Source organism: Paramisgurnus dabryanus, chromosome 21, assembly GCF_030506205.2.
Source record: "Paramisgurnus dabryanus chromosome 21, PD_genome_1.1, whole genome shotgun sequence".
Lineage (NCBI taxonomy): Eukaryota > Metazoa > Chordata > Actinopteri > Cypriniformes > Cobitidae > Paramisgurnus > Paramisgurnus dabryanus.
Window position 1 is genome coordinate 27,718,080 of NC_133357.1, and position 72,089 is coordinate 27,790,168.

The 72,089-nt window shown below is 37.7% G+C and overlaps 2 protein-coding genes across 2 annotated transcripts in view; both read right to left on the reverse strand.

The window, feature by feature from the left end:
* Nucleotides 1-450: 450 nt before the first annotated feature.
* On the reverse strand, nucleotides 451-54,215 carry rbm10 (RNA binding motif protein 10). The gene is made up of 22 exons (XM_065286479.2): nucleotides 54,112-54,215; nucleotides 53,597-53,662; nucleotides 50,786-51,293; nucleotides 50,394-50,579; nucleotides 48,722-48,791; nucleotides 39,290-39,363; nucleotides 36,803-36,889; nucleotides 36,369-36,429; nucleotides 36,100-36,258; nucleotides 29,253-29,413; nucleotides 28,735-28,832; nucleotides 24,683-24,770; nucleotides 23,877-24,039; nucleotides 23,179-23,270; nucleotides 22,670-22,757; nucleotides 22,430-22,521; nucleotides 8,275-8,445; nucleotides 7,631-7,792; nucleotides 7,482-7,547; nucleotides 6,832-7,005; nucleotides 2,202-2,267; nucleotides 451-2,101 (listed from the first exon to the last, which is right to left on the reverse strand). The coding sequence occupies exons 2-22, from the start codon at nucleotides 53,611-53,613 to the stop codon at nucleotides 2,009-2,011; spliced, it is 2,676 nt and encodes an 891-aa protein (XP_065142551.1). The 5' UTR covers nucleotides 53,614-53,662; nucleotides 54,112-54,215; the 3' UTR covers nucleotides 451-2,008.
* A 6,771-nt stretch (nucleotides 54,216-60,986) lies between these two features.
* LOC135775904 (transforming protein RhoA-like) overlaps nucleotides 60,987-72,089 on the reverse strand; it is a 12,559-nt gene continuing 1,456 nt past the window's right edge. The window contains exons 2-5 of the mRNA XM_065286480.2: nucleotides 65,837-65,998; nucleotides 65,310-65,430; nucleotides 61,429-61,559; nucleotides 60,987-61,300 (exon numbers count right to left, since the gene is read on the reverse strand). Coding sequence (XP_065142552.1) covers nucleotides 61,127-61,300; nucleotides 61,429-61,559; nucleotides 65,310-65,430; nucleotides 65,837-65,998 — 588 coding nt within the window. The 3' untranslated portion in view covers nucleotides 60,987-61,126. The remainder of the gene's footprint in view (nucleotides 61,301-61,428; nucleotides 61,560-65,309; nucleotides 65,431-65,836; nucleotides 65,999-72,089) is intronic.

Consider the following 72,089-nt stretch of genomic DNA (forward strand, 5'->3'; position numbering starts at 1 on the left):
GCATGCACATACGGTACAAAGCATGATTATTTATTTATTTAGATATCAGAATAAGCACGTATGTCATTAATACTGAATATGCTGCGGTCGGCCGCTGATCTGATACTGTAATAAAGATAAATGTATAATAACTGATTTAAAAGCAAAACATACAACTTTCAGTAAATAACTTTGTACATGCTTATGACGTTTGTGTTGTAATAATGTACAGGGTAACTTCAGATATAAAAACGACGACTAGTAAATTGATGTTTTATTATTAAAATCTTATAACGTCCATTGATTTAATAGAACGTTTGGGTATACCAACATGGCGGCGCGGCGGGTTCACAGTTAAGACGTCATGCGCAATCCAGTCATTTCAGTGGTGAATGCACAGTAATTCTCTTCTAATAAGTCATGTAGTCTAATGTCATAAATATTTTCAAGTATTAATACCAAAAGACAACGTAAGAAAGAGGCCATTTTAATTCTGTGGAATCAAATATTTAGTTTACAACACACAAAAATCCACAAATTAATAAAAATAAAAAACAGAAAGATATAATGTGCAAGTGCATTCATTCAACACATGTTAGGAGACAAATTTAGTCAAGTCTTTGATTTATACAACACTGCTGTGTATGGAGAAATGTTGGAAGAAACCTTTTTTGTTAGTTGATAGTTTCTTATTCAATATATGCATTGAGAATGTAGGGGTAAAGTATTTTTAATTTGCAGAAAAATAACATCCTAATACAAAAGCAAGATTTGTTTTTTTTATTTTAGGGTGAAATATGACCTCAGACATGTACTGAATCTGTGAAATGTACCCATTTTTTCTAAACATAACTCAAACTCTTACTGCATCAACACAAATATACAAAACATCTTTGCTCTCAAAATAAGCTTCACATTTGTACTGTATAGTCTATATTCACATCATAAAGGAAACATTTCTTATTGAGAATCAAATTCTTAAACTTATTAAACAAAATAAACATTCGTCCTTTTGTGATAAAATGTAGATATGATAATCATATACAAATATTTATTGTGCACGCACGCACGCACACAGAAATAAAATAAACTGAAACTTAGTGCTTATACAAACATACTTCAAATCCACTTTGTCCAGCTGAAATTTACATGTAAAAATATGTTGACAGTTTAATTTAGTTTTATATAGCTTGCTTAAGTCATCTTCATATAAAATCGTATATATACTGTAAGTGCGTATAATCTAACAAGTGTAACATACAGTACTGTGCATTTTCATCTGATCACAGACAATGGCTGTGCTTGTGATAACCTGCATAGATCAACATGTCAATATAGACATGCAAAATGCATAGCACACAAACCAGCATATTAAACAGATGAGACTGGTTAAAAACATGCTGAAAAAGATTTTACATCTGATATAAAAACTAGTTTTTACCCAGATTTTCAATAGTGTAAATTCATGCTGCCTATACATGTATTATGTGTTCACAATATATGATTGATAAATGTGTATTTCTTTCATGGCTGGTTGCAGACAGTATAATAATAAGAATATCACATGGTAACTGTGGGTCCAGCAGTAGTTTTGGTTTGTATAATACTGGTACTCCAGATTCCCCAGTAGTCCTTCACGTAACCAAAATCAAATTTCCACATCATCCTCATGTTTTATGACATGAATCTGTCTGTGTACATGTTTTGATGAGAAACTGTTCATGAGGTTTTCAATAGTGCCATTCTCAAACAATGAAAAAAGTTTAAAAATGAATGGCATTATTCCACCAGGATTAAAAAAGCCTTGTTATGGCCCTCCAGCCACACCATGAAACTGTAAAATAAATATCTCAGCATATTACAGTACATACCATGGTGCTTGTTGATATTATATGCATTAAGCACTATGATGTTTTTATAGTACATGTCCCAAAACAATCTTACTGTTCCATATCCAAACAAATGGCAATGTAATCACACAAACCCAGTTAGGTCAACATCAAACTATCCAGATCTTTACTAGTTCTTCTTAAACAGGACTGAACTTTCTCTTCTTGACATCTGGTTGTTGTGAAGCAGAGCCTTTCTCTCTCCTCTCGGCTGCCCGATCTCTGTATTTCAGCTGAAATATACAGACTGTTCATTAGCAATGGGAGAAACTGGTTGTTAAATGGTTTCATTAGACACTATTGGTGTTATAAGTATAAATCTAAGGTGTTTACCTCGGTTTCTGATGGATCTTGTATCTCGCTCTGGAACTGTCTGCCCCTCTTCTGCTCCAGGTTTTGCTTTATATGCACAAAAGATGATCATATAAATATCTCTATACATTTTTTCTAAAGTAACACTAAATCTTAGCTTGTCAATCTTAACACCTATTGCTGTAACAGAAGCCATTTGGGTCTCATTCATTAAGAATGTGTTCGCAAAAATTTGTGCGTGAAATGTGCGTATGGATGTTTCCACAAACAAATCATGATTCAACAACTTTTATATCAAAATTTACACAAAAAATTCAAGAAAACCTAAAACCACTCGTACGCAATAAGGAATGCCATAATCAAATTCTAGGCTAATTATAATGTTAATAATAATAATAATGTTGATATATAAAATTTACATGATTATATTATATAATATTTTCTCTATTATATATATATATATTTTATATATAATTTTACATGATCTTTATTATTCTTATATACATCATATATACATTATATGTAAAAATAAGTAGGCTTCAATAAAGAAGATGCGTGTAATGACAAATCTTCACGCTTTCCTGTCTCACTTTTTAAATCTCTAAATGAAAGCGTCTGCTTAATGCCAAATGTAATGTTTTATTTTAGATACAGATGATACAGTCTCTGTCATATTTATTAAATGTCATATTTGTTAACGCATCCAATACTTATTTAATGTTAATCCGGTCGGTGGCACTGGCTTCCTAGGCTTTCCTAAAATTGTACGCGATTATTAGTGAATTTTTTTGTTTTGTTGTTGTGCTGTTTACACACAGCTCATCGCAGTATCATATATGGGTCAATGACATGACGTTAATTATTTTGTGGGTTAACATTTCTAAATAAATTTGCAGATTACTTGTATCCATTCTCTTTTTTGAGGACCAAGTCTAAAATTTCTGGTTTTATTTAATTTTGACAGAATATTTGGGGGATAATTGCAAAAATGTCAATGTGGTGTAACCGGTCTGTGTCAATTGGTGTAACCAGTATTTTTATGAAAAATATAAATATATTCATAAAAAATGTGGAGTAAAATATAATCATCTAGTTCAGTGTAATATGATTTTTTACGTACACTTTTACATAATTTGTCAAAGATTATTTAGAAAACAGAGCTGTTTTCAGCATATGTCAGGAAAAATATTACAAAAACGCATTCACATTTAGAAATAAAATAAAATTTTATTTTAAAATGATTTTTTTATGATTAAGCTTACATGCCATCAAGGTGAATAAAATATTATTTCTCATTCTTTGGCGCAATTGGCGGTTCCACAATTTGACATTTTCAGGTCCATTCAGTCTTAACTTACATAAACATGGGGCAAATTTTATGTTTTATTACACAACATTCACATAAATACACTATTTGCATTAAAATAAACCTAATACATCCTTTTTAAACAAGTTTTTTAAAAGGATTTTTACAATTCTTATCTTGCCAAACCGTTTTTGTCACTGACCCATATAACCAGAACAGACAATAATGTAATGTGGGTAGTAGGGATGTTCATATTTACCAGGTAACTGAACAGAATAATTTATGACCGATTAATATTAACAGTGAAAAGAAAAATATATTTGTTAACACGTACACTTTATGAAATGTGTCCTGCTTTTGAAATGGCCACTGTGGTCTTTGACAATGTTAAAGGAATATTCTATTTTCTTAAAAGAAAAATCCAGATAATTTACTCACCACCATGTCATCCAAAATGTTGATGTCTTTCTTTGTTCAGTCGAGAAGAAATTATGTTTTTTTAGGAAAACATTGCAGGATTTTTCTCATTTTAATGGACTTTAATAGAGCCCAACACTTAACACTTAACTCAACACTTAACAGTTTTTTTCAACGGAGTTTCAAAGGACTCTAAATGATCCCAAACGAGGCATAAGGGTCTTATCTAGCAAAACGATTGTCATTTTTGACAAGAAAAATAAAAAATATGCTCTTTTAAACCACAACTTCTCGTCTAGATCCGGTCCCGCGTGACCTAACGTAAATGCGTAGTGACGTAGGGAGTAGGGCTGTTCCGAATACCATTTTTTGAGCTTCGAAGCTCTAGTAGAAATAAAATCGAATATTCGAAGCTTCGGAAGGAGGGGCTGAACATATTTTTCTCTTTAATAAAGGCAGGAATCTGTGTGTGTGTGTGTGTGTATCTACAGTTTTATTATGTGGCGGATGTGTTGCTGCGGACTCAAGGGAGTGTAGTGCCTTTTTTTCGTGCAATATGGACATGTGACACGTTTAGAATAAACTTTAAATAATAAACTTTAAAAATACTACAGAACAGCGCAAGCTGGAAGCGGCGTGCCTGTCACGCGTCCTGCGAGAACAGCATTAGTGAAACAAAACACAAGAGCAATACTTTTAATAAGGTAGCCTAACATTTTTCTAACAAACAAACATTCCCGTATCAGAAATTAGCAGCACAGTAATTACTGACAACGTAGGGTAGGCTATTTAAATAAAACAACGAAAATAAATGAACGAAGTTCAACAAACTGTAATAAAACGGTAGCATACTTTCAAAATCAGGTTTATTTATAACACTTACACCATCAATATGTTTTTTTCATCAGCAGAACAATAAAGAAGATATTTTGCAGAAACCCCAGTGCTCCGTCATGCAAGTCAACCGATGCGCACACTTTAATAGCTAAAGCATATATATTCAATACATAAGTAATCCCCCATAACTGTGTGTGACATATTGACGTCTTGTGAAGCAAATCAATCAGTTTTTGCAAGAAACTGAACGTTATTTACAACACTATTAGCGTGAATGCCAAAGCAGGAAGCGCGCTTTCCGTTCGAGGCGATCTCTTCCACTGGTGGAGTTTGGTGGCTGTTGACTATGGATGTTGGTCTCTCTGCGCCACCTACAGAGCGGGAGCGTGAAGCGCACTTCCTGCTTGGCAAAAGCTCTGCATTAACGCTGAAAAATATTTATATATATATATATATTCGAATCTCAAAACTGAAAATCGAATGTCAACCCACGGAACGAATATTCGAATATTCGAATTTTCTGGTCCAGCCCTAGTAGGGAGGTCACGTGTTACATATATGAAACGCACATTTGCGGACCATTATAAACAATAAACTGACACAAAGACATTAATTAGTATCATTCCACATACAACAACGTAGGAACGGCCCTCTTTCAACACACTTGTAAACACTGGGGCGGAGTTTCGCGTTCGTCCTCTGTGACCTCTTGACGTATTGCGTGGGGTCACGACCGGATCTAGACGAGAAGTTGTGCTTTAAAAGTGCATATTTTTTATTTTTCTTGTCAAAAATGACAATCATTTCGCTAGATAAGACCCTTATGCCTCGTTTGGGATCGTTTAGAGTACTTTGAAACTCTGTTGAAAAAAACTGTTAAGTGTTGAGTTAAGTATTAAATGTTGGGCTCTATTAAAGTCCATTAAAATGAGAAAAATCCTGTGATGTTTTCCTCAAAAAACATAATTTCTTCTCGACTAAACAAAGAAAGACAACAACATTTTGGATGACATGGTGGTGAGTAAATTATCTGGATTTTTCTTTTAAGAAAATCCACTATTCCTTTAAAGGACAAGTTCGGTATTTTAGACTTAAAGCCCTGTTTTCAGATTGTTTATGGTCAAATAGAATGGTTTTGACTGAAATTTCGACATTTTCGGCTGCCCTGAGAATTTTCGCTTGTTTGTGTTTCAGCTCAGACCTCTACAATGGCTTTATAGGTGCACTGGAACAATCCTTCCTAAAATGCATTAAACTTTCGTTTACAAAGACGAGAAACTCACCGAGTGGTCAGGGGTGTTCACTGATATGCTCACACAAAAATCGCGTTAAAAGATGCTTTCCAACAGCTGTTTTAGCATTCGTTGTTAACTTGTGGACCTATTTCCCCAAACGCCTCACACCCGTACATTCTTCCGCTTAGAGCTTGAATAATAAACACTCCAGCCCAGGAGGTGGCGCTAATCCGCCTTTGCCAATTGCAAGAATAGAAACAAAGTTCCCGGCGCGGAGTAATACCATACCTCACAGGACGTCTAATACAGTCAATGGAGTTGGTAAAAACTACGATAAAACCTGTTGGAATGCGTCTTTTGGAGCGATTTTTGTGTGAGCATACCAGTGAACACCCCTGACCACTCGGTGAGTTTCACGTCTTTGTAAACGAAAGTTTAATGCATTTTAGGAAGGATTGTTCCAGTGCACCTATAAAGCCATTGTAGAGGTCTGAGCTGAAACACAAACAAGCGAAAATTCTCAGGGCAGCCGAAAATGTCGAAATTTCAGTCAAAACCATTCTATTTGACCATAAACAATCTGAAAACAGGGCTTTAAGTCTAAAATACCGAACTTGTCCTTTAAGTGAAAATTTGATAATGTATGAATCCTGGTTCTGTTGTTGATCTGTCGCTGCTGTTTGCACGTTCAAATTAAATCAAATGTTTGTGTTGTTTTTACCGGGTCAGTGTCACAGACAACCATCAAATGTATTTTTACTTTAATATGAATGATAATCTTAAAATTAACTGCAATGAACATCACTAATGTGTGGGGAAGCATAATAAAAATAATCTGGTGATGTGTATCACTCACTCGGTGAAGATCAGAGAGCTGTTGGTGTCTGATCAGAGCCTCTTTACTGGGAAACTGTCTCCTACACAACAGACAGGCCAGTTTAGACCAGTCTGTCAGTCGCTCATCTCGCTCATCTTCATCACTGTCCATCTCTCCACTGTAAGACGCCACAAGACCCTGAGGAGGACTCAGCTGATGAAAACAAAAATCTGAATTTTTATATATCATTACTGAAGAAGGTAAAAGTGAGATGAATAAGATCACAAAAAGAGACAAACCAACCAAAACCCAACAAACAGATCAAAAGAGTTAACTACAGTCTGTACTATACACATTTACATGGCCTGTGAGGGAGTTTTGTATTAAATATCACATTTAAGTTAGGATTTTGGTTCAAAATTACTAGTTTAATGCAATACAAACAGAAACCAACAGATATCATAAGCGTGCTTATCAGTATCTGAATGATCAGACTATAACCAAGACGATAACCTGCTTAATCTGTCTTTGCTGATGTGGCCCTTGTGTCAAAATGTTTATCCATAAATGCACTACTAGTCCATTTGGATAAAAGTGCAAATGCATACAGTAAATATACATACGCAAATGCATACATTCAAAAACACACAAACCAAATCAAATACACAGCACAAGAAAACATGTCGTACTTCTCTTTCTTCTGGATGTCTCATCTGTTCAGAGGTCAGTATCAAAGGTCTCTCCATCAATGCACCCTGTGAAAACCCCAACATCAGCAGCAGTCAGACATGTCAGAAACATCTGATTATATTTTTAAGAGCAGGACAATCACATCAACCTTCATCTCCAGGACGGCATAGCCGGCATCAGCGCTGGCAGACTCGCGTCGGTCATCCGGTCTGCCCTGCAGTCGAGGGTTGGAGCTCAGCGATGAGGACGATCGTACACTATCCTTCTGTCTGTTCAGACTCTTGGCCCATCGCTCCATGTCTTTAGCTATCTGCAAAAATGAAAGATTTTCATCATCACATCACCTACAAAACCTTCATGAGCAGCCCTCTTCAGACAGGAATAGTTTATACTGTATGTGGAGGTGTGATAACGTCAAAAATGACCAGAACTTCTCTATTTATTTAATCCCATCCACACTGACCATCTCAATGATTTGACTTTATCCAGACAGTACATGTTAGTACAGATTACATCATCGTTTACCTTTTACACAACAGGCTGTTCAAATAAATAACCCCGGATAACAGACATCCTGTGCAAAGTGATCTGCGACATGTGTCGGGTCTACACATCTTTTAATTATCCTCTGTCCTGCAACTTCTCATTGTGTCTAAGACAGATGTTTGTAAATCATAAAATGCTAAAAAATGATTTGACGTGACGATAAGTGGTTACATAAAGTAGCAACAAAAGTTTTAAAAACCAATACTGGTCAGGACATTCATTTCAAATCTCATTCTGAGGTTGTACCTGCTGTGCTGTTTTATTCTTGGGCTTGTCCTTCTTATCTTTGCCATTGTTAGGTGTAGATAAGAGGTCAGAGGTCATCGGTCCATTTTCCGAGGTCTGTGATGCAGGAACATACGTGTGTCTTTCCCCATCCCAGTACATGTACTGCTGTGTTTGAGGATTATAGTAGTACTGAAAGAAAAACAAACAGAAAATATAGCTGTAGACAGCGATACGGGGCCAAGCAACAATGGTCCTGCAACACGCAACGAAGCTGAAAGGACATGCAATTGAAGAATGCAATGTAGCAGATATGTATGGGAACTATCAGCACACAGGACTCAGAGATGAGAATGAACATAATGAAAAAATAAAAATTTTGAAGTATAATATTTATGTGCATGTTGAAAGAAGGACCGATTAGTCCAATGCTGACCTAGAAAACAATTGAACCACTAAAGCATCATACATGTTACACATGAGACTTAAACCAAAAGAGCACAAACGAAATAATACCTGTTAAAATAATAAAGTAAAATACAAATAATGAATTGAAGCTTTTGACTCTAAAGTAAGAGACTTCAATTGCTGCCCTAGCCAGGATTTGAACCCATGATCTCCAGGTGTCATGCCTGTCACTCATCTGGTTGAGCTACAGGGGAGACATACATACAGACAGCTGCTTAAGTTAGATTGCTGAAGTGACAATGTGTTTGTTCAAGTGTGGAGAGATTTTTCTCAAGAAGAGAATATTTTTTAAAACCCCTGTAGGTAGTCAAACCTGTTCGAACATTTGACTCTACATGACACAAATTTGTCAACCATTTTGATTGCCGCCGTATGGTGGATTTGAACCCGCAACCTCTGGATTTCATGCCCATCACGCATTTGGTTGAGCTACTGGGAATGCATGGATTACCACATCAAATATTCTCCATAGAAGTTTAGTTGATTAAATGGTTTAAAAGTTATTCCTGTTGACAAATGTATTACTTTTGAACAAAGATAAATATCAAAATTATGTTTGGTCATTTCTGTGCGGATTGCTCCAAAGTTTATGTGAGCAGAGCCTGGCATAAAATAGACTTAATTTGCAAAAGTAGTAGCGAAAAAACTACTTCACATACGCTATGAAATAAGACATGAACAGAATGTTGAAAACTGACAAATGAGATATCGTTGCAATCGACATAAACCAGTGAATAAAAATTCACAAAGAAAATGAATATCAGACAAAGTTTTCAGAAGTTATGGGCTGTTTTATATAGTTTATGAACCCTAGGTGGCGCTGTCTTCAGATTTCCCAGGTACCTTTAGGACATCATACCAATGCTTCCTACCGATTTTTGTGCCGATACATTATATAGAATAATAGTTATCCCAATTTAAAACAAAATTCAAAATAGTGTACAGGCGGTTTGGTAATTTCTGGCATAATATATATCGACAGATTTGTCATGAGCCAAGGAATCCATAGACACCAAGATCATAATTTTCTATCAAACATTTCAATAGTTATGGGCAAAAATAGCCATTTTTCATATCTCATGACCCATAGGTGGCGCTGTCCTCAAATTTGGCATGGTACCCCAGTTCATGGTCCTTATGAAGGGTACCAAGTTTCATTTCAATTGATCAAAGAATGACCGAGATAATGACTCGGAACGAATTTTGGGTCGACATCGATAAATGTACGCATTTATAACTTTTGAACAAAGATAAAAATCAAAATTCTGTTCGGTCATTTCTCTGCGGCTCCGTCCAAAGAAAATTTGAGCCAAATTGTGTAACAATTCAAGAAACACTGCAAAAGTAGTAGCAAAAAAACTGAATACTGTACTTTTCAAAATGGCTGCTACTGCATTTTTGAAATGGTGGTGGCGATTGGCAACCAAATTATGACAAGCAGTGCAGAACATGGAAAACAGACTGGTTAAGAATAATAGGTGAGAATTAACTCAGAACAAAATCTTATTAGTAAAACATAACACATGCATCAGGTGGGATTCGAACCCTCAACCTCTGAGTTTTGATGCATGCGTTTAGTAGACTGCGCTACACAGGCAGTGTAGCTAGCCAAGGTTTTCAGAGCTGCAAACATTCAAATGGCACAATCAAGGAAGATGCAGACATGACATTGCAGAGCAGAAATAACAAAATTACAATTTATATGAGAATCAGATAGTTTAAGTGAGAACAGTTAAAGTTTAAGTCAAGAAAAACATGTTGTATAGGAATGCACAACATGTTATAATACAGTCATAATAATTTAATATGACAAAGAGACAATGTCACAGGGACAGTCAACTTTGGAGAGGTATTTCTCGGGAATGGCAGAGAATATAAAAAATGTGTTTGGTCATTTCTATGCGGATTGCTCTAAAGTTTATGTGAGCAGAGCCCGGCATAAAATAGACTTAATTTGCAAAAGTAGTAGCGAAAAAACTACTTCACATATGCTATGTAATAAAATATTAACAGAATGTTGGAAACTGACAAATGAGATATCGTTGCAATCGACAGAAACCAGTGAATAAAAATTCACAAAGAAAATGAATATCAGACAAAGTTTTTAGAAGTTATAGGCTGTTTTATATAGTTTATAAACCCTAGGTGGCGCTGTTTTCAGATTTCCCATGTACCTTCAGGACATCATACCGATGCTCCCTACCGATTTTTGTGCCGATACATTATATCGAATAATAGTTATCACAATATATGACAAAATTCAAAATGGTGGACAGGCGGTTTGGTAATTTCTGGCATAATATATATCGACAGATTTGTCATGAGCCAAGGAATCCATAGACACCAAGATCATAATTTTCTATCAAACATTTCAATAGTTATGGGCAAAAATAGCCATTTTTCATATCTCATGACCCATAGGTGGCGCTGTCCTCAAATTTGGCATGGTACCCCAGTTCATGGTCCTTATGAAGGGTACCAAGTTTCATTTCAATTGATCAAAGAATGACCGAGATAATGACTCAGAACGAATTTTGGGTCGACATCGATAAATGTACGCATTTATAACTTTTGAACAAAGATAAAAATCAAAATTCTGTTCGGTCATTTCTCTGCGGCTCCGTCCAAAGAAAATTTGAGCCAAATTGTGTAACAATTCAAGAAACACTGCAAAAGTAGTAGCAAAAAAACTGAATACTGTACTTTTCAAAATGGCTGCTACTGCATTTTTGAAATGGTGGTGGCGATTGGCAACCAAATTATGACAAGCAGTGCAGAACATGGAAAACAGACTGGTTAAGAATAATAGGTGAGAATTAACTCAGAACAAAATCTTATTAGTAAAACATAACACATGCATCAGGTGGGATTCGAACCCTCAACCTCTGAGTTTTGATGCATGCGTTTAGTAGACTGCGCTACACAGGCAGTGTAGCTAGCCAAGGTTTTCAGAGCTGCAAACATTCAAATGGCACAATCAAGGAAGATGCAGACATGACATTGCAGAGCAGAAATAACAAAATTACAATTTATATGAGAATCAGATAGTTTAAGTGAGAACAGTTAAAGTTTAAGTCAAGAAAAACATGTTGTATAGGAATGCACAACATGTTATAATACAGTCATAATAATTTAATATGACAAAGAGACAATGTCACAGGGACAGTCAACTTTGGAGAGGTATTTCTCGGGAATGGCAGAGAATATAAAAAATGTGTTTGGTCATTTCTATGCGGATTGCTCTAAAGTTTATGTGAGCAGAGCCCGGCATAAAATAGACTTAATTTGCAAAAGTAGTAGCGAAAAAACTACTTCACATATGCTAAGTAATAAAATATTAACAGAATGTTGGAAACTGACAAATGAGATATCGTTGCAATCGACAGAAACCAGTGAATAAAAATTCACAAAGAAAATGAATATCGGACAAAGTTTTTAGAAGTTATAGGCTGTTTTATATAGTTTATAAACCCTAGGTGGCGCTGTTTTCAGATTTCCCATGTACCTTCAGGACATCATACCGATGCTCCCTACCGATTTTATACCGATACATTATATTGAATAATAGTTATCACAATATATGACAAAATTCAAAATGGTGGACAGGCGGTTTGGTAATTTCTGGCATAATATATATCGACAGATTTGTCATGAGCCAAGGAATCCATAGACACCAAGAGCATAATTTTCTATCAAACATTTCAAAAGTTATGGGCAAAAATAGCCATTTTTCATATCTCATGACCCATAGGTGGCGCTGTCCTCAAATTTGACATGGTACCCCAGTTCATGGTCCTTATGAAGGGTACCAAGTTTTATTTCAATTGATCAAAGAATGACCGAGATAATGACTCAGAACGAATTTTGGGTCGACATCGATAAATGTACGCATTTATAACTTTTGAACAAAGATAAAAATCAAAATTCTGTTCGGTCATTTCTCTGCACCTCGGTCCAAAGATTATCTGTGCCAAATTGCGTAACAATGCAATGAACGCTGCAAAAGTAGTAGCGAAAAAACAAAATACTGTACTTTTCAAAATGGCCGCTACTGTAATGGGTGGAGTCTTAATGTAAGGTGTTCATTGTAATGAGCGTGAGGAGAGCAATCAGATGTACTAAGTAGAATTTTTGTTGATCAAATTATTCTAGAGTTATAACCATTTGAATATTGAATTTTTGAAGTGTTGGTGGCGCTATAGAGTTAATGCTAGAGACCCCATATTTGGTCACATAACTATTTAGGACCACCACTACAAGTGTGGCAAATTTTTTTCATTTTCCTATGTACGGTTCATAGGGCTGCCATAGACTCCCATTGGGGAAGAAGAAATATAATAATAAATATAGCTGCAAGCAGCGATTTGGGGCCAAGCAGATTTAGCGAAATGAGCACCCAAAGCACAGCAAACAACATAGAAGGTATCAATCACCCAATGCGCATTGAGCACCCAATCAAAAACACAAGGCGCAGCAAGTACCCAAAACGTAGCAATCACAGATCAGAACCACTGCAGTGCAGAGCAGCAACAGAAAACATGACAAAAATAGAACATATGTGAACTACAGACAGGTCAGGAAGAATAGGTGGGAAAGAACAAAACTTTAATAGAAGAAATTAACACCTGCCTCAGGCTGGATTCGAACCCATGAACTCAGGATCTCTATGCATACGACTTAACAGATGCGCCACTCAGTAGACACAGCTCAAGGGTCAGCAGAAAAGAGCTTACATGCCAAAGAATTCAGAAGTTATAAGCAATTCGATAAGAACTGTTATAGTTTATAACCCCTAGGTGGCGCTGTACTCTGATTTCCTCAGGACATCATGCCGAAGCTCCCTACCGATGTTTGCGCCGATATATCCGATACTTCAAAAGTTATAGCAAATTATCACAAATTTCAAAATGGCGGACAGACGGTTCGGTCAATCCCGGCATAATACACATCGACAGATGCGGCATGAGCCAAGGAATCCGTAGACACCAAGATCATAATTTTCTGACAAACGATTCAGAAGTTATGCGCAAAAATAGCCTTTTTTCCTATCTCATGACCTATAGGTGGCGCTGTCACCAAATTTGGCATGGACCCCCAGTTCATGGTCGACATGAAGCGTACCAAATTTCATCTCGATTGATCAAAGAATGACCGAGATACAGCTTCAGAACCAATTTTGCGTCAATCTCGTTAAGTTCACGCATTAATTACTTTTAAATAAAGAAAAATATCAAAATTCTGTTCAGTCATTTCTATGCGGCTCACTCCAAAGATCACATGTGACAAATCTCATAAGAATTGAACCAAATTTGAAGGAGGAGTAGCGAAAAAACGAAATACTGTACATTTCAAAATGGCCGCTACTGTAATGGGTGGAGTCTTACTGTAAGGTATTAAAAACAATAAGCATGAGGAGAGCAATCACGTGTACTAAGTAGAATTTTCATAGAGCAAATGGATCATGAGTTATAACCATTTGAACATTGAATTTTTGAGATGATGGTGGCGCTATAGAGTCACTGCTAGAGACCCCATTTTTGGCCAAATGACTATTTATGACCACCACTACAACTGTGCCAAATTTCATCATTTTCCTATATACGGTTCATAGGGCTGCCATAGACTCCCATTGGGGAAGATTAAGAAGAATAATAATACTAACAGAAACAATAGGTGCCACAGCACCATAGGTGCTTGGCCCCTAATAATAAATATAGCTGCAAGCAGCAACACGGGGTCAAGCACCTTCGGCGCAATGCACACAAAGCACAGCAAGCACACAAAGCACAGTAATCTCACAAAGCACAGCAAGCTCACATAGCACAGCAAGCACACAAAGCACAGTAAGCTCACAAAGCACAGCAAACACACAAAGCATAGCAAGCACACAAAGCACAGCAAGCTCACAAAGCACAGCAAGCTCACAAAGCACAGCAAGCACACAAAGCACAGCAAGCTCACAAAGCATAGCAAGCACACAAAGCACAGCAAGCTCACAAAGCACAGCAAGCACACAAAGCACTCAAGCTCACAAAGCAAAGCAAGCACACAAAGCACAGCAAGCACACAAAGCACGGCAAGCTCACAATGCACAGCAAGCACACAAAGCAGAGCAATTACACAAATCACAGCAGGCACACAAAGCACAGCAAGCTCACAAAGCACAGCAAGCACACAAAGCACAGCAAGCACACAAAGCACAGCAAGCTCACAATGCACAGCAAGCACACAAATCACAGCAGGCACACAAATCACAGCAGGCACACAAAGCACAGCAAGCTCACAAAGCACAGCAAGCACACAAAGCACAGCAAGCCCACAAAGCATAGCAAGCTCACAAAGCACAGCAAGCACACAAAGCACAGCAAGCTCACAAAGCACAGCAAGCTCACAAAGCACATCAAGCACACAAAGCACAGCAAGCACACAAAGCACAGCAAGCAAACAAAGCATAGCAAGCTCACAAAGCACAGCAAGCACACAAAGCACATCAATTACACAAATCACAGCAGGCATACAAAGCACAGCAAGCTCACAAAACACAGCAAGCTCACAAAACACAGCAGGCACACAAAGCACAGCAGGCACACAAAGCACAGCAAGCACACAAAGCACAGCAATTACACAAAGCACAGCAATTACACAAATCACAGCAGGCACACAAAGCACAGCAAGCTCACAAAGCACAGCAAGCACACAAAGCACAGCAAGCACACAAAGCACAGCAAGCTCACAAAGCACAGCAAGCACACAAAGCACAGCAAGCACACAAAGCACAGCAAGCACACAAAGCATAGCAAGCTCACAAAGCACAGCAAGCACACAAAGCACATTAATTACACAAATCACAGCAGGCACTCAAAGCACAGCAAGCTCACAAAGCACAGCAAGCACACAAAGCACAGCAAGCACACAAAGCACAGCAAGCACACAAAGCACAGCAAGCACACAAAGCACAGCAAGTACACAAAGCATAGCAAGCTCACAAAGCACAGCAAGCACACAAAGCACAGCAAGCTCACAAAGCAAAGCAAGCTCACAAAGCACAGCAAGCACACAAAGCACAGCAAGCTCACAAAGCACAGCAAGCACACAAAGCACAGTAAGCTCACAAAGCACAGCAAGCTCACAAAGCACAGCAAGCACACAAAGCACAGCAAGCTCACAAAGCACAGCAAGCACCATTAATTGCATTAAAAACGCAAGGCTCAGGAATCATAGAGCAGAACCACCACAATGCAGAGCAACAACAGCAAACATGGAAAAATAGAACACATGTGAACTACAGACAGGTTTAGAAGAATTGATGAGGAAGAACAAAATACCTGACTCAGGTGGGATTCGAACCCAGGATCTCAGAATCTCAATGCATACGATTAACTAGATCCGCCACTCAGTTGACACGGTTCATTGGGCAGCAGAAAGAGATAACAGTATAATATCAATAAGAATTGTAATAGTTTATAACCCCTAGGTGGCGCTGTACTCTGACTTCCCAGGTAACTTCAGGACATCATGTCAAAGCTCCTTACCAATTTTTGTGCGGATATGTCAAATAGTTCAAAAAATATAACAATTTATGTTAAATTTCAAAATGGCAGACAGGTGGTTCGGTCAAACCCGGCATAATACACATCGACACATGCGGCATGAGGTAAGCAATCCATAGACATCAAGATCATAATTTTCTGACAAGCAGTTCAGAAGTTATGGGCAAAAATAGCCTATTTTATTATCTCATGACCCATAGGTGGCGCTGTCACCAAATTTGGCATGGACCCCAAGATCATGGTCCACATGAAGTGTACCAAATTTCATTTCAATTGATCAAAGAATGACTGAGCTACAGCTTCAGAACCATTTTTGCGTCAACCTCGTTAAGTTTGCGCATTTATTACTTTTGAACAAAGATAAATATCAAAATTCTGTTCAGTCATTTCTATGCGGCTCACTCCAAAGATCATCTGTGCCAAATTTCATAAGAATTGAACCACATTTGAAGGAGGAGTAGCGAAAAAACAAAATACTGTACATTTCAAAATGGCCGTTACTGTAATGGGTGGAGTCTTACTGTAAAGTATCAAATTCAATAAGCGGGATGAGAGCAATCACGTGTACTAAGTAGAATTTTCATAGAGCAAATGGTTCACTATTTATAACAGTTTGAACATTGATTTTTTGCACTGCTGGTGGCGCTATAGAGTTATTGCTAGAGACCCCATTTTTGGTCACATGACTATTTATGACCACCTCTACATCTGTGCCAAATTTCATCATTTTCCTATGTACGGTTCATAGGGCTGCCATAGACTCCCATGGGACGATAATAATAATAAATATAGCTGCAAGCAGCGATACGGGGCCAAGCACAATCAGCGCAATGAGCTCCCAAAGCACAGCAAGAAAGATACAACTTATCAATCACTCAGGGCGCATTGAGCACCCAAGGTGCATCAAGAACACAAGGCTCAGCAAAGAACCCAAAGCGTAGCAATGACAGAGCAGAACCACCGCAGTGCAGAGCAGCAACAGATAACATGGCAAAAATAGAACATATGTGAACTACAGACAGGTCAAAAAGAATAGGTGAAAAAGAACAAAACTATAATAGAAGAAATTAACACCTGGCTCAGGTGGGATTCGAACCCACGAACTCAGGATCTCAATGCATACGACTTAACAGATGCGCCACTCAGTAGACACAGCTCAAAGGTCAGCAGAAAAGAGCTTACATGCCAAAGAATTCAGAAGTTATAAGCAATTCGATAAGAACTGTTATAGTTTATAACCCCTAGGTGGCGCTGTACTCTGATTTCCTCAGGACATCATGCCGAAGCTCCCTACCGATGTTTGCGCCGATATATCCGATACTTCAAAAGTTATAGCAAATTATCACAAATTTCAAAATGGCGGACAGACGGTTCGGTCAAACCCGGCATAATACACATCGACAGATGCGGCATGAGGTAAGGAATCCGTAGACACCAAGATCATAATTTTCTGACAAACGATTCAGAAGTTATGCGCAAAAATAGCCTTTTTTCCTATCTCATGACCCATAGGTGGCGCTGTCACCAAATTTGGCATGGACCCCCATTTCATGGTCGACATGAAGCGTACCAAATTTCATCTCGATTGATCAAAGAATGACCGAGATACAGCTTCAGAACCAATTTTGCGTCAATCTCGTTAAGTTCACGCATTAATTACTTTTAAATAAAGAAAAATATCAAAATTCTGTTCAGTCATTTCTATGCGGCTCACTCCAAAGATCACATGTGCCAAATCTCATAAGAATTGAACCAAATTTGAAGGAGGAGTAGCGAAAAAACGAAATACTGTACATTTCAAAATGGCCGCTACTGTAATGGGTGGAGTCTTACTGTAAGGTATTAAAAACAATAAGCATGAGGAGAGCAATCACGTGTACTAAGTAGAATTTTCATAGAGCAAATGGATCACGAGTTATAACCATTTGAACATTGAATTTTTGAGATGATGGTGGCGCTATAGAGTTACTGCTAGAGACCCCATTTTTGGCCACATGACTATTTATGACCACCACTACAACTATGCCAAATTTCATCATTTTCCTACATACGGTTCATAGGGCTGCCATAGACTCCCATTGGGGAAGATTAAGATTAAGATTAAGATTAAGAAGAATATAATACTAACAGAAACAATAGGTGCCACAGCACCATAGGTGCTTGGCCCCTAAATATAGCTGCAAGCAGCGATTCGGGGCCAAGCACCTTTAGCGCAATGAGCACCCAAAGCACAGCAAGCAACATAGAAGGTATCAATAACCCAATGCTCACTGACCACCCAAGGTGCATCAAGAACACAAAGCGCAGCAAGTACCCAAAGCGTTGCAATGACAGAGCAGAACCACCGCAGTGCAGAGCAGCAACAGAAAACATGGCAAAAATAGAACATATGTGAACTACAGACAGGTCAAGAAGAATAGGTGGGAAAGAACAAAACTTTAATAGAAGAAATTAACACCTGCCTCAGGTGGGATTCGAACCCATGAACTCAGGATCTCTATGCATACGACTTAGTGGATGCGCCACTCAGCAGACACAGCTCAAGGGGCAGCAGGAAAGAGATTACAGAAATGCAAGCATTGACATATGCCAATCACCAAAGATGTAGAAATGACACCGCAGAGCAGAAATCACAGAAATACAATGTATATGAGAATCAAAAACCTCAAGTGAGATTGAAGACAAGAAGAACATTCCGTAGAGTAACGCTATAAAATGAAATATAAAGTAATTAACTATGACAAATAGACAACATCACAGGGACGATCAACTTTACAGAGGTTTTTCTCAAAAAAATTCCTAGGTGCAAGAAAAATCTGTTCAGTCATTTCTGTGCGGATTGCTCCAAACATTATACGAGCAGAACCTGGCATAAAATAAACAAAATTTGTAAAAGGAGTAGCGAAAAAATCATTTACCATATGCCTTACAATAACACATGAACAGAATGATAGAAAATGACAAACGAGGTATCGTTGCAATCGGCATAAACCAGTGAATACAATTTCACAAAGAAAATTAATATCCGACAAAGTATTCAGAAGTTATGAGCAGTTCTATAAGAACTGTTATAGTTTATAACCCCTAGGTGGCGCTGTATTCTGACTTCCCAGATACAATCAGGACATCATGCCGAAGCTTCCTACCGATTTTTGCGCCAATATATCCAATACTTCAAAAGTTATAACAATTTATGACAAATTTCAAAATGGCGGACAGGCGGTTCGGTCAATCCCGGCATAATACACATCGACAGATGCGGCATGAGGTAAGGAATCCGTAGACACCAAGATCATAATTTTCTGACAAACGATTCAGAAGTTATGGGCAAAAATAGCTTATTTTCCTATCTCATGACCCATAGGTGGCGCTGTCACCAAATTTGGCATGAACCCCAAGTTCATGGTAAACATGAAGTGTACCAAATTTCATTTCAATTGATCAAAGAATGACCGAGCTACAGCTTCAGAACCATTTTTGCGTCAACCTCGTTAAGTTTGCGCATTTATTACTTTTAAACAAAGATAAATATCAAAATTCTGTTTGGTCATTTCTGTGCGGCTCACTCCAAAGATTACCTGTGCTAAAATTCATAACAATTGAACCAAATTTGAAGGAGGAGTAGCGAATAAACGGCATACTGTACATTTCAAAATGGCCACTACTGTAATGGGTGGAGTTTTACTGTAAAGCATTAAAAACAACAAGCATGAGGAGAGCAATCACGTGTACTAAGTAGAATTTTCATAGATCAAGCGGATCAGCAGTTATAACCATTTGAACATTGATTTTTTGCACTGCTGGTGGCGCTATAGAGTTAATGCTAGAGACCCCATTTTTGGTCACTTGACTTTTCAGGACGACCTCTATAACTGTGCCAAATTTCATCATTTTCCTATGTACGGTTCATAGGGCTGCCATAGGCACCAATGGCTAAGAAGAAGAAAAAAGTACAATTCCAATAGGTGTCTCAGCACCTTCGGTGCTTGACCCCTAATAATAATAATAATAATAAGAAAACCATCAATTGCAATAGTGGCCTACCGCCCTGCGGGCTTGGCCCCTAAATATTATGTTTAACAAGAGTTGAACTGTGTATTTATGCTTAGTGCCTCTGGCATTGAGTCACAGCTGAATCTGAATAATGTCAACAATGATAACAACGTAACAATATCCACGAGTTTAAAGTATGAATTCATTGTATTATTTTGTGGTAATGAATCTTTTAGCTAATCATAAAAACAGTAAAAAACACAACCCATCTTTCTGTTGTGTTGTCCTTTAAAGGATTACTCCACTTTCTGATTATTTATTTTTTTCAGTCAAAAAGAAATACATTTTTTTGAGAAAAACATTTCAGGATTTTTCTCCATATAGTGGACTTTAGTGGACCTCAACAGTTTACAGTTTCAATGCAGCTTCAAAGGGCTCTAAACGATCCCAACCAAGACATAAGGATCTTATCTAGTGAAAACCATCCTTATTTTCACAAAAAAAAATCCAAAATGTTTTAACCACAACTTCTTGTCTTGCACTAGCAGTGTAATGCGCCAGCATGATAAATGGGAAACTACCGCTCCAGTATTTACAAGTGTGTAGAAAAAGAAGCGTTCAGACGTTGTTGTTTGTGAAATGATACTTATTAAATGTCTTTGTATCAGTTTATCATTTAAAATGGTCCGCAAGTGTGCGTTTCACATATGTAACCCGTGACATTTTGACGTGAGTACATAACACATAAGGTCGCTCTGTTGAATCTAGGGATGCACCGAATATTCGGCCGGCCAAAAGACATTTATCACCGAAACAATACAGCTGAAATGTTGTGATGAAGCAAACAGAAACCGCGACCTGCACGTGCTTGTCTGAAGCAACATGTATGCGGTGTGGATGTATTTAACCGCACATGGCACAAGCGGTTGAATGTGTCCGGTCCAGACGTGATCATCACAGTGAGTACGCCCTTCAAAGATCAGAACTCTTGGTGTGTAAACTTAAGAGTCGTGCAAATGTGTCTCATACTGTAGTTCATTAACATACATTTGCCGAATATAGCAATGAAAAACAACGTAACGTTTTTATGCTGTGCTGTTTGGGATTTGCCCTCGGTCTCTGTGTGCGCGCGCATTTAAGTGCCCTCAATAGTGCACACACGAGTGAGACGCAAACAAGCGAACATAAAATCTTTCTGTTATTAACAAGGCACATATAAACAAATTTATCTCCACAATATTCTTTTTCTAATAAAAACATTTGTTTATGTCTTAAGTGTATGTATAGATTACAGTCAGAAACCAGTCTGTGCTTATTTGGTCTTAAAGAGACAGTAACCTCAATTAAACTACTTAAGTCTGTGTCATTAATGTTAATCAAACAACCCAAGACAAAGAGAAAATCAGTTCTGTAGCTCTAAAAAAATAATAATATATTTAATTTATACAAAGACAGTGTTATGACTCATTTAATTCGATTTCTGTACCTAATGCTAATGTAATCTTAGCCCTTATTAATGTGCAACTTTGTTCTTTTTTATAAATGTTTGCAATTTCTTTATTTGTTATTAGATTTTTCCCACCCGCTTTTTGCTGATCTGAAAAATAATCCAATCCGTGCCTCAAAAACTGTAATGTGATCTGAACCGTGAGTTTTGTGATCCGTCACACATCCCTAGTAAAGTTAGTACACAGTGATAGCCATTAGTACAATTGTACTAATAATTGGCATAATAATTTGTTTCGGTGTTTCTGTTTTTTCGGCCTTGGGTTTCCTATTTTTTGGTTTCGGCCAAGAATTTTCATTTCAGTGCATCCCTAGTTGAATCACACAGCTAGTGCAAGACAAGAAATTCTGGTATAAAAGTACATATTATATTTATTTGTTTTAGTTAAAATAAGGATGGTTTCTCTAGATAAGATCCTTATGTATTGGTTGGAATGGTTTAGAGACCTTTGAAGCTGCATTGAAACTGTAAACTGTTGAGGTCCACTAAAGTTCACTATATTGAGAAAAATCCTGAAATGTTTTCCTGAAAAAATTAATTTCTTCTAAGACATAAACATCTTGGATGACATGGGGGTGAGTAAATTATCAGGATTTTTTTAATGAAAGTTTAATGAGTAATCCTTTAACTAGTACCTGTCTTGTGTGATGGCCGTTACCTGTGAGTTTGGGTCATAGTAGAGACCGGTGAAAGGGTCATAATAATATCCAGAGTTTTCATCATACTGATACGTGGACACATCGGGATCCGCTGGAGAAAGACATCACTACATGTATCGCATCATTCGATATACAAACATCTTTATAGCCTATGCATTATACCAACAACAAATATTACTGTAAATTTAATAATGGACATTGTTAACAAAAAAAAAAGGAAAACAAGTTGTCAGACTTACGGTATTGTTGACACTCCAGAGCGGTTCCAGGCGTGGCCGGCTGGTTCAGGCTTGGCGGTTGAGGTTTCCCTATGATCTCCACTGGGCCCTTTGAACACACACACACACAACTTATCCGTTATTAACTCAATCAAATTATACTAAGCCTTACAGTTCTGCATAATTAGGGGCGTGGCCACTTGAGTGACGGGTGAACTGCCACTGCTGTCACTACCGTCAAGCTAGAGGGCATGGTTTTAGCAACCAGACACCTCAAGTTTTTCCATGCCCCGCCTCTTTACCAATTTTCGGATATCTGTGAGTGATGCATATATTTCACGGACAATACGTCCATATTTTTTTACAGTCTATGGTGGTATGATATGTGCGTTGCCTCTTGACTTAAACTGAATAATTAAACTCCCAGATGTGCACCACTGCTGATTCAACATGCAGCCACCTACTTTATTTGACAACGCAGAAAATAGAGAAAAATGTCCGGCTGTGTACCTAGATAATCATCTGATTACCTGACTGTGCTGTGAGGATGTTGCCATGGTGATGATCTGTGACTGAGATGATGGGACTGACAGTACTGAGGAGTCTCTGGAGATCGACACAACTAGTGAGAAAACACACAACATTCAATACAATATAACCAGAAGCATCAAAATGAGACAAAATGATTACTGATTATATGATAGATGAAATGATTGTTCATTAATATCAATTCCTGGTAGCTCAATGATACACATTTCAATACTGATATACATCCAATGCTATACATATGACCATGTTATTTCTGTGTGTGTCCATTATTCAATTGATCATTTATTAAATTTTTGTTAGTTTAAAATGTTGTGTTTTTGGTTTTTATCAAAAAGATATTACACATAACAATAATAATAATAAAAATGTGTTACATTTATATAGCGCTAAATAATACCTCCTAGAGGCTTTTATCCAAAGCATCTTGGAATGTGGAAGCATTTAACATTGTGTCTGAGCAGCTAACAATGAGTGTAGGACACAAGGCTCTGTTTACAAGTAAATAAACGTATGTAGGCGAATATATTAAGATGTTAGAAAACCTTACAGAGTACCTCCAACTCCAAAATAAAAATAAATTCCCCAATCACATGCTTTTACATCAGAAAGACATGAAATGACTCATCATACACATTTGAGACTCAAATAATCCACTTTATTATCGTGTAGGTGTGCTAACCTCTGTCAGGAGTTAATAATGATGTGTGACTGTTTGTAGGAGCAGCTTGTGTTTCTGCAATGACACTCTGTAAAGCCTCCTGATCGAATAAAGACCCTGCTGCTGCCCCCTGCTGGTGCAAACTCAAATCACTGCTCTCAGATAAACCTGAGAGATGAGCGGTCTGTACAGAGACAAAACGACACGCGTTACTCTTTATTAAAAGGCGAAACATGCCCAAACAAACACGTATCTTGTTAATGTGACATCACACTGACAAAGCCCCGCCCATGGTCAATGACCGACAGTCCTGCAGTACCAAAGTTTACGCTCTCAGCGAGTTGTGTGCTGTCACCCACATCTCAATGCTATTGTCTTGGACTGTACTCACAGGAATCAGATCTATTTTAACAGGGTCTCTTTCAGTAAGTGAGTGAGGAGCTGTAGCTCATTTGCATTTAAAGGTGCAGACACAATTTTTTTTTGCCTCAACCTTAATAAAGGCATTTTGGTCATGCTCTAATAAATAATCTGTGGGGAATTTTGAGACTTATATTTCATCTTGTAAAAACTGACATAATAGGTGTCCTTTAAAACATAACCAGATGTCCATTCACATGTACTACAAGAGGGACATTATGGTAAAGTAACTGTCACAAAAATGTCTTGCTGTTTTTTCATTTCCTCCGTAGTATAGCTCTCTACCATAAACACTGCCCGTTTCAAACACAGCAACAGCAGACACAAGTGTACGTATATAAAGGTGTCCCATCCAGGATATAAAGGCAGATCTATTCTAGTTTTATAATGATCTTTAAAGGTGGTACCTGAGTGACGGCCCACTGTGCAGCAGCTATAGCTGTGCTGGCTACTGTCGCCACACTCACTCGATTCCCATCTGTCAGACAAACATCACTGATCAAGAGAGAGAGAGAGAAAGAGAGTGAGACACACACACGTATTTGGGGCTTTTCCATTGCATAGTACCCCACGGTTTGGGTCGGTTCAGCTTACTTTTGGGGGCTTAGGCACTGGGTACAGTACATACCCGATACTTTTTATTAGTATCACCTCGATTGAGGTTCCAAGCGATCTAAGCTGATACTAAAACTTAAGGTGAAATGACTATAGATCACTGATTGGTCTGAAAGAATTGTCACTACCAGCATCATTGCTAAATGCAAGATTAGCTTTACCTTTGTTCGTGTGCTGTCTCGAGCAAACCTGTCATTTGTGCTTTATTGTATATTCCCAAACTCGCTTTTTGTGGTGAAAAACATCCACAGGCTGAGAATCAAAAACACCATACCAGTGTTTTCCTAGCAGTTTGTGGCGGCACATCCGCGATGCGCATGTCCACATGTATGCACAGCATTTTTGCTACTTAAATGAGGCTCAGAGGTGCGCGTCGACTGATGACACAGATGTTTATACAGAAACTGTCATGAGACAGCGGTAGTGATAAACATACATTTGTGGTGGCCTATAATTCCTCCCACTCTGAAGTTGTATTTAAATCACAGAGTCAAAGTAAGATGAGCTGACCCGTGGGGGACTATGCAATGGAAAAGCGCCATATCTACAGCAGGATTCACATCAACACTTTTCACATGTGACTTTACTGCATGACCATGACAATAGTGTAATGCAGTGGTTCTCAGGCCATGTTTACATTACAGCATTTGCATTTTAAAACATTTAGAAGGCATTTTAAAATGAAAACAATACTTGTCTATTCTGGCATTTAAAAAAAAGTAACGGAAGTATTTAAGTAAACCGTACTAAACACTTGCGTACTTGAAGCAAAAGTAACATTTTGCAAATGCAAACTTCTTTTAAACATAAGAGGTGATGCATAGCTTTAGCCTACAGTACATAAATGCTTATTGCTTTAATGAAGCGAGTTCCTCTTCAGCCATTTCATGATCATTCATTTGAAAATTATGTCTGACCCACTCCATTTTTCCCATCATATTGGCCTTAAATCCATTACAACGCCCTATAAATGATTTTATGAACATTTGAAGTTACAGTAAGTCTTTCGTAATAAGATAATTAAAATTAAACATGAACAACATTAAAACAATATTCAAACTAGGGATGCTAAACAATTAATCGCGATTAATCGTTAGCAGAATAAAAGTTTTTGTTTACATCACATATGTGTGTAAACTGTGTATAATAAATATGTATATATATATAAATATGAACACATTCATGTATAATTTTAAGAAAAAAAATTTATATATTAAGTATTTATATTTATATATAATATAAATTATACATAAATATACAAATGTATATACACATGTAAACATTTCTAAAACATAAACATGAATGTGTGTACATTTATTTATACAAATTTATTATACACAGTTCACACACATAAATGATGTAAACAAAAACTTTTATTCTGCTAACGATTAATCGCGATTAATTGTTTAGCATCCCTAATTCAAACATAACAATCCTCAAACATAAATATAAAACAGACAAGTCCTCTATTAGGATACATGTTAAAAACAATCTGATAGCGTTTATAATTGACTTATGGCTAAGCCACACCCCCTCCACTCACTCGGACAATATTCGGTTTCAGGCGCTATGGCAGCTGTCACAGTAGGAAACATTTCACAGGAGGCAATTGATGATTTTTGGAGAGAGAAAGACTATATATCATCTCAAAGTCACCAAAATGGCCTAAACTATGCATTTGAGGGTTATAGTAATAATTTTATTGTTGAGAAGGTCAATGAAAAGCTTCAGCATATGTTTCCAGGACAAGCATTTTTACCATCTTTACCAAGAGTAAGTTACCTCTCCGTTAGTTTGGTGCTACAGTATTAACATGAATCATTCAGCACAACATTGCTATTATAAATAACATTTGTTATCTCGGTTATTTACAGATACGTTAATGAAGCTAAGTGACATGATTAGGGTTGGGAACCGATAACCGGTTCTTATTCAGAACCGGTTCTGTTTTTTTAAAAGGAACCGGAACCGCACGTAATTCTTAAGTTTCGGTTCTAAAAGCGGTTCTGATGCGAGGCACGTGCAAAGCGCTTATGTCTCTTACCTCATGAATATTAATTACGTTGAGCCACTGTTTATAGTCACTCGCGCAACCAAATTAACGCAGCTTACCACAGAAAACACTCGGGCTGCTGAGGTAAGCTTTGTATACTTCGTGTTAAACATGTCTAAAAGTCGAAAGTGTGGATTATAGGGCTGTTGACGGTACAGTGCGACCCGCGATGCCGTGCACTTCACAAACTATGAAAAATATAAAGTACAGTCTCACCCAACGAGATGTCTTCAAGTTCGCGTGAAAGCAAACGGACATAAGACTCAAGAGTTAATGCGCTATAAACCGATATCAGTGATGACCCGCTGGCTTGGGGGCGGAACAATGAGGTAAGATATTCTTGGTCAAGGTTGCGAAAAAGTATCAATCTGCACTACCAGTATAGCAACATGCGTTTTCAGCACTGTGCAGACATTATAACCCCAAAAAGGTTCCTCACTTGAACCGTGTGTTGTTTCACGGATGAAAGTGATAAAATAAACACGCACATAGCCGCGCCGATCCCGTGGTCGCTCCGGGGCTCGAGCATCACCCACTGAAATGGCCATGCACATTATGCTCAATTGCTTCACATTTCGCATCTAAAACCACGCGGAAAACGTGATTGCGCCACTTTTCTCCAAAGCGCGTGGACGCTCCAAAGCGTCTGTCGTTGCTAAGTAACCTAAGCATTGCTTGATGTTGTGACGAGCAGCCTCCAGCGAAAAGAAGTCAGCGCATATGAACACGCATGTTTGTTAAGAAACGTATATCTGATCCTCATTTACATTTTTATATTTCAAAATATATGTATGCATTATATATAAGCCTATACGCATGCACATACAAAAATTATTACTTGTACAGCAGCCTTTTCAGGATATATGACAAAACACTTGCTCCAGCATATAAATCTCAAATCATATGTTTGAGAACTACTGCTGCTATCATGTTCACTTCAACAGGTAGGATCTTACGAGGACTACAACAGGAATAAATGATATAGGCCTAGTGACTGAAAAAGTGAAAATATTAATCATTTTACATTTAAAATATTTTATCAGTAATTAATAAACACAAATTGAATTGTTTAAGTATTGTGCATTATTTTTTATTATATGGAACCGGAATCAGAACCGGAATCGTTAGGCAGAACTGGAACTGGAAAATTTCTAACTATTCCCAACCCTAGACATGATGTACAATGCAGCTAGAAGCTAACGTTAACGTTTTCTAATGTACGGTTAACGTTACGATAGAGATGTTAAAGATAACTTTCAAATACGTTTTTGATTTAGCTTAGAACTGGTGTAGACATCCTTGTTTAATTTATTCATGTTTAGTTGGTGTTGTGAACTACCGCATAACTTAATCTGGATTAAGCAGAAACTCATCTCGGTTAAACACTGCTTTTCGGGATACCTAGTGTTGGAGTTGCATGTACACCATGCACACCGTTTGACCATTTTAAACTTAAAATGACAAGAAAAACTTATAAAACGAGTGAAACTGACTAACTGCAATGTATTTCAATGGATGGGAAAGGAACGAATGTCAGAGTGTATTTGGTTGCTATGCGCATTGTGATTGGCTCATCACGTTTGAGAGCGTGGCTTAGTCATAGGTCAATTGTTGGTTGCACTATTTACTGTTTTGGGCAAAACCGCAGTTGCAAACCTCCATTTTACTGAATAAAAGTTTGAGATTGTTTACGGCATTAATTTTTTTAAAGGGATGCACCCTACAAGAAAAAATGTGTGAACCACTGGTGTAATGTTACAGGAACAGCATCAGAACAGCAGAATCTCTTACCGCTTGGATCCCTTGGCAAACTCCACAGAGATGAGCTTTCCATCGATAGAGAGAGGAGGCTGTAGGGACTGAAGGATCTGGAGCAGTTGAGAAGCTTCCTAAAATACAAAACACACATGCTTGTGTTAGCTGTTACTTATGTATTGTGGCTGCATTCCTTTGAAAACTAAACACATTCACAGGGATGTGAGCAGCAATTCTTTCTCAATCAATTACAAATAGTCAATGTTTTTATATCAAAATGCTTCACTCGCAGCTTTCCTGACTTGTTAAACTGAGTAAAACAGATGAAATGTTTTGATTGGTTAGACTTTCCAGAACACACTCTGCACATATACAACTTCATTTTGTACACAACAGACTATGTTAACTATTTCCCAAGATATTAAGGCTTACAAAATTAGGCTGTGCAATGATTTTACATCCTCTCCAAACAAATGTATCATGGGATGTTTCTATATGGTTTCTGAACACCACATTGAAGGAAGCGAGACTTTTATATGATTTATTGTTCTTACCACAATAGTAGTGAGCTGTAGGAAAGCAAATCCTCGGTTGAGCTGCGTCTGTTTATCTTTGATAAGCCGCACGTTTGAGGGTGACAGAGTGGCAAATGGAGCCAGGGCAGATAAAATGGTTTCCAGTGTGGTGTGAGGTCCAAGGTTCCTCAGAATCAGAGCTGAAAGAGACACATGTGATATAGATTGCCAAAGATTAAGGCTATGTTTACATGAGAACAACGCAGTAAGAAATGGAAAAGTTTTTGCCTTTGCGTTTTTCCCCTTGCATAAAACATTGTTTCTGAACTCAAGTGCGCACCCATCACATCTGTTCATTTTCTGTTTGCCTCTGCAAACTGGTATCATGTATTGTGTGTAACTCTGTGTATACTGTACCATATTGTAGTTCGTACATTGGAACTGTATATTGTGTATTTACTATGTTCAGTGCATTTATTGTTGTAACTTCTTAAACTGCACTGCCCCCAGGACTATGCACACAAGACTTTCACTTCAAGACTTTCAAAAGACTTTGCATTGATCCTTCAGCAGGATCAATGCACGCAAAGCTCCGGGTCCGGACAACATCCCTGGGCGTGTACTGAAAGACTGTGCAGCACAACTCACTGATGTCTTCAGACATTTTCAACATCTCACTGAGTCAGGCTGTTGTTCCCACATGTTTCAAAAGTTCCACCATCATTCCAGTTCCGAAGCAGCCATCTCCATCCTGCTTCAATGACTACTGTCCTGTTGCATTTACCCCCATCCTCATGAAGTGCTTTGAACAGAAGTCTGCCCCCCCTCCCTGAAACCTTTCCAGTTTGCATATCGGTCCAACTGGTCGACCAATGATGCCATCTCCACTACCCTGGACAAAAAGGACTCATATGTCAGAATGCTGTTCATAGACTTCAGTTCAGCATTCAACACAATCATCCCTCAACAACTCATTTACAAACTGATCCAGCTGGGGCTCCACACTTCACTGTGCAACTGGCTGTTGGACTTTCTGACTCGAAGACCTCAGGCAGTACGGTTCAGCAGCCACACATTCAGCACCATCACACTGAACACTGGGGCCCCCCAAGGATGTGTGCTGAGCCCCCTCCTCTTCACTTTGCTGACCCATGACTGCACACCATCACACAACTCCAACCTCTTTATTAAGTTTGCAGATGACACCACTGTGGTGGGTCTCATTAGCAACAAAGATGAGACAAACTACAGGAGTGAGGTGAGTCGCCTGGCAATTGGTGCAGTGACAACAATCTCTCTCTGAACGTGGAGAAGACAAAGGAGATTGTTGTAGACTTCAGGAGAGCACACACTCAGCACGTTCAACGGTGCGACTGTGGAGAGAGTGAGCAGCACCAAGTTCCTGGGTGTGCACATCACAGAGGACCTCTCCTAGACTGAAAACACCACAGCACTGGCCAAGAAATCACAACAGCGGCTCTCCTTCCTCCGCAAACTGAGGAGATCCAAAGCCCCGGCCCCCATCATATACACCAGGGGTCGGCAAGTAACTTTGGCCATGGGCCAATATTTTTTTTAGCCAGTAGATGGCGGGCCAGCTGAATTTTTTTTAAATTTTGTTTTTATTTCCTATTTAAAAGACGAAAGACGGCATTAAAAATTGCTTAAAACATGGTTGTTCTGCTGTTTCTTTGTCTGTTTGCACCCGCAATAGGCCTATAATCATGGAATATGATGGGTCCGTGTATCATTCGTTCAATCGTTTTTTCAAATTAAAAACAAAAATAAAAAAATGAAAAAAACAACAACTTGTTTTTCCATTATTTATTCCTGAACTTAACACCTTTATAGGCATATATCAATGAAATCATTTTAAGCAGATCAAGTACTATAGTGGTAACATTTTACAGGCATTTATGCTCAAGTCTCTTACAGTCCGGCTTTTGAACTTTATTCCATTTTTAATTATCATTTATTCGGGACACAAACATACACACCTAAGGTTTAAGGAGGTCTGCGCGGGACTGTTTTTTTTTGTCCAGCTCCCACAAGTTTCTATTCAGCAACGCTTAAAATACACTCTGTGTTCACACGCTTTATTTCCCGACCTGATGGGTCCGCAAAACCTAAATCTCGTTTCCAGAATCTCAAATTCAAATGTCTCTAACTGAAAGAGAGAGATTAAGTAGCCTATAACAATTATAAATGCTATACAAAAATTGTGTTTGTGTCAATATAAATATTATTTTAACATTGTACTGTCAGCAGAGAAAAAAATTAACAGAAAAAAATAATGAAATATAAATAATATAAATTAAATAGGACAAAGCCTATCACTCAAATATCTAACCAACATAAACGGAAACCATATTGCCCTACTTACAAATGAAGTAAGCTATTTTCTGCCAAACTATTTCAAACATACTTGCTCAAAAATAATGTTGTTGGCTGACAATGGTTTCAGTACCAAACAGCTCCTAAAGCTGTACAGGTGGTCAGAATGAAGTGTGGATACGCTGTCACAGGAGGGCTATTGTCAGTCAGACCACCCGCTCCATCCAAAGTATCGGTACCCCAGAGTTCCGCTACCGTCTTTATACTTCAAAATTTCATCATGCGCCGCATGAATCCTTTTGGGCGTTTTATACAGTATGCACCGGGGAAATCGCCGCATGGCTACGGCTTTTCTCAAGTAGGCTAGTGGAAGAGTTTTGTGCAGCATTTAGTGCAAATATGTTTCATCAGGTAATACTTACGAATAAATAATAATGAAAAAAGTTCAAAAGTCGGACTGTAATAGAATAAAACTGGCGCATGCCATGGTTGCTATTCAAACCATTTTTAAAACGACTGTAATCTGTTACCACAATAGTACCTGATCTGTTTAAAATTATTTAATTGGTATGTCTGCTAAGGTGTTAAATAAAAATTAGTCTTAACCCGTTTCATTAATTTTTTCTATTTTTGATCTGAGCGCACAATCAGAAAATCGGAAAACGATTCGTTAGGCCTATTTGTTTTTTTTTCATTTTAGTTCAGAAAATAAATAATAGAAAAACAAGTCGTTTTTCTTTATTTTCTTTTTGGTTTAAATTTAAAAAAAACGAATGAAGGAATTATAGGAGCCATATTTGTAAACTGTTATTGTAAAATAAAAATAGTCTGATAAGAAAACGGACTTCCAAAATAATCCGGCGGGCCAGAAAATTTTGCTGGCGGGCCACTCTTGGCCTGTTGCCGACCCCTGATATACACTCTACGAGGCACCATCAAGAGCATCATGACGAAGAGCAGCTGAGAAGATCATTGGGGTCTCTCTCCCTCCAGGACATTTATGGAACACGTCTTACCCGCAAAGCCATCTGCATCACAGGTGATCCCACTCACCCACACACAGCTTCTTCAGTCTGCTACCATCAGGGAGGAGGCTGCGGAGTCTCCAGGCCAGGACCAGCAGACTGAAGGACAGCTTCATCCACCAGGCTGTCAAGGAAAATGAACTCCCTCCCGAACTTGCCCCCCCCTCCCCCAGGGCCGCATTAATGCATGGGCTTACCTGGGCTTAAGCCCAGGGCCTCGGGCTGGAAAGGGCCCCGAGATGCCGGAAAAAAATAACAACCGCATTTTATAAAAAGTTGATACTCCCTTTAAAATGATGCTTAATCGCTTTGCTTTGAATGTCCGTGCGTGAATGCAGTTCCTGCGCAAGAAAATCTCTCACTTACTGTAGGCTACCCTGCAATCATTAGTGAGCTTTTTAAAATTTCTGTCTGAAATATCCATTATTGCATTTCTGATGAACAAAGACGAAACTGAGGACGCGTTTTTATCTTATTATGAAAGACAACGTGTAAACATTCATTAAATGATTCCTCGTAACATTTTAAAGATGTACAGAACAGCACACAAAGATATTACACAAAACATTTTTGATAACTAAATCTAATAAATAACAAATTAGATTCTGCCTCGGAAGCCACGGCTAAGTTCAGCGATCTTATTTCATTTTGAGATTTAGCGTGGCAAGGAAATAAAAGACGAGAAATTACATATAATTTGTTACTGTAAATTATAAAAAACAATCTTTATATACAATTCCTTAAACGGTTCATTTATAACAAGAAAACACTTAAAATAATCATTTCATAGACACTATATATGCTTTATTATTTTGCACAGAAATATCTGATTGCTTACTTTCACTTTGATCATCTCTGTATTCACTTGAAACATCTGATGTTTCTTATAACATTCGTTTCAGGAATCTCTTTTCTATCATTTGAAAGTTAACACCGATCCTATTATTAAATCACAAGAGAGACAATTATGTCAGATTCGGTAGAGATATTTATATTCGGTGTCATCACCGAAAAAAAAAAACCGGCTTACCTGTTTTGTAGCTCAATTTCTGACAAGTTAAGTAACCTTTTTAAATACATTTTAAAACTTATTCTTGTCGAAAAAATCTGTTTTTTGATGTTTAGTTTGATGAACGCCTAAATATGATCACGCAGAACACCTAGCGCGTTCGGCTAAATTGAATGTGACAGCATACAACAGCGTAACATCGACACAACGGAAAGCAATCCAAAACTTACAGAACTTAAATTAGATCAGAATTTACCTTTATAATTAATACAAAATAAAAACAAAATGAAGTCAGAATCAATAAGGTGCAGAACATGGGTGCAAAATGCCTAAATGCGCAGGGGAATAAAACACAAGCCACAAATAGTTTAATCAGATAACACTAAATAATCTATAAATTAAATAAAAACAAAGAAATATTAAAATAAATTTTAAAATAACGAAAGTATAGTTTGCCTGTTTTGTCTTTTAAATTGCAGAAACAAAGAGACTTTGCAATGGTTTCTGGATATGGACGTGTAGCCCTGTCACGGTTTTGGCTATTAACAGACTTTAAAAATATTTATTAAAAGCTACTTTTTCACAGTTTATTTACTTCGTATTATCATAATAGGCTGTATATTTTTTATATTGGGAGAAAGCTGTTATATGTGAAATCAGATAATGTGCACTCTTATACAGCCAAAATTAAATGATCCTCATTTTATAACACATCTGCGACGATTCACTGTGCAGTAGTCGAATCAGGCTTCTCCTGTCAAAGCATCGAATCTTAAGCCACCTTTCCACTGCACACGACAAACGACGGCCGATAAGCCAGAAGTCATTCATTTCCTATGGAGAGTCGCAAAGCGGATGCGTGAGGTGCCGACCATCTGCGGATGCGTAAATATCGGATCCATTTTGACGGTTGGATGCGTTAAAAAATTTGAACTTGTGCGACTAAACCGCATGCGATATGCCGACCGGAAGTTATGTTTTTCATTATATTCCAATCACAAACTGTGTGTGAGGTGAAAATGATTAATCCTTTTGGTTTAACTTTATTAGTTACACTTGAATCCTTAAAAAAACACTATTGATTACTGATAATAAATACATTATTAATTTAATTTGTGTATGTAATTATTTTAATCTTGTCTTTATATGTCCTCTCAAAAAAATATTGGCAATCTTTGTCATATATGCATAGCTGTTTATTGTTTCATTCATTTGCATTCATTTATTTATTCCACCATGGTAAAAATATTAGAATTAAGCCTCTTGCGCTGGAATGAGCTTCCCTCCCATATACGATTAAACTGAAACTTCATTACGACTGCCACTAGGGGGAGAACTCCGACTGTCGTTTCCGTATGTCGTGTGCAGTGGAAAGGCGGCTTTAGACTATTCGGGTCACCCCTAGCTAGGACTATGTGCATATGTTATGCAGTGATATTTGTGTATATTGTGGGCATTCTGATATGGTTTTAATATTTTGTTATTGCATTTATTCCAGCAAAATAAAAGCCTTACAACTTGCACTTAGTGCCCTGCTAAAAAAAAACAGCATACCAGCAAGACCAGCATATGTTGTGTTTTGGTGCTGGTTTGCTAGTAAACACCAGCTAAACCAGCATTAGCACCAGCATTAGCACCAGCTAAACAAGGACCAAACCAGCATTAGCACCAGCATCCCATGCTGGTCATACCAGCAAGACCGGCATATGTTGTGTTTTGGTGCTGGTATGCTGGTGACCACCAGCTAAACCAGCATAGACCAGCATAATTCCCATGCTGGTCCATGCTGGTTTGATGCTGTTTTTTTCAGCAGGGTTATTATAAAGATTGTGTGAATGTAGGTTGTAATTATGGTGGATGAAGGGCCCCACAAAAGGGTAAAGCCCAGGGGCCCCTTACAGTGTTAATGCGGCCCTGCCCTCCCCTCTTCTGCTCCAGGCACCACTGAACTATGAACCCCTCCCCCACACAAATTATATGATGGCATGCACTAGTCACTTTGTGCAGCATTGGTCTCCTCACTACCTCATTCAGCATGGAACTGACGTCATTCCACTACCTCATCAGTCAGTTTAGTAAAATAACTGCTCTTGAGCCCTTTGTCACTTTAATCAGACTTAAGAGATTTTTAATAAGGGATTTGTTTGCACTAAATATCTTTATCTGCACTATTGTTCACTTCACTGATTTGCACTATACCGGTCATTTGCCTTGCGCTGCTTTATTTAACTCTATTTTTAGTTTTATTATATACCTTTTTTATTTCTTTACATTCCCTTATTGTATAGCTGTATCTACATTTTATATTTATATTTGTTCTAGATTTTTATGCTTTAATATAAATGTTATCTGTAAGCACCGGGGTCTGAGAGTAACGCAATTTCGATTCTCTGTATTTATGTACTCTATATATGTGGAAGAATTGACAATAATGCATACTTGACTTGACTTTACTCCCTGTACGCCTGTGTCAAGGATGTGAGAATAAAGTGATTTGATTTGTGCATGTAGGACTTACTGTCATTAGCCACCTCAACAACCTGAGACGAGGACATCATGTTGAGAATTGGCGCTGCAGTCTGGAATATGGCAGGGAGGGGCAGTAAACCTTGAGCGGAGTCCTTTAACTGCCCCAGGGGTAAACTCTGTGGCACCAGGGGCAATCTGAGCTCTGCCTCTGAAAATACAACATGAGGAAGTATTTACGATAATATTCATGTTTTAACCATTTAAATTACCATTGCTGAAGTGATCATTGACAGAATGCGATAAAAACTCAATTCATACCTGATTTTGGTACTCCACATTTGAAACATTTCTCTCGTCGTTTAAAGTTCTGTACTCCACACTGACAAAAACAACACATTTCTTTTAAAAGTCTCATATTTCTATAGATATAAATGGATATACCATTTCAATTTAGGAATATGTTGATACACACCAAACAAGCTTTAGCATAAAGAAAAGCAATAGTATTAGTATTGTGGTACCAATCATTATATTAATGTTCGCATTGATGGCGTATTTTTGTAGGCAAATCCCAGAAGTGAGTTAGAATTTTAGCACTGTTAGTTCCATCGTCCCATAGTAAATGGGTTTTTTGAATTGAGTTTTGAATTTGGTTAAACTTCTTAGATCTTTGGTTAACATAACTCACAAACTTTTGCTTTGGCCTACAAATATATGTCATACCTGCGGTATTCTTATAAGACAGAAGTTACCTTATTGCACAGCCAGTCTTCATTAGCACGAGGCTTTGGGTCACTGTAGTGCATAGAAACTCGCTGTCCCATTATAGTGAGCACTCTCTAAAAATAAGACACACAGCAAGAGAAGGAAAAAAGAAATAAAAGAGTAAATGTCATATTCAAGGTGATCTCGCCACATTTGAGACCTCACACAAGAAGGGAGAAAAGAAGAGCAAGGGGACGACTGGATAAAAGAGAGAGGAGGTAGATATCACCATCGATTTGAGAGGACTGGGAATGAAGCTCTGATCAGCACATGAGAGGACCCTCAACCTCCCCCATTCAGGGGAACCAAAAAGAAAAAAATAACCCTGCTCACTTCTTCCCATCGTATATAGCACACCCATCAGAAACTCCACAAAACAGAAGTAATATTTTATATAATGATGACAGAACGCTGAATGTTAAAGCTTAAACAAAACCACAAACACTACAGGATATCAACATTTAGAAGCTCATGGTGACAAAATAAATTCAACAGATATCCTGGATTTTGAGCAGTTCACTGGACTGATAAATAAATGTGACAAATTCTACTTTTTGCTGTAGGTCATCTTCACAAAACCCCTTAAGAAATGAGCCATGATGATCTTTAGTGTCCTACTTACACCTCAGACATCCATCGCACAGAAACACGGCAAAAGCAGACATAAATATGCAAAGAATCTGTTGAGAACTGACTGAAGCTGCAATGTGATTGACTGGCAATTTCTAAAATCTAAGTCCACAGGTCTCCAGTCTGACTAAGGTACAATGGCATTGTTTAGGTTCTAGATTTTTTGTGAAATATCCTTAGTTTGCAAGGTTTGCATCATAAAGAGATTTCCAAATTATATCTGTCAATATTCTGCTTTGAGTCATAAAGAAATTGTGGTAACAAAGTCTAAATATAATTTCCAACTGTACCATCATGTGAACATAAAAATGTACCCACCTCAAAAGACAAACAAAAGAAACTTTGAATGGTAACTTTACTGTACATCTTGGTCAAACAACATCTCAATGTTTACCTGAGCAGATCTTGGTAAGAATAACCCGCAACCAAACTTGGTAACACTTCACAATAACACTTCTGTCAATCATCACATCCTCCTTTTGACACTCAAGACTATGTGTCTCTGGAACGGCGCTACTATGGTTTAAGTCGTACCTCTCAGGCAGGTCATTCAGAGTATCCTGGAGTGGTAACGTTTCTTAAACCCCATTGTCTCAATACCGGGATACCGCAAGGCTCAGTGCTTGGACCACTGCTCTTTTCTATGTACATGACATCCCTGGGTTCTGTACTTCGGAAACATGGATTTTTCTACCACTGCTTTAATGAGCAGAAGAGGGCGCACGTCACTTCTCTTTTTGTCAGGTTACACTGGCTTCCTATAGTAGCTCACATCAAATCCCTGCTCCTTAAAACCCCCACTGGGTCAGCACCACCTTGCCTTCACTCACTTACATACAGACTTATGAACCCTCTAGATCCCTTCACTATGCCAACAAACAACGGCTTGTGGTGCCATTGCAAAAAGAAATAAAAATTCACTATTGCGTACCGTCTCTGGATCTGTTCCACATCTGTGGAATGATCTGCCAGTTGCAACAAGATCTGCTGACTTTAAGAGTCAGCTAAAAACCCATCACTTCTTTCCACACCTTAATTACTAACCCAGAGTTTGATATCTTTTTCTATCTTTATCTTTACTCCTTAAAAAAAATTACCCTTGGCTATATATACGGTGTTAGACTTGACTTGATGAGACTAGTTCTAGTGCACTTATGTTTTGCTGTCCTTGTGATGTTCTTATTGCTCCTATTTTTTCCTATTAAGTCGCTTTGGATAAAAGCATTTGCTAAATGACTAAATAAGTGTTAACATTAGTTAATGCACAATGGACTAACATGGAAAAACTGTTTAGTTCAGCACATTAACTAAGATTAATTAACTGAAAAACAATGTTGTTTAACATTAGTTAATGCATTTACTGATGTTAACAAAGACAACCTTATTGTAAAGTGTTACCAAAGACTTTATAAAGAACGTCAATAAAATGCTAATAATTGCCATAACTTATCACCCATGTACGCGAAGTTTGATACAGTACTTAACTTTGGGTTTACTCACAATCAACCATAATCAATTATACAAGTACCTAATGCCTCAACTAACTTGTTAGAGGAAGAATGAAAAAATCCAATACCCTATAAAAAACTTCACGCATTTTGACATATTGCAAAACCATGTGGACTCAACCAAAAGCATCACAGAATATTGTGCAGGCAAGAGACACAGTCAAATATTAGCAGAGACAACTATTAGCACAGTCAACTGCCTGTGTTGAACTAATTTATTTAAAAGAAGCGAAATCTGGTGAAATTCATAAGGAATCCAGCCGTAAAATGCATGTGTTTATACATACATCCACATACATATGTAGACTGGTTGTGTTTATGTGTGTGTGAAGTGACCTGGTTGGTCTCCATCCAGCGGGTGGCCTCCTGCAACTGATTAAACTCGACGAAGGCGAATCCTCTGCTCTGACCTGGAGACACAGCCGTCGCCGGGCCACAATGACAGAACAACAACAACGTAGTGAGGGGTTAGTGTTTTCATATCGAGAGAGAGAGAGAGAAAGAAAGAGGGAGAGAGAGAGAGAGAGAGAGAGAGAGAGAGAGAGAGAGAGAGAGAGAGAGAGAGAGAGAGAGAGAGAGAGAGAGAGAGAGAGAGAGAGAGAGAGAGAGAGAGAGAGAGAGAGGTGGAGAGAGGAATACACTGCTGTACCTGTGCCATTTACACCAGTCAGTTAAACATTTGATGCATAGCAAAAGTGATTTATAGTGAAATTAATAATGTGGACAAACACATCAAACAAATGTTTGAGCACTAATAATACATTTCTTTTAAAATAGATAATTACTTAGAACACAACATATAAAATGCAAAGCTATGATGCAATTTAATGTCTATTTACAAGTTTCTTCTTTGAAATCACACAAAATTGTATAACACATGTGGACAATGCCAGATGAGATTATATTTCACAAACTGCCAAAATAGGATAAAACAGGCATTCCAAGCAGGTTCCTACTGGTGACAAAATATATTTAATTTATGAAGACATTAGCTTTGAAGCAACACTATTTTTATATAAATGGCCAGATTTGCTAAACAGGACAAATTAGCATGAAAGGGAAATCTCCTACAAATGCATCCAATAAGTTTCAGTCGAAAAAACAACAGTGTCCACAATAGAGTTGCAAAGGGGCAGAAATTTCCAGAAACTTTCTTTGAAAACTTAATTTGGGGAATTGTGGAAATATTCCAAATTGGAAACTTAAAAGGAATTTATGGGAATTATTTGGAAATTTATATAAACTCTATCATCATATACAAACATAAATAAACATTTTGTTTGGTCATAAGCAGACATGCATGCAAGGTAATACATATTTTGAAGAATCCTAATTCTTTTGCTCATCAAGCCGTGGATTTATTTGATTAAATAAATGATGAGCATAAGAGACTTTTTAAAAACATTAAAAAAAGCAATGTGCCAAAACTTTTGGGTGGTACAGTAATTCTATATGAACACAGAAAACTGGCTAGCAGAATGAAAGGGAATAAAAGCTTAAGCTAGCTAGCCTGGTCCAACCAGACTCTTGTACATTCATTTCATTTGTACAGAGAGTCTGGCCACGCTCCATTGCAAAGCGTTACTTCAGTTAAGGAGGGTCCTCTGTTGAAGTTTAAAACTGTTGGATCACTCTGAATCTGCCATAACCAATCGCTAACGTTTGGTTGTGACGTATGTCACGCGCCGAAACTGGCCGGAAAAAACAAGTCAGAATGATCAGACCAACAAAACATAGCAAACCTGGTTCTTGCTCCGGCTTTAACTTCTGTATATTCGGCAGCTTTGCAACAACGAACCGAATAGCTTTTCTCACGTCTTTCTTCGCTGCCATTAATGAACTACAACTCAAGCTGACGCACGACCTCAACGTCATCGTTCTTAGCCACCCCCATCTGTTCGCTGATTGGACCTGCAGATTTTTGCAGGAGAAAACTAAACTCTACACAGCAGTCCCAGACGTAGTACTGAAGCGAAATGAAAATTAAGCGGAAGCACGTAGGAGGGCGGAGCCAGGCTAGCTACATGATAGCTAGTCTCATACATTTTCAATAAAATATTGCTACCTTACAATGTATGTTATGGAAGAATGCAAGTACATGCAGTGGGTGTGGCCTCAATGGCCCTTCAGTAAGCAGTGTGTTATGTGCATGTGACTGAGGAATGTGCAGAGTAGAAATTTTATTGAAATTTCATTAAAGGGGCTATATGTAGTTTTCAGCGGCCTCTAGTGGTGATGTTTCAGATTGCAACAAATAAGTTTACAAGCGCGTGCTCGAATTCATGAGCAACGGCCAGACTGAGATGCAACACACCGGAGAAAGCACCACACAACATGCTGGAAACTCAGGTAAACTCCCACTGCAACGTTAAATTGACTGCAATTAGCCTATGTTATGTGGTGTTACATGTCACACTGTATAATCTCAATCATCAATGTCAGACTGTATGGGCCCTATCTTGCACCCAGCGCAATTTACTTTGTCAGTGACGCATGTATCATTCGTATTTTGCACCGGCGCACAGCTGGTTTTTCGCTCCACAAACGCACGTCGGCAAACTAGGGAATGAACTTGCGCTCCCTGGGCGGTTCAGCGCAAAAAAAGAGGCGTGTTCCGGCGCAAACCATCCCTGGTGCTATTTTGCAGTTTCAAAAAACAATTGCGCCACTGACCAGAAAAAAAAAGTTTAAAGTCAGTGGCGCGTTGCGCGTGGTTCATTATGCTATTTTAAGGGCGCATGCTTGACCATAATGTATAGGTTGCACAACGCGCATACACTTTGCATGTAATCTACACAGTTATTTTTGCAAATCATAAATTGTTACACAAAAAAATATTAATACACGAGATAAGGGGAATCATAGTGGTGAGCATTGTGGTGATAGTTTTTATTTATTGTGTGGCTGCGTTAAAAAATTATCATGCAAATAACGATTAAAATATTTTCATAAGTTAATATAATAAGTTTGTTGTGTGGCTGTATTACGTTTATTTTATGTAAATAATAATTAAAATGTTTTCACAAGAAACCTTAATGTATGTGAACTTGATTTGTAAGTGTACTTTGGGGTTGGACCTTGCTTGCGTTTCTTGGGTCCGATTTCAAAGCCCCCAAACCCTTTCAGCGGTGAGGGTGGACGCAGCGATGTCCTCTGCTGGCGTCTGCTGGCGTCTGTGCAGATCCACCTCCCGTTGCACGGTGTGCCCGATTTATGCTGGCAAGCTTGGGATTCCCCCGTCTCCTGACATCATTGTAGCACTTGGCGCAACGATATGCCAGCTGATGAGACTGTGGCTATTTCCTCTCACGCCTGTTTAACCGACGCTGATTTGGGCGGGTTTCTCCTATCCCCATACAAAATAACTTCTCTGTCTTTGACTGCTCTTACAAGAACGTGGGTCTCCTCGGCTGTGAACCGCTCCTGGCGTGCGCCTGGTAAATCCGTCGTAATAATAGCAACCCGCCATGGAACTTGCCCCCTTGCGTTTAAAGGGAATGTTGGATAGCGTTCTGATTGGTTTATTTGACGTTACGCCCAAACCACACCTATGAATAATGAACCTACTTCAGACCAACCCCTTATTGATTTGCGCCCGGCGCAAGAGTTATTTCTCATGCTGGGAAAATAGCAACAGCGCCCAAGATCCGCCCACAAACTCACTTGCGCGTTGCGCTTCGCACTTGCGTTTCAGATCGTTAAAATAGGGCCCTATGAGTTTAAAGACTTTTAAAAATCAGACACACGCAAACATAAACTCGTCCGCAGTTTTACATCATCGATCGACGACGGCTGGGCGAACACACGCTAAAGCGAAGGCTAGCAAACCGAAACATCATCTAAAAAATTTGATCATCTAATTTGTTCTTCACAATATGTGGAGTTTGTGTTGAAGTCTGTGCTGTGCTGGGAGCAGGTCGTTTCTTAATGTTATCAGACATGTTGCAGTGTCGTCGCTGTTGAGTGCAAAGTCAGTAGACGAGGTGTGAGGCTCGGGAGTGCACGCATGCAGGTGACGTCACTGGATTTCGCACCAAATCCGACCCGGTACTTTCACATAAAAATAGCAAAACCCACAAAGTGGATCATTTTAATGTGAGATTACAACCCCTTCACACACAGGCAATTGAAAAGGGATTAGTTTAAGTAGAAACACTACGTACAGCTCCTTTAAATCTTGTTGTTTTAAAGAAAATTATGCTGCACGTTTTTTTTACTACATTGAAGTTCCTGGTTATAGGCAATTTTTTTCAAATTCCCAGTTTATTCCTTTTAATTCCTGTTAGTTCCAATATATTCCCATTAATTCCCATGAAAAGTTTCCAGCCATCCAGAAATTTGGCCACACCTTTTTGGCAAAAAATTCATTGCGTGTAGGGCTGGGGGCGATATGGCCAAAAAAATTATCAAGAAAATGTTTTCCATATCAGTCGATATCGATAATTATCATGATAAATAACAAATCTTTATTCCTGTCAAATGTAAAGGCATTTACATTTTTGCTCCAGAATGAAAATGGTAAAAACCAGACAGTTAATAATAGTTTAAAACTACTTTTTATTCAGATCATGACCAATACAAATACTAAAATCTTGTTCAGGCATCTGTATTAAATGTAAATATATTTTTTATAAAACAGAAAGCAGCAGGCTATTGTCACTTTAAGACCCAAGACAGACTGCTTAAAGTTTCAATATACTGAGTAACATCCAGCTTTTTATGTTCACTTAATCAAGAAAGAAAACGTAGTTCAGTGATCACGCGTGTGTTATACATATACGAGCTATACACGCTAATAAATTGGTGGAAAGAGCGTCACGTTGCTATGGAAGCGCACATACGTAATTACTATATTCACTGCAGTGGTGGATCTGCTGTTTTTCCTCAGTTTCCTGAATTTGTGAATGTCCTGTAAATATACTTTTAAAGCTGTGCGGACATGTGCGCGCGCAAGGCGGACACTGAAAGAAAGTATAGTATACTGTACCCATTTTGTCTGACACTGTGATTGTAAACCAAGAGCGCGTGCCGCATCCGGAAGTGCTTGCGCAACATTACGCACAGTGCGTAAACAGTATCGTTCACTTATCAAACTGTCGTAATCGTCTTAAAATTATCGCCCAGCAATAATTGCGTGTCTTTAGTAAATCCTGACAGTAATCCTGCAAAATATGGTTTGCGCTTGTGCAAGCTGTTAGTAAATCTGGCCACAAATGTATGAATCCTGTAACTGATCTTTTACATGCAACTTGGTTTTTCAGAAAATTTTCATATGCCATGGCGTCTTTTAATACTACTTCCCAAACTACAATAATCTCTTTTACCCATAATTCCTTCAATCGTACAGGGTGGATAAAATAAAGGAAACACCAGATAATATTATTATCAGGATATTTCAACACTCCTGACAAACATATTTACATTGAGTAATTGACCTGGCCATGCAGGTATTTGACTTGATATAACAATGCGGTACAGAACACAACCATTCCAATGATACGGCTGCATACACATTCAGCATCATCCACAATACTGAACAACTGCCAAAACACTGTAGTCTTCATAGTGGGCTTTTGGTCCGGAGAATAATCTAAAACTATCATTTGACCATTTTCAATATCTTTGAGGCAGTAACTGTCAACTATTGTCCTTTTTGGGTAGCCATGAAAAGCTTTATTAGCAGGTTCAGGTTTGTTTGATTGGGGTTGGAGGTGAAATCTGCAGGAAAGTAGATCTTTAGGAACAGGGTTGGTGACCATTAACTCATCAATTACCCTAATGCAGGGGTGCCCAACCCTGTTCCTGGAGGGCTACCGTCCTGCAGATTTTAGCTCCAACCCCAATCAAACACAGCTGAAGCAGCAAATCAATGTGTTCAGGGTTGCTTGATAATTACAGACAGGTGTGTTGGAGCTGGGTTGGATCTGAAGTCTGCAGGACGGTAGCCCTACAGGAGCAAGGTTGGGCACCCCTGCCCTAATGTGACTTGCAAAAAGCAGACCATTTCACATATTGTTTACCTTATTTTGTCCACCCATTTTGCTGGGATACAAATGGCCAAAACCTTTTCACATTTATCAAAAGAAGCTACAGTACATCTGTAAAGAAAAGTGGTCACAAAAATAGCTCACATGTTGATTTACCATACTGATCTCCCTAATATAATATACTTACACATCTTGCACATATTTCAGGACATGAACGATTAAAGTGACATGAGAGAGAATGCTGGGAGGACACGAAGGTGAGGCAAGATGCAGCATTTGTGCTTGCATGCCTGTGTTATGCATTTGTATGTATGAGGCTGTTTAATACCTTAACTCTTTCCCCGTCAATTAAGTAAAAAATGCTTCCCTGCCAATGACAAGTATTTCTGGCTTTCCGCAATACCGCTATTATCCACCAGGGGCTCTTCCGCAACTTATAAAACCTGAAAGTATCACCCTAGGGCAAATAGCTGTATGTCCATGAATGTTTTGAGGATCGCTCTGCATCTGATCTCTATCAAAAGTCCTTCACAAAAACAGAATTATCTCAGCTTTTTGCTCAAAATTTGGGGCCCTATCTTGCACCCAGCGCAATTGTATCATTCGTATTTTGCCTCGGCGCACAGCGGGTTTTTCCCTCCACAAACGCAAGTCGCAAACTAGGGAATGAACTTGCGCTCCCTGGGCGGTTCAGCGCAAAAAAGGAGGCGTGTTCTGGCGCAAACCATCCCTGATGCTATTTTCCAGTTTCAAAAAACAATTGCGCGTGGTTCATTATGCTATTTTAAGGGAGCATGCTTGACCATAATGTAAAGCGTGCACAACGCACACACACTTTGCTTATCTAATCTACACAGATGCAACAGTTATTTTTTGCACATGAGATAAGGGAAATCATTGTGATGAGCATTGTGGTGATAGTTTTTATTTATTGTGTGGCGGCGTTAAAAAATTCTCATGCAAATAACGATTAAAATATTTTCATAAGTTTGTTATGTGGCTGTATTACATTTATTTTATGTAAATAATAATTTAAATGTTTTCACAAGAAACCTTAATGTATGTGAACTGGATTTGTAAGTGTTCTTTGGGGTTGGACCTTGCTTGCATTTCTTGAGTCCGATCTCAAAGCCCCCAAACCCTTTCAGCGGTGAGGGTGAACGCAGCGATGTCCTCTGCTGGCGTCTGTATAGAGGCAGATCCACCTCCCGTTACACGGCGTGCCCTATTTATGCTGGCAAGCTTGGAATTCCCCCGTCTCCTGACATCATTGTAGCGCTTGCCGCAACGTCCTGGGGATACCAGCTGATGAGACAATTGTGGCTATTTCCTCCCACGCCTGTTTGACCGACGCTGATTTGGGCGGGTTTCTCCCATCCCCATACAAAACAACTTCTCTGTCTTTGACTGCTCTTACAAGAACGTCGGTCTCCTCAGCTGTGAACCGCTCCTGGCGTGCGCCTGGTAAATCTGTCATAATAATAACAACCCGCCATGAAACTTGCGCCCTTGCGTTTAAAGCAGGAGTGGGGAACCCTGGGTCCTGGAGGGCCACTGTCCTGCAGAGTTTAGTTCCAATCCTAACCAAACACACCTGAATTTCATTTCCAAGTAATCCTGAAGGCTTTAATTAGATTTTTCAGGTGTGTTTAATTAGGGTTGGAACTAAACTCTGCAGGACAATGGCCCTCCAGGACCAGGGTTCCCCACCCCTGGTTTAAAGGGAATGTTGGATGACGTTCTGATTGGTTTATTTGAGGTTACGCTCAAACCACACCTATGAATAATCAACCTACTTCAAACCAACCCCTTACTGATTTGCGCCTGGCACAAGAGTTATTTCTCCCGCCGGGAAAATAGCAACAGCGCCCAAGATCCGTCCACAAAGTCACTTGCGTTTTGCGCTTCACACTTGCGTTTCAGATCGTTAAAATAGGGCCCTTGGTGTTTTTGAAGAAACCTACCCATATTTGAGGGGTGATAAAAAGAGAACTAATGAAGGTAGGATGAAATGTTTTTTGTTTTTTTTGGTTGTTGTTTGAAAGCAGAGGTTCTGTTCAATCATTTGGTATATTGTATGTTTATATATTTGAAGAAGAAAATTTTCTGGAATGCATTAAACTTTTGTGAAAATAATGAAAAATGCTGGCTCTGGCTGGCAACTTTTTAAAAAACGCTGGCGGGGAAAGAGTTAATACCTGGTATTAAGATGTTTTTTGGTCGATCGAATCATAAGTAAATGAGAGAGATTTACATTTAGACATGGGGCCGGTTGCACCAGCTGGGCTTAAACCCGGTCGTAAGACTAGTGAAATGCAATTTACATCCAACGTAGAATGTACACTTGTTGCACCACCTTGGTATAAACTTACGTCTAGTCAAGGTTAGGCTTCAGTATAAAGTGTTGACTTGTTTCTATGGCAAAAATAGAACTAATAAAATTTGACGAGACATTGGCACGTCTAATGCGCAGGATACGCGAGCAGTGTGCTTTCATGCATGGCAGAGTGGGAGACCACACCAATAAATTCTTAAATAGCATAAAATACCTAAATATTTATAAAGATGACACATTAGAGAACTTATTAAAAGCTTTCATTTCATTTAGTTTTTATCCAGAACTGTTCAAATGTATCTGCATATTATTATCTTTTGTGCAAAAGGTAAAGGCTATAGTTTAGTTATGTGCGGGTTTATGTTTGATGGGTCTGCACGTGACGCACACATCTTGAGGGAGAGCGCATTGGTAAACGTGTGAGAGAAGGGAAAGCTCTCTATTGTTATCAATTAGCTTGCTGCAGTAAATGTAATGTATGTGTATAACCATATAACATGAATGGTGTCTCAACTATCACTGCGATTAAACGCATACAGGGGGACGCATATCGTCTCCACTGAGCTTAGTTACCCCTGGTTGTAGTTGCAGATGGTGCAACTTGCCCCTGGTATTAATCCATCTCTTTTGTCCACTTTCGATCGCTTCAGTCCTGATTACTGAGAGGGAGGTCTGTGGTCTGTCTTTCATTATAACGCTAGCGGGAGAAATGATGAGTTTAAAATGTCGCAAACTAATATTATGTCTCTCCTTTGTAGTAAACATGCTGCACAGAGTTTTGTACATGTATATGTAAGAGCTTTCACTGATATTTCAGAGCAATTGATGAAATAAGATTAAATAACTGTCACACGCTCACAAAATGAAAGAGGCGGGAACAGCCGCATCAGTTTTATTAATGAAAGCCTAAAGATTGCGCTGAACACAATGGGTTTGCACTAAAAATCATGTCTTATGTTAAAACATTGTGCTCGGTACATTACACATTAGATCAAAAGGTGGAGATAGGCGGTCTTTTCAAATGCGTTTTCGACTACTGCTGAATGTGGTCGAAAGTGGACGAGCACAAAACGTTTCATGTATTTACCATACACTTGTGATCCGATCAACCAAATCTTAATTCCCGATGTAAACAGCCTCTATGATGTATCATGTGACTTTTTATGTGCAAGTAGTCTTGTTAAAGATGACAGCTGGTTAAAGAAAATGGCAAAAAACTGGAACTGGAAAAAAACAAGCAATATTTTTAAGGTTTCATATCGCCTGTACTAAACAGTCCCTTTGCTCATCTACAATGTAAAGTGAGAAAGAAGAGATGATTTGTCTGGAGGTAAAACACTGAATAAAGCAAAAGCAGGGGGCGAGTTCAGCTTTGTTATGGAGGGCAGTGGGAGAGAGAGACTTTTTTGGGTCCCCTTTTGTTTTGTAAGGGGACCAATTGCTCACCTGAAGACTTGTTCCTCATGAGACGAACCTCTCTGGGCTGGATCCCCTGTTCCTGGAGCTGACCCCGAATCTACAGAATGATAACAAGATGCTCATATTCATTAAACCATGCAACACAATATCAAAGATAATGTTTGTGAATAAAAGTTATGCAAACCTTTGCTATTTAAAAGGGTCATGAACGTTTTATTATTATGGTCACTGAGGTTTACTCACTTTGTGCCCAAAAACATACTAAATTAGGTATATTTTTCTGACTGAAACTGACCACCATAGTCTAATTAATGAATTGACAAACCTAAGGTGATTATTTTTGATAAATATCCGGTTATTTTGTGCATGTAATGCAATCAAGGACGTTTATAAGATATCATAAAACAGTTCCTCCAGTTTTACAGTCCCTCTAGTTTTTCGCAATTCTGCGATCGTGGAACCCAGCTCATAATCAACAAGTCACATTTTTTTGCGATCCTGCATAATTTCTAATTTCATTGCAAAATAATTTCAAAAATTAATAATATCTAAAAAAAATCAATAATAATCATCTAATATTCTGTTATGAAACAGGGTAGACAACTTTTAGCTTTATTTTACAAAACGCACATGCTCATGTCATTCTAGCACGCACCATTTACATTTATTCGTTAAGCAGATGCTTTTGTCCAAAACGACTTATTATTGAGGTAACAATAGAAGCAAGCACCCCCCTATATAGGCTAATAGCCTTGCATCACATATTTAATCTCATGACCACACAATTCAGTGTCTTGCACGGGACAATCCCGTAATTAATAGAACATTCCGTTATGCAACAGCAACATTAATTTCATTCCGTAACCTACGAAACCCATTTGCTGCAAACTCACAAATCTCACTGTAATGAGAATTTATAATTTATATATTTTACATTTTTCAGTTTTCAGACAGATCATGAACACTATTAAACACGCACAAGACTGTTTAAAACAAGCAGTCAATCTGCGCAGGGTTTCCCGGCAAACTTTTCAGTTCGGGTGGCCCGCCTAAGCTTGGAAACCCTACCGCCTTAAATAGGTCGTTTAAAAAAAAAAAAAAACTTTCACTGCAAAAAATGCCCTCAAGTGCATCTCGGAGAATAGCGCGGACGCCCTTCACACCGCAAGCGGGCGGGAGATAAAGACGTGGCCCGTCGTGTCTGGAGGATAGCCAGTTGATAAAACACGTGTCCGTGATAACTGTAAGTGAACTTATGTTTTGGGTTAATTTAAGCCTGTTATTGTATTAGTCTATAGTTCTTGCAATTTTACAGTAAGTTAGCTGGGGATTTTGTTGTTTGAGCAACCTGCTAGCTAGGTTTCACGTGCCTGTTGATTATATAAAATTGTTGAGCGCTCTTGCTCATGTTATTTATGTGCATTATTTACATGCTACAGTAGTTACACTCCTTTAAGATAATGTAATTAACAGTGGGAAATAATCAGTTTTTACCATTTTTGCGCTATCTATCTACAACATCTGCTTTAGTTTGTGTTTATTAACCCTTTAGTTTCACTTCATCACGCAGCTAAAACATTTAATTCATTAATAATCTAGTATGTGATAATTTTCTGTCATAATTTCTTCAAAAGTTTTATTTGAGTGTTTTAAATAAAAAAATTAGGCTGGAAATCAAAAAACATGAGAGGAGGCAAACCTCATTGACTGTGGCATTGGGTGGCAACATTCTCAACATGATGATATTGCTGGGTTTCTGGGCCTGCTCAGTATCAGACCTGTAGTCCTGGTCATGTGGTTCTGGATCATCTTGGTTCATTTGTGCATGATGTAAGCTTCTGTCTCTTAGCTTGTCCTTATCTAACTGGACCTGGTCAGGGAAACCCTACATCAACAAAACAGCATTCCTTAGCAACATTATCAATTATTTTATGCCTTAAATAGATATTTGATCTTCCAGGACATATGTCAATCTACTTTGAAAACCATTCAAAAAGTTCTCATAGCATAAATCCTAAAGTGATGGCAAGTAGAGCAAATTATCATAAAAAAAGGTAAACAGAATAAAAAAGTGATAACCATGATACTCACTTGTCTGTGGCTGAGATGTTTATCTTCATCAGTTCTCCATTCTGCTTCATATTCCTCCTGAGAGCTGTTCTTTCTCTTAAATCTGCTCCAGTTGTTGTCCTCATGCCGATCACCTTCATCTGGAGTTTGGCCATCCATATAAACCTTCTGTCCTGATCTAAATGACTCTCTCGTGTCTCTCCTATGCCCATCAAAATCCGTATCCCGTTGGAACCTTGAGTGGATGTTCTGATTTTGGAAAGCTTGGATGAGAGGTTCTCCAGGTTTGTTACTCTCCGATACAAAGTTATCCTTTTGTCTGAACCCTGGTTGGTTACTCGAGACACTACCTGAGGTTAAGTCTCTCATGTTTCCAACATTACCATCACGCCCATGAAATCTGGCATTTGTTAAGTTGCTATTTGGTCCCATTCCATTTTCCTGTCCATAGCCACGATAGTCCATATCCCTGTAGTCATGATCATCTGTGTTTTTTCCATAGCGACCTAGGCGGTCACCACGACCTCCCCTATCAGATGGGGAAAGAGATGACTTATTTTACTGCTTTATGAAGGATAAAAACAGTAACACTTTATTTTAAGGCGTCAATGTTACATTGTAATTATATATATTTAAGTACCAAGTAATAATCATCAACATGTACTTACTGTAGGGTTTGGGTTAGGAATAGGGTTGGGTTTAGGATTAGTTGCATGTAATTATGCATAATTAACTGTTATTACTATAATAATTACATGTAACATGTGTAACAAAGACACCATAAAATAAAGTTTTACTGATATATCTCATGGTACCAAACATTAATTCATTAATAATCTAGTATATGTTCATTTTTGTCACAGTTTCTTCAAAATTAAGTTTTATTTGAGTGTTTATAATAAAAATATTTTCATTTTCACCATGACGTATATGCCCCACCCCTTTGATTGCCCTGCCCCCAGTTAATCCAGTACTCGCTTTTCAGACCCATGGATTAATCGAAATGAAAAAAATGACAAGATAAAGAATTTACAAACAATTGGAGAAAAGTTGTGGTTTAAAAGTGCATATTTTTTATTTTTCTTGTCAAAAATGACAATCTTTTCACTAGATAAGACCCTTATGCCTCGTTTGGGATTGTTTATAGTCCTTTGAAACTCCGCTGAAAAAAACTGTTAAGTGTTGAGTTAAGTATTAAATGTTGGGCTCTATTAAAGTCCATTAAAATTAGAAAAATCCTGCAATGTTTTCCTCAAAAAACATAATTTCTTCTCGACTGAACAAAGAAAGACATCAACATTTGGATGACATGGTGGTGAGTAAATTATCTGGATTTTTCTTTTAAGAAAATTGAATATTCCTTTAAGTTATGCTTTTCAAAACACTCACAGCGCTGTCCGAGTGCTGAAATGTTTCGTCTCTCCAATTGTTTGTAAATTCTTTATTTCCTGTTTGTTACAAATAAAGTACAAACCTTTTCTTGCATATCTGTAAATTATTATTTTGAGATTACACTGATCGTGTAGGCTATCCATACATTTACAGCATTTAAAAGCCTGCTAATGTTACTTCTATGACGGAAAGAAAACGACTTTTAAAGAGAAACAAAGATTTGAATCCAAAAAATTAACAATTTCAATACAAATAAAACAATGCAAAAACAATCTTAAACTGGTAGTCTTTTTCCTCCCCGCATAGATTTGCAGTTTACAAATTCCGCTATCTAAATAGGGAATAAGCATGGTGCGAGCGGAACTGGCTTTTAAAAGGGATGGGAGATGAGACTCTCATTGGTTTATTGCACCTTACGCCCAGAACACACCCATTACCCATTACGAGAATAGGAACAACAACTTTAGACTATACGCTAGGCCCATAAACCCTTTTTCACATCGTTAAATTAGCAAAAGTGGACTCGAACACACCCGTTCAAACTCTGAATCGTGCGCTTTAGACCATGCGCTTAGATCGTTAAAATAAGGCTCAAGGTCTGTTTGCTTTGAGAACTACCAGCTACTGACTGATATAAGTCATGCTGTGAAACAGCCAATCAGAGCAGTGCTTAACATAATTATTCATGACCCTTACAAATAACGTAATAACAGCCCTTTTCATTGAAGAGAGAAATCCAAAGGTTGTAAATGGACATGTAAAACTGTTTCTGGATAAGTGTTGCACTTTATAAAGTTACATATCTTTTATGTAGATATCAGAGAAAAATTTAACATACTGTATCAATGCATTCTTTGGCACCATTTAAGGTGCAGTGTGTAAATTTTAGCGGCATCTAGTGGTGAGGTTGTGAATTGCAACCAACGGCACAGTCCACTGCTCACCCCTCACTTTTGAAACACGTAGAGAAGCTACTGTAGCCACCACCGGACAAACAGGTCATCGTCGGAGACAACTTTGTAAGAAAGTTTGTCCGTTAAGGGCTTCTGTAGAAACATGGCGGCCCAAAATGGCAACTTCCATGTAAGGGGACCCTCGGTGTAGGTAAATAAAAACATCTCATTATAAGGTAATAAACACATAACGGTTCATTGTGTTAGGTCTTTATACACCCCTGATAATATAGTTTTGTATATTATTTTGCATTTCTGTCAAGAGATCCTTCTAAAAATTACACACCGCACCTTTAAGCTAACTGATAAAACGCTTTAAAGTGACCAATCACAACAACTCAAGTACACTTTCCCTCATTTATTTACGAATTTATTTAACGAATGCTGTTGATGGTTTAATTTATGTTGTTGTTTGTGTAAACTTATCTCGTGGTGTTTTAATGGTAAATGTGTAAAAACAAATATAACTGCAAGATCTTTGACCCACCGTCTTTCATAATCCATGTTTAAGTGGAGGTCTCGAAAAACGTCCACCTTTCTTCTTCATTTACAGCTGTTGATAAAATAAACAGTGAATAGTTGTCATATTAATAATGAAATACAAACAAATAAAGAGACCAGAGTTTACGGTTACTATTTACGTTGCAAACACATCATGACAGATACATTGCGATGTGCTAGGCTCGACACTAATTTGCATACCATTTCTTAAACCATTTAAAATGACAACAACAAGACAAAAAGTCAGGTCGGATATTTCAGCCTTACTGCAGGACTGTACAGTAACTGTTATTGTAAATGCCAAAACAACCATTCACGTCGTAAACTCTACCAAATATCAGCAGCGACCAGCAGCTTTCACTAGAGCGCGCGTTGCAGCCAGAGGACACGAGCTCGAGTTCAGAGTTCGCAAGGCAACTGCCAGCGTCACTCCAGCGAGCAACTCATCTTTAACACGACATGATATTATCTGTACGATAAAGTTACACAGCGGTCGCTTACCTCTGTTGTTACTCTGCTAGCGTAACAGCATTAACGTGAACACAATGTATACACATGACGTTTGACGTCTCCCTGCAAAACACAGTAAAATGGCCTCGGTCCGGTGGGCGGGGACATGATGCTCAAGCTGATTGGCTCAAATGCCGCGGCGATAAAAATGCGTAAATTGATTGGACATGGAAGCATGAAGTACGATGACCTAAATACTATTCTTCACGTGTCTTTACAATGTAGTGTGTAAGTTTCAAAATCAGTGAGTCAACTGTTTGATGAGAGGGGTGTCTTGCTCTCTTATGAACATGTTATGCAAGATTTCTCTCTTCCAGTCCCCCCAAGAGAATATGCCATTGTTTTTGGGGCAATTCCTGATTGTTTGAAACCTTTAATCAATCCTGGCCCTAAAGGTCCGTTATGATCTTCATTTATATTTGACAACACTAATCTATTTGTTGATCAAAATCCTTTCAATAGTTTATCAAACAAAAAAATCGCTCAATTCTTAACAGAGATCAGATATCTTTACCTGCTTGCTTAAGCTTTTGAAATAACAAATTTGATGATATCGTATGGGAAGATTTCTGGCTTCTTTAGAAAAAAATATTTTTACCTAAATTTGTTGAAAATTATTCACAATTGCTACCCAGTTAATTATAACTTTGCTAAATTCAATAATACTATTTCCCCCTTGTGCACCTTTCATCAGGCTGATGAGACAATCCTTCATTTATTTTGGGAATGTATATACTGCAAAATATTTTGGGTTGACTTTTTAAATTTTGTTTAAAGATATCTTTCTGTAAATTTCTGTTTAAACCAAAAAATTGTTTTCTTTGGTGATATAAGATTAGACCCTTGTCACTTTAAATGTATTCTTAAAGGGATAGTTCACCCAAAAATACAAATTCTGTCATCATTTACTCACTCTCATGTTGTTACAAACCCACATACATTTCTTTGTTCTGATGAACACAAAGGAAAATATTTTGAGAAATGTTTGTAACAGAACCATTCATGGACCCCATTCACTTCCATAGTAGGAAAAAATAATACTGTGTAAGTAAATGGGTCCACAAACGGTTTGGTTACAAACATTTCTCAAAATATCTTCCTTTGAGGAACTCAAAAAATACTCTTGCTTGTAAGACTCTACAATGGTGTCAATCCTTTAAGCTATCTTAACTCTCTTTATATTTATGTAATGTAACTAACCCACAATATTGTGTACTATTTTCCATATATTGTATTGTTCTGTATACTTTATTAAAGCATAATAAAAAAAGTTTCAAAATCAATACAGCCACTAAAGCATAGGCTATTATTAACAGTAATTGTAATTTATAATAATTAATTATATTATATTATAAATATATTGTTTTTGCTCTCGTCTTTCTCTATTAAAATATTAGTTTACTGGTGACATTTAAATATTTATTGAACTAGGTGTTTTTAAATTAAAATAAAAAATAGAACAAATATTACAAATGGTGACTCATTTACACATGAACAATGTTTATCAACTGCATAGTCAACAATTTACTGTATTTGGACATTTTCAAACATTTTACTGAACTTGCAGAAGCCAGCTAATGTTCTACAGATCCCCCTTCATTTGTGTGATTGTTTATTAAGTAGACTACTTCACGAGATCGCATTAACATGTAATTAAATATGACAATAAAGCATTTGGCATGCTGTCTGAAGAGAATGGTTGGACAAACCCAGAGTACTCCCTCTCCTTAACTGGGATACCAGGTCAGAGTGAGGCGATGGGGAGGAGGGATGCTGCAAAAAACTCACTGGCAGGGGCGTCACTAAGGGTGGATAGTAGGAGAATTCTACGGGCCCATGCACTATTGGGGCCCCCAAAGATCATTTTAATTAGTAGTAACATGGGGGTGGTAGAGGGCACAAAATTGCTAGTGTCACCCCTGGTCACTGTACAGAGCAGAGGTTAGGGATGGCATTACATAGAGACCACTTTGCGCTTATTGGTTGGATTACATTAGAGTTGGGGTACTCGAACTTGGACTCGGACTCAAGTCCAATTTTGAATGAACTCGGACTTGTCAAGCATTCGGGTGAATTTGTACTCGGACTTGACACAGACTTGGACATTTTAGACTCGGAAATGATCCTGAGTACAGTTGAGTCCGATCATGTGTAACAATAAAACCAACATAAACTTGAGATGAGAAATTAATTAATGTCTCACTGTCTCCCCCTCCTGTTATTTTACTGCAACACACTGGCACACAGCAGCCAGTCGCATCATACGTGCAGACAAACACATCACACACATCAATGCGTGGCTAGCACGATGTCCTCAAAGTCAGCAATAATTTGTTTTGCTTACAAAAATCATAGACAATTTATTTGCAAGACATCTGGTAAAAAGAAGATACCTCTATATCCCTTCTTTTCTTTGAAATCATTTTTAAAGGGAAACTAGTTGACAAAAAAACATTTTTCAATAGCAATGACAAGATGCAATAGAGGTATTTTTATAACATTTTTATATTGCCATTGGTTTAATGGGCTGAAAGGTTAAAGTATTAATAGAAAGTATTTACAATACAAAATCTTTTTTTTCAATTTAATTACTTTCTGGACTTGGGCGGACTCGACCTGGACTCAACCTTTAAGAACTCGGACTTGAGTCCAACTCGGACCATTTTGGACCCGGACTTGGTCTTGATTCGTACTCGACAAAGGTGGACTCGGACCCAACTCTAGATTACATGACCATGTACCTCCCAAACTTGGTTAAATAAACTTAATTTTGGGTAAACCGATTATGCTTAATGAATTTTCACTTTAATGGGCACAACACATTTTAAGTAAGGAATAATTGAGAGAGTGCCGTTACACCGTGGGTGTGCATTATTTTCGAATAATTCAAAGGACCGGAGTCAATTATTCTGCTTATACCACAGTTACCACAAACATCGTTTTGGTGCTTATTTTTAAGACATTCGACAAGTCAGGTGTGCGTTCAGAATAAAGCATTCAACAGCCCCAAGGTATAACATGATATAATCCATTCCAAAGAATTTCTTAGTCTTCGGCACTGCTAACAAAAATTACTTTTGCCCTGCATTGATCCCTTATGCACAACCCCAAATCCTTTGAGACTATAAGGGAATAAGGCTGAAGTGAGAGGTTAAACAGAATACAGCTCACTTCAATGTTCAGTGTGTGCTTCAGCTGAGCACATTTGGTCTCCACACCACAGACAAAATAAAAAAAGAACGATCCAGCCCCGGACACCAGATCACGTCAGAAAATATAAGTTTACTTTGTTAAAGTAACTGTCAGATACAAGGCTGATCAATCGTTGCTAGAGAGCATAAACAGAGTCGTGAGACGGAGGTTTTTATATGATAAAATAGAACAGAGTTTTATTGATGGACAGTTTAGTTTCAGTTGCATATGCCTCAATGTTCAAACCTCGTCTACCCAGGAATTCAGCATGCACTGTTATATCAAAATTGCTTAGCTGTAACATCCTATAGGCCTTGGGCTTCCATTAACATTCTATTTACACAGACAGAACAGCTATATGAAACTTCCCAAATGTGAAACTGAACCACCAAGAGACATATAAAATATAGAAATACAATGAATTCATGAATGATATAATAAAATATAGAAATATAATAATGAATGAATAAATGAATAATGAATACATAAATAAATGAATAAATGTAATAATAAAAATGATAATAATGAAATTGATAATGATAAAACAATATTAAGTTATCAAATACAATAATTAAATGGATAATAACTAATGATTATAAAATGATTATGTAAATAAATGATTAAAGATTAAAAAAACAATAATAAAAACATTCTGAACGTGAGGATCCTTCAACATGATATACAAACAGAATAAAGCCATCCAGATAGATTCGTATATAACAAAGAGACACATTCTGTGTGTTCATTCACACAAACATTAAAGGAACAGTATGTAAGAAATTTATATCAATTAATAAAAAAATGGCCCTGATGTCGTCACTAGACATTAAGAAATCATTTTCATTTCATATACTTATATCACTGACAACAGTGGTCCGGCCAGGATATTGACATTTAAAAAGTGGAGTTGCAGCCCTCAACTGATGTTTATGTTGTCATTTTGTGTATTGGCCACCAGTTGTGTGATTGCAGTACCAGTTTTGGCCACAATCCTACATACTGTTTCTTTAATATACGAACTTACATACAATCTGTCACACACAAAACGATTGCTAAAGACAGGAGGGTAAACCTAAAAAAGAACACTGATCAGAGAACGGTTTTATAAAACATATCCGGGGCTTAAAAAAGGGAAAAAGCAATATGACTATAACAAATACCTTAGGTATAAATTTTGCTTGGCGTGACCAGAAAACTCATAACCCCGATCTCATGTAATGACAGACAATAAAGTCACCAGTTTCACAGCTGTTCCCAAAGTCTGTCCATTGGTTTCTCCTGGTTAGTCTTCTTGACACACTCAGGCATGTGATTGGCTAAGGACAAAAAAGCAGGAAAATATTTTGAGACCCCCCCACACACACACACGCCAATCAAACTGGTGGCGGATCTATACGGATAGTAAAGTAGGACCCATAACAACTTATTTGAACAAAAAAACACATTTTAATTCATTTTACAGCTAGATGTGCAACATGCTACTTTTTTGTACAGTATGACACATAACAACTTATTTGGTGGATGTGTAACAGTGGGAATCAAAAGCAAGTGTCTTGTCCACTGCTCCATCACCACCTCTCTCTATATCAACAACCATGATAAAAAATATGTTTTAACTTATTTTTGTTTTGCATTTTTACCCAACTTTAACAGCTAAATGTGCAACATGCAAATGTTCATGTCAAAAGAAGGCCTATTTTGCCGACATCCAAATAAAATGTAGGCAATGGCTTATAAAGAACTAAAGGCATGGCTACTTTTAATTTTATACTTTAAATAAATTTCCAAGCCTGTACTTTGATACTTTTACTTGAGTAAAGAAGTTAAATCAGTACTTCTATTTTTACCAGAGTATTATTTTAATACAAATATCTGTAAAATGTGCTACACAGGACCATTAGTTATAATAAAGTGTCTTAAAGGTCTCTTTTTCTAATTTTAGACCCCTGTAGATGAGTAACTTTGTTAGCTGTTAAACATGAACAATAGAAGGTTGACACTAATAAATAGAAGTAATTGTACAAAAAAAGTGCAGGTGCTATTTATTTTAATCAAACTTGTCAACCTTAAAACTTTAAACACACGAAACCTTTGAAACAAATGATGATACAGAGGCCGTTTCTCAATCCTAAGTCTGCAGCCTTCCGGAGGTCGCATTTCTAAGCTGCATACGTCATCAAGACTCATCAAGAGTCACAATATTAACAATAATGAAGTTTACTATTATTCTTAGTTAATCGTAAATTGTTGTAATATGTTTATCAGGGCTTGACATTAACTTTTTGAGGAACTTGTCCTTCGGACAAGTACATTTGTGTTTCACTTGTCCATGCACAAAAGTCACTTGTCCGGGTAAAGATTTATAATATAATTTATTTTTTGAGTTTTGCTAATCAGTGGCAGACCAAGGGATTTTTTCATAGGGGTGGCCAGGCAGGGGCCAGCAGTTACTCTGGGGTGGCATATAAAATCTCTATCATCCAACCTTAAAATACTTTTAAGTATTATAGTGTGTTAATCAGAATAATGTAACATACAATTGCTACAATAATTTAATTTTTATTAAAATGAATTGAGATTAACATACAATTTATAGTCATAATTCAACCTCCATGTTTTTTCATGTGAATCATGTGAATTTTGAAGGCTACTTTAATGTATTTTACTAAGATTTGTTTGGCTGCTTCTTGCTACTCTTTCTGAAGAAGGATGCTATATCTGCTGCCTTTCTCTTCATTTTTCCCTCATTTCAATGATTGTCTGGCATTAAAACATTACCATGTTTTTAAAAACTTATTAGGGTAAATGTATCTAGATTATCTGTTATATATAAAATCAATCTTAATCCTAGCATTTACGCTGTAATGTCTGTGTGGGATTTTTTAATGTACAGTGACGAACTCTGTCAGATTCAAATCGGCTGTCACGCGGCACAAACACACGTAGGCGCGTTGAAAGAGAGATTCTCATTATAAAACAGATTCTTAAACAAGATTTTAAGCCATTTATGTGTTTTTACCGAACTTTAGAAGAGAAATTTATATTCACGCCGGAGCCTGAAGAAACACTCCGTCCCGCGATTCCCGTCCCTCCGTGTTCGTCGATCAGGTTTCATGCACGAATGTAATGCTCAGTTAGGTTAAACCAGGCTCGATGAGGTAACTTATTTCCTTGCCTTTTTTCGGAACCAATATTGTTGCATCGTCCCTCTCTCAGTCGCCACCAGGATATTCTGCAATGGCGCTCGTTTTTCCTATCATTTCTGTGAAAATTGCTGCTCCAAATCCACCAAGTAAACCGACGTGTAGCTATATGTTTGCCGCTTTGTTTCGCGTCACGCGAGTGACAGCCAAACGTCGCAAATGAGGAGAAGAGAGGAGATAAACGATCGGGTCTGATTGGTGAATACAATCATACTTCGCCATCCGCCATTTGCGAACGGTCAGAAACACGTCCTTGTTGATACTTGGAAAGGAAGGAAAATGCATCTCTTTGTCATCTGCCACCGGTGTGGCCCTGTTGCGCGGGGACGGCGATTGTGGTTCCGTCCCGGGTTACCATGGCGACGGCTGTGAGATACCCCCCTCCCCCCTTATTTTTTTTTTTTTTACATATCTGCATGATTCACGTAGGTCACATTTTCAGGTCGGAAAATCCGGAATTCCGGATTAATCCGGAAAAATCACATCCCTGCACACTGTCCCGGTACGCCAACTGTACGAGGACACGAATGTTAGGTTTCTCCCACCCCCCTCCCTGTTCTTAAGTCTTAATCCTGGGTTGTGTTAACTGATACCTGTTCTTCTACAGGTTTTTATAGGAGTAAACAGCCAGTCTTTTTGTCACCTTTCTTCGCTTTCAGTGCTGCTCTGGTGGCCATCTCAAAAACCTCTCTCACACCAGCTTTTGTCTTGGCTGCGCATTCTACATAACCGAAGGCATTGATTCGGTTGGCCATGTCTCGTACTTCCTCGGGTTTCACAGGCTCCTAAATGAAGAAATAAATGTGAGGCACATGAATTTGATTGCATAATGTCCACTTTTAAGTAAAGTAAATTTAAATCAAAAGCATTATATCTTAAACAAAATGAATTTAAAAAAGAAAGACAGCCCTGCCTGTTTCATTTTGGCAAGTTCCTGTCGTGTATGCTGATCATTTCGGAGATCCTTTTTGGTACCCACAAGGATGATGGGTACATTCGGACAGAACTGCTTTACCTCTGGCGTCCACTTTTCTGGAATGTTCTCTGTGATACAGCGAAAGAATAATTATTCAATGGTACATTTTAGTGAAAGGGTAAAAAAATGGCTCAGGCAAAATTACAACAAAAGTATGATTTCTGCCAGTTTTGCTCGATCGGATAACAAGCGGATGAGAGAAACGCTGTTCAATCACACCTGGGGCCGGATTCACGAAAACATTCATAAGACATAAAAAAAGGAACGTTCTTCAGAATGTTTTTGGCAGTGAAATAGAACTTAATGTTCAAGAATTGCACAATGTTATTTTGTGTATTTGGTATAATACAATGTGTTCACGTGGTTTATGATTGAAAAACACATTATTTTACACATACCGTACATTTTTGTAGCTCCAGATTTCACTCTCTTCCTGAAATGCACGGATTTGAAAAGCTCTGTGTCTCTGATTGGCCAGCTAATATGTACTGAATACCCTTTGACGTCAGCAGGAAATGTGACGCTCCTTAACATGTTTGAAGGAGTTAACTTACAGGCTGTGAGGCCTAAGCGGGAGGAATTATAGTAATGTCGGTCTTGTCTACATCACCAATCCCAGGAAGCAAACTGTTGCCTACAATCCGTGTGTTTGTTGTAGTCCAAGGAAAAAGATTTACATTGGAGACGATAACTCGCGTCATCTTTTCCTTTGGGGTTTGTACCTTTTGCATATCGTTTACATGAACTAATACACACTTACACACCAAAGGACATTTAAAAACATGAGTCGGACAATAGCTGCTCTTTAAGAATAAAATGACATGCTTTGAAATGAATTATTCTACATGAGCTATACACTTATCCTTCTTTATGTTTTTACCATCTTAAATTGCAATCATTGATGCGATATATACTACATAAACTAGTGATGTGTTAAGATTACAGATGCTATTCGCTGTTGTAACAGAGACCAGCTAGTGTATGAAGGCATGCGGTGAGTAAACATCATTCCCTAATCTCTCAGTCGGTCCGTCATGCGGGTCAAGTGCTCTGGGTCTGCGCGTGCTACACTCTCTATGCATGGCTCAGTCTCCCGCGCACACGCCTCCGCACGACAGAGACTATCCCAGGCTTTTGGAGCACTAGACTCACATGACGGACGGATTGCCGGATCAGACAGACTCGCTGTCCATTTTGTGTATCACAACTGTTCAGATGCGACCTGTGCCTCCTGTAGTGTCTGCCGTTTTCCGGATTATCTGCACTGTCTCTATGGCAATGACGTCGCGCTGGCACAACAATCTGCTTCAGCATCTGAGGTGTTTATGTTTTTGAGGAAAACATTCCAGGATTTTTCTCATTTTAATGGACTTTAATGGACCCCAACACGTAACAGTTTTAATGCAGTTTAAAATTGCAGTTTCAAAGAACTCTAAACGATCTCAAACGAGGCATAAGGGTCTTATCTAGCGAAATGATTGTCATTTTTGACAAGAAAAATAAAAAATATTTTTTACTTTTAAACCACAACTTCGCATCTTCCTCCAGTCCTGTGACGCGCCAGCGCGACCTCACGTAATACGTCATCACGTCAAGAGGTCACGGATGACGTATCGAAACTACGCCCCAGTGTTTACAAGTGTGGAGAAAGAAGACCGTTCCCACGTTGTTGTATGTGGAATGATAGTAATTAATGTCTTTGTGTCAGTTTATTTTTAAAATGCTCTGCAAATGTGCGTTTCATATTTGTAACACGTGACCTTTCCACTTCATTACGCAATTACTTGAGGTCGCGCTGGCTCGTCACACAGCCGGAGGAAGAGGAGAAATTGTAGTTAAAAAGTGCATTGTTTCGCTAGATAAGACCCTTATTCCTCGTTTGGGATCGTTTAGAATCCTTTGAAACTGCAATTTTAAACTGCATTAAAACGGTTACGTGTTGGTGTCCATTAAAATGAGAAAAATCCTGGAATGTTTTTCCTCAAAAAACATAATTTCTTCTCGACTGAACAAAGAAAGACATCAACATTTTGGATGACATTGTGGTGAGTAAATTATCTGGATTTTTTTAAAGAAAATTGACTAATCCTTTAAGTAGAGCTGTTAGTAATTTTACAATGCATGTATTATGGAGAAAGTAAAACGTTAATATTATCACTAATACTTATTTGTGTTTCGTGACATAACTGAAGTAAGCCATTAAACGTTATTATTATACGAGTATGAAATTCCTCATTAAACTAATCTTTGTGAAGTAAACAGTTTAAATTGCTATTTCTGACTAATACATGTCACATTTAAAACAATCAAATTAACTTATAAAACATCTTTACATTTTTATTTTTTGGGTCACATTGATAAAGCCCCGCCCACTTACAGTCCTGCATTACCATAGTTTCCAACCTAAGCGAGTTGTACTCCGCCCACTAGATACTATTGTCTCAGACTGTATTAATCAGATCTATTTGAACTGAAATCGCTCACTGTCTGTTTATAAGGAAGGGAGGAGCTGAAACTCATTTGCGTTTCAAGGTACAGACATTAAAACATCGCGTTAATAGGAGCATTTTGGACATGACATAATAAATGATCTGTGCTGATGGGGAGTTGTTAAAACACAAGCGGGAGAAATGACAGGTTTGAGTTGACACGCACTAATATTATGTCACAGAGTTGTGTTAGTAAACAGTTTATGTATATGTAAGAGCTTTCTTTGATATTTCAGAGCAATTGATAAAATAAGCTCACATAACTTTTACACGCTCAAAAAATGAAACAAAAATAAAAGAGGCGGAGAGCAGCCACTTCAGCTTTATCAATGAAAGCCTAAAAATTGTGCTGAATACAGTGGGTTCTTCATGCTAGAATCAGAGGTGTATAATACTTAAGTATTTTAGTTACATTTTCCAAGCATCTGTGCTTTATCAGAGTGTTTGTCTTGGGAAAAAAATTACTTTTCTTTACTAAAAATTTTTCACAACATTCTAAAGCATAGAATAATACTGTGTATTCATTATATATTACATACTAAAATTGATTTAATGCCTAATAACATAAAAATTGTGTACTTTTACTTTCCTGAGTAAAAGTACGAAAAAAAAATGTACTTAAGTAAAAGTACAAAAAATTACTAGATGTTTAATGTACTTAAATATTAAATATAAACCAAAAACTTATGAAATTATGAAATGTAGTGGAGTAAAAATTATGATAATGTGTTTTGGAATGTATGTTTTCCAAAGAAAAACACTAATAAAATACGATTAAATGAAATTTACTTTTATGCAGATAGTACAAATACTTAAGTACTATACAACTCTGGCTAGAAGTCAGGACCGATGTAAAACACTGTGCTCAGTACATCACACATTAGGTCAGTAAGCAGTCTTTTGTGGCTGTTCAAACACATTCGAATGTGATCGAAAGTGGACAAGCTCAAAAGTTTTTACACCCTCTTTACACCTGTATTTAGGGTTGCCCACTTGTACCAGGTGTAAACAGGGCCTAACTTATGCACATAGTACGTATAACTAAAAAACACAGTATGCTGCTAAGTTTAGAACTGCTTGATGCAATCAATTTCTGTTTATGTTTATGTTAACCTCTGGAGCAAAATTATCAAAGGGTTGCATTTCTTAAACCAACTTTCCGAATACCTAGTTTGACAGATTAATTGTTGTGTCTTTCTATTTGAGCTACAAATATAGGTCTGATAGTTTCATTTATTCTTCAAACGGCCGATTTTCACTTCACCTCATGCTCAAGTATGTTAAAATGAATAGGTTAGTAAATCTGAATGTTTTATGACGAAGCCTCACCCAAACTATCAGGATTGTCGATGGAAAAGCACATAAGAATGACATCTGTGTCAGTGTATGAGAGAGGCCGTAATTGATCATAATCCTCCTTTTCAGCAGTGTCACACAACTCAAGCTCTACCTAAATAAAGGAAGTAAAACAAACTCAAGTTTAGTGGACACTACACAAAATAACATTTGAAAAATAATGAGACTATTAGAAAGTAGTACTAACAAAAACAGTATTTCAAAGAGTTTTAAAACGCTTAAACAAAAGTGAAGTGCAGCACTACCACTGCTAGCAACAGTTCAAATATCACATTTATGATTTTTTAAATTGGGCTGTTGAAATTAGGAAGTTGACTTCATGTGTTAAGTGTTTATGTTTAGCATCTATGTAATCGCGCACACGGTGCAGTGGGCAGCTATCACTGCATTGCCCGGGAGCATTGGGTGACAGGTGCCACTACCTTATATATGATGATCCATATGAGGTTTTTAACGGTTTTAAATTATCTTCAATCTGATGTTATTGGCAGCTTTCATACCCCTTTTCCATCAAGCTCAATGTCTGCAACATAGTTCTCAAACACTGTGGGCAAGTGTTCAGGAAGTTCAGGAAACCGATCTTTACTAAATTGAATAAGTAAACAGGTCTTTCCACAGCCTCCATCACCAACTATAACAAGTTTCTTACGAAAGAGTCTCATCTGTAATAGAGAGAGAACAGAGACAGGTTATGATCCAGATATTTCTGCTTTCTTTAAATTGCTGTAACAATGAGACTTGAGAAAAAACATTTAACATAAAGGGATGACTGAGAAGTTGTTATATAATATAAATGTTAAACTCTTTATTTTGTTACTGATAGAGATGTAAACATACCATAGAGAACATCAGATAAAAATCCTCATTTTATTTATTATTTGGTAAGTGGGGGGTGACTGGTCTGATGTGGTGGTTATGATTTAAACATTACTGCACCGATGACAGCATGAAAGTGGAAGTTAAAGCTGTTCATCATAATTTTTCTGTACTCAACATGAACCACTGCAGCACTGCAGCGAAGTATCATTTCACCGGATGTTACATTGTATCTGTGTTGCTATGTGCAGAGGCGTCATGCCCATTCAAACTGAGGGGGCATGTGCCCCCTCGGTTTTTTGAGCCAAATGGATTTTGTAACTTCAAATTCATAGAAGTGTCCATTAATCTGTTACTTCTTTTAATTTGTTTAATATGCACAATATTATAAATTATGAGAGATTTTTGCCGTTTTGATCGTGTTACATTACTTTATTCTGGCGGCAGTCAGCGCAGCCGAAGACGTCATCAGTGTCTGAGCGCACTCACGAGCTTTGCTGTCGCTGCTGCATTTGGCTATCTGAATTAAACTGTGTAAGAAACGCTCACAACATTTCCAAACCCCAGTACGGTAATGTGCAGTTAACCTCCTCTGTGTAGAAAATGTATGGTTTAAAATGTGACCATCTCTGCGTTATATTAGTAGAACTTTGGTAATTTGTTTGGAGTGAGATTTCTCCCCAAACATGCGCATGCAGCGGCCTACTGGAAATTTTGGCCGCTGGCCACTGCTGCCGCCACCACAAGCCACTTACCATCTAAACCTACAACGACTACATTCATTTCCAAATGTTTGATGTTTTTGTTTTGATAAGTTTCTTTTTGTTCACTGTTACTTTGACTATTTGATTTATTATGTGATTGTTATGATCGGGGCTTTGCTGAAAGAGAGCTGAAAGTTCATCAAGCTCCCCTGAATAAAGTATGGTTGATTAACTAAGGTCATAATCTATGAGGTTAATGCATGAGTGAGGACTATACATGGCATTGCATTTATTCTACTTCATCGTCAACTCATGACCTGATTCAATAGGTTGTGTTAGTAAACTGAGGTTAATACACAGATGAGGTTAATACATGGTTTTGTTTTTTGTTTGCATAAAACACAGTGAATAAAACAATACATGGTGCTTATATTTAGGAAATTACTATATTGGTCCCTTAGAATGGTCCATTAGCCTCCTGTCTGTCATAAAAATTTTGCTTTGGGTAATATTCACATGTCTATTATCTACGTCAAGTGTAACAAATAATCATCTTTGACCTCACCTGCTTTAAGATATAATGCAAGACTGAATTTTAAACTTCTCACATTTGATTTGATTTATCTGTCTGTTAATGAAGAAGTAATTTTAGTAAAAGTTGTTCAGGAAATTTAAATTCCATAATAAACCTTAAACTTACTTCTATAGAAGAGCTCAACACTAAGATTTTTTGGCAAAAAAATGTATTTAATTAAAAGTAAATATGGATGAATCCTTTTTTACAAAGTTACAGAAGTTACAGTGTAAAAATACTTTGCTGCCTTACATTTTTTTGTTAAATCAACTAAAATTTACAAGTCATGTCAACAGAGATGAGTTGACAACTTATAAAAAAATAGTAGTAAACTTAATTTTATAAGTTGTAACAACTCATCTCTAGTCAAGATAAATAATAGTAAGTTGAAATAACTTGAAAATCCAAGTTGATTCAACAAAAAATTTTTAGGCAGCAAAGTATTTTACAGTGTACAGACAAGACAAGTGGGTGATTTTCTCTTCTTTTGTTTAAAGGAATATTCTACCCTTTTGCCATATTAAACTATGTTATTACCTCAACTTAGACAAATTAGTACATATCTATCTTTTTTCAATGCGTGTAATGTACAGCGCGTAGTGAATGTGTTAGCATTTAGCCTAGACCCATTATTCGGTACCAAACAGGGAAGCCACCAAACCCTTCCGTGTTTTCCCTATTTAAAGAATGTTACATGAGGAGTTATACCAGTAAGTATGGTGGCACAAAATAAAACTTTTTTTGGTACCATAGGAATGAATGGGGCTAGGCTAAATGCTAACACATTCACAACGTGCTGTACAGTGCACACATTGAAAAAAGATAGGTATGTATTAATTCGTATAGGTTGAGGTAATAACATAGTTTAATATGGCAAAAGGGTAGACTATTCCTTTAACATTAATGACTTCAACGGGTATAGTGTTTATTAAGCAGGCTTTAGACAGAATGCAATAAAATGTTTACATTCGGTTAAGACATAAATAGTTGTTTACCAAGATACTCACTAAGACAGCTACATTCACAAATTTTATGTGAATTTATTAGTTTAAGCCAAAAGAAAACATGGGCTTATTTAAACTCTGTGCACTCGCGCTACCAATGGATGAAGTGTTGTGCCGCGCACGATGCGTCGGGTTTTCAAGTTCAAGGCTGTGACTCTAATCATTATACAGCTGTATAATAGTCACCGTTTAATTAATTACATCTTCCTTGCAATTCCACTTTCTGAGGAATTGCGCAGCTGTTCTCCATTGAGTTGCACCTCTGTCTGTGATTTGATTCGTCATCTGGAAAGCAATTAGACTTTATCTTACTTAAAGCAACACCAATGAGTTTTTTTTCTCTTAAAATAACGTTTCCAAAAAAGTTTCAGTCGTTCATCCACTCAAAACAGGGTGAACGGCACTTGAACATTCGCTTTGCAGCCCTCGGCCAAAACCGCACTAAAGAAGTTTCCAACCCCCGGGTCGCGGTCCTGTAGTTCGAGTAAAAACTACAAAAACTTGCTTTACGGCAGACCTACAATCCAATCAGAGCAAGCTTTGCTGCAGTAGGCTAAATTATTAATGACAGTGGTAATGGACAATTACGCTTCTAACCTGTAGGGGGAGCAAAGAGCAAAAACTCTTTAGTGTTGCTTTAATGGGGTGCAGTGCAGAACTGTTTGATTGTGACATCACACTACCGCGAGATCGATTTAAATGCATACTAAGTCATTTACTGTTGAATCGGTCTCGCGGTGCTAAGACGTCTCATGCAGAACGAGCGCTGAGCTTTGGGTTAAATAAGACGAAGACCTCCATGGTGGGTACGGCCATGCACATGAGTGAAAAAAATACAGCAGAGAAGAATGTCTATTTTAGCGTTTGAGGCTGAATGCGTGACTGTCACGCCAGATGCGTGAGAGTTGGCAACCCTGGTAGAGATTTCTAGATTCATCATCACAACGCCAAAGTTGGCGGATTCACACATGCTCACATATGAGGTAAAATTTTACAATTTCCTAATTTTTAAATTTGAACATTAAAATCAATCACATGGCTATAGCTTATGTCATTTTCGTTGTTAATATACTTTATGGATTTAAAATTACATTCATTTCATAGGATAATTAGCAGTTATTGTGCAAAATGCATTAATGACACATTTAAACAAGTCATTAAACAAAACGTAAATTAACAAAACATGCTGTTTCAGATGTAAATATGGTGCCAATATGTCATTATTCCGATTAAATAGCATTTGATAAAAGACTGAAAGCCGTATCCCAGCCAGGGCCAGCGCTAGATATAGGCAGAGTAGGCAAATGCCTAGGGCCTCAAGCTTGGAAGGGGAGCCTCCATAACAGCTAAGTCCATGTGCGCTGGTCCGACAATCACTACTGACAGCATTAAATAAAGTTTTAAGGTAAGTTCAACTTTATGCGGCACTGCCACTGCAAGAATTAAGTTTGTATTTAAAAAAGTTTGTATTTAAAGTCGAACAGCAAACAAAACTGGCGTTACCCAGTGCTTTAAGTGGGCCGGAACGCGCTGGTACTCAGTACCGCCACTTCTAAAAATCAGAGATGTATAAAGTACTAGCGACCCAGACTTGAGTAAAAGTATAAGTGCTCTATCAAAAAAGTGACTTGAGTAGAAGTTGAAGTGCTCTTTAAGCACAGCACTTAAGTGGAAGTACTAAAGTATTAAACATGCTTTGTACTTAAGTATTGCAAGTAGTTTATTTTAAAATATACTACTCAAGTACTGAAAGTAAAAGTACAAGTATTGTGTAATGTAGTTATTAAAGAAAACAGTCAAAAGTTTGAATATAATATTGTTTATATTATTTCAAATGTTTAAGCTAAAGGAGACTTACAATTCCTTTGGCTGTAGCAGGAGTACAAGGACATGAATGTTCAGATAATTCAGATTAATTTAACTGATATGGCGATAAGAGAATTCAGAATTAATGAAATATTAGTCGATAAAATGGTAATAGGTAAAGGTACAAGGTGTTTCATTGAATTTAGGTTTCCTTCTTTCACGCACACTCACCCTTTCTTGCGCATTCTCTCTCTCTCTGTCTTTCTCGCGCACTTTGGTTCTCTTCGCTTCACATTTGTCAACAACCCCAGCTCATATTTGTGAGTGAGAGGTTGGGAGGGGTCGCCCTTTACTATCTCCAATTGGTTCAGACCACCATGTGACCATGATTCGTAACATTTGAGAGTAACGAGTAACTATGCAGCACATAAAAAATGTATTGGAGTAAAAGTATTAAACTCAAAGAAAAAATGTACTGAAGTAAAAGTGGAAGTAGGAGAAAAAAATATATACTTCAGTAGAGTACAGATACTGTCTTTTAGTACTTAAGTACAGTAGTGAAGTAGTTCTACTTCGTTACTATACATCTCTGCTAAAAATAGCTCGAGCGTACCACCACCTCTCCCTGAGCCCAGAACGTGCTTTTAGCGTACCGGAACGCTCATTTGCACATCTGTTTAAATCAGAGGTTTTAATTATTTTGCTGTGCTGCCGCTTTTCAGAGTGCTCTTCACAATGTACACTTCCTAATTCGTCCCACCGAGAGCAGAGACTACATTACCCATACACCCTTGAGTTTACAATTTTTATTTTAGTTTTCAAATCATGAAAGTAGTTTTGTCTGTTTAACTTCCAGTGGCAGCTGATTTGTATGGATATTTAAGGTAGTTTATAAAAAGGTATTGCAATAGTCTGATAGATAACTTTATACTGTATATTGGTTAAGTAAGAGGGAAATTCTTCTTTATACCAAGTTAAAATAAAAAAAAACAATAAAAGTTTTCTAGGAGGTGTTCACCTGTCATTTTTTTACGGTTAGGGGTTTTGCAATGTACTATTGTCTTTTTTATTTTACTCTTTGGAGAAAGCAAAACTGTTATCCTGTGTTATCCCAAAAAGGTGGTGTTTTTAATAAATGTGACTGCCTTAAAATTTTTAACACATGTGGTTTTGCATAATTTCTAATTATATTTTAGCATAAAGTTAATCAATTTGTTGATAAAAGTAATGGGGAAAAACATGTTTAATAACTGTAGTGCTCATCTGATTTCTTACGCAGTAGACAAACACGTTCTCAGATTATTCTGAAAATTAGAGGGGTGTGAGGGGCCACCAACATAAATTTTGCCTAGGGCCTCCAAATATCTAGAACCGGCCCTGATCCCAGCCAACATTGATATGTGGGCCCCATCTGGGAAGCATGGGTTACATGTGGGCATGGGCTTCACACGGGCAATATATGTGGGTACCATGTGGGTTAACTATGTGGCCCCATATAGGTTTGCCCATGTGGGATAATAATGTGGGCCCCTCATGGCACCTATGTGGGCAAAACATTTTTATGATTGAAATACATCTTTTTACATTTACAATCTTAAAATAATAACTTTTGGTTGATTGTCACTTTTATACAAAGAGCAAATAATATAACAGATATGATTTGATCAGTATAAAACATTTTAAATAAAAATTCATTATTTTTTAGATTTAATTAACATTGATATGTGGGCCCCACGTGGGTCCCATATGGGCAACATGGGTTTTGAGCATGAGTGAAAATAAGAGATGTCAGAAAGTTCATCAGTTTGTTAGTGTGTTAATCAAAGAAATGTTTCAAACATTCTGAAAG

Excerpts from the sequence above, each read along its gene's own strand:
- rbm10 (XM_065286479.2), bottom strand. Across the intron at positions 24,040-24,682 it reads CACAGTGGGCCGTCACTCAG|ACCGCTCATCTCTCAGGTTT; the intron begins GTACCACCTTTA and ends GTCTCTGTACAG. Across the intron at positions 8,446-22,429 it reads ACTATGACCCAAACTCACAG|TACTACTATAATCCTCAAAC; the intron begins GTAACGGCCATC and ends TTTTTCTTTCAG.